At 41.9% G+C, this 72,089-nt stretch overlaps 1 protein-coding gene across 2 annotated transcripts; it reads left to right on the top strand.

Annotated features, from left to right (window-relative positions):
• The first annotated feature begins 34,445 nt into the window (after positions 1 to 34,445).
• Positions 34,446 to 63,271, top strand: SPIB (Spi-B transcription factor). 2 transcript variants are annotated; one of them, XM_089671585.1, is made up of 6 exons: positions 34,446 to 34,585; positions 42,994 to 43,021; positions 45,043 to 45,127; positions 55,098 to 55,270; positions 58,517 to 58,661; positions 60,586 to 63,271. In XM_089671585.1, the coding sequence occupies exons 1-6, from the start codon at positions 34,563 to 34,565 to the stop codon at positions 60,918 to 60,920; spliced, it is 789 nt and encodes a 262-aa protein (XP_089527711.1). In that variant the 5' UTR covers positions 34,446 to 34,562; the 3' UTR covers positions 60,921 to 63,271. The 2 variants fall into 2 exon arrangements, with proteins under 2 accessions (XP_089527711.1, XP_089527710.1); XM_089671584.1 differs by having other exon boundaries at positions 45,040 to 45,127.
• Positions 63,272 to 72,089: the final 8,818 nt, after the last annotated feature.

The following is a 72,089-nucleotide window of genomic DNA, read 5'->3' as shown; positions in this document are numbered from 1 at the left end:
TACCCTGTTCCCACTCGCTGCACCTATCCTGCCTTTAACCCTGTAAAAAAGCCCTCTGTAGCAACTGCTCCCTCTCCTGTTCCATCCTCCAGTTCTTCTCTGTCTCCAGCTGCTCCATTCGTTTGCAGACCTGCGTTTACTTGCAGTGCTCCAGTAGTTAAAACCAGAAAAAAGCGAAAATTCTTTCCAACCAATACCATCCTGCCAGTATCCAAACCGGTGAGCCTGCCTTCCGTGGTTCAGCCTGAAGCCTCTACTCAGCCTGAAGCCTCTACTCAGCCTGAAGCCTCTACTCAGCCTGATGCCTGTACTCGGCCTGATGCCTGTACGCAGCCTGATGCCTCTCTTCAGCCTGATGCCTCTCTTCAGCCTGATGCCTGTATGCAGCCTGATGCCTCTCTTCAGCCTGATGCCTGTATGCAGCCTGATGCCTCTCTTCAGCCTGATGCCTCTACTCGGCCTGATGCCTCTACTCGGCCTGAAGCCTCTACTCGGCCTGAAGCCTCTACTCGGCCTGAAGCCTCTACTCGGCCTGATGCCTCTACTCGGCCTGATGCCTCTACTCGGCCTGAAGCCTCTACTCGGCCTGATGCCTCTCTTCGGCCTGATGCCTCTCTTCGGCCTGAAGCCTCTACTCGGCCTGATGCCTCTACTCGGCCTGATGCCTCTACTCGGCCTGATGCCTCTACTCGGCCTGAAGCCTCTACTCGGCCTGATGCCTCTACTCGGCCTGATGCCTCTACTCGGCCTGATGCCTCTACTCGGCCTGAAGCCTCTACTCGGCCTGATGCCTCTACTCGGCCTGAAGCCTCTACTCGGCCTGAAGCCTCTACTCGGCCTGAAGCCTCTACTCGGCCTGATGCCTCTACTCGGCCTGAAGCCTCTACTCGGCCTGAAGCCTCTACTCGGCCTGAAGCCTCTACTCGGCCTGATGCCTCTACTCGGCCTGATGCCTCTACTCGGCCTGAAGCCTCTACTCGGCCTGAAGCCTCTACTCGGCCTGAAGCCTCTACTCAGCCGCACGCCGGCATTCAGCCTGATGCCTCTACCCAGCATGATGAACTGATCCAGCCTGACGATCCTATTAGGCCAGTTGACTCGATGCCCGCTGTTGATCCAGATGATCCGGTACCTGATCCGGTGCCCGCTGTCGTGCCAATTGACTCAGAGCCCGCTGTCGTACCTGGTGACTCGGTGCCCACTGCCTTGCCAGATGACGCGGTGCCCGCTGGCGAGCCAAATGACCTGATGCCTGGTGACCCAGTGCCCGCTGTCATACCTGGTGACCCGATGCCCGCTGTCGAGCCAGACGATCCAATGCCCGGTGACCCGGTGCCCACTGCCTTGCCAGATGACGCGGTGCCCGCTGGCGAGCCAAATGACCTGATGCCTGGTGACCCGATGCCCGCTGTCCAGCCAGACGATTCAATGTCTGCCCCAGTGCCCGCGGTCATGCCAGTTGACTCGGAACCCACTGCCTTGCCAGATGACGCGGTGCTCGCTGTCAAGCCAAATGACTTGATGCCTGGTGACCCGATGCCCGCTGTCCAGTCAGACGATCCAATGTCTGACCCAGTGCCAGCGGTCATACCAGTTGACTCGGAGCCCACTGCCTTGCCAGATGACGCGGTGCCCGCGGTCGAGCCAAATGACCTGATGCCTGGTGACCCGATGCCCGCTGTCCGGTCAGACGATCCAATGTCTGACCCAGTGCCCGCGGTCATACCAGTTGACTCGGAGCCCACTGCCTTGCCAGATGACGCGGTGCCCGCTGTCGAGCCAAATGACCTGATGCCTGGTGACCCGATGCCCGCTGTCCAGCCAGACGATCCAATGTCTGACCTAGTGCCAGCGGTCATGCCAGTTGACTCGGAGCCCACTGTCGTGCCTGGTGACTCGGTGCCCGCTGCTCCGCCTGGGGGCCCGAGACCTGTCGCTCCGCCTGGGGGTCCAGCGCCCGCCGCTCCACCTGGGGGTCCGGCGCCCGCCGCCCCGCCTGGGGGCCCGAGACCTGTCGCTCCGCCTGGGGGTCCGGCGCCCGCCGCTCCGCCTGAGGGCCCGAGACCTGTCGCTCCACCTGGGGGTCCGGCGCCCGCCGCTCCGCCTGAGGGCCCGAGACCTGTCGCTCCATCTGGGGGTCCGGCGCCCGCCGCTCCGCCTGAGGGCCCGAGACCTGTCGCTCCACCTGGGGGTCCGGCGCCCGCCGCTCCGCCTGAGGGCCCGAGACCTGTCGCTCCACCTGGGGGTCCGGCGCCCGCCGCTCCACCTGAGGGCCCGAGACCTGTCGCTCCGCCTGGGGGCCCGAGACCTGTCGCTCCACCTGGGGGTCCGGCGCCCGCCGCTCCGCCTGAGGGCCCGAGACCTGTCGCTCCACCCGGGGGTCCGGCGCCCGCCGCTCCGCCTGAGGGCCCGAGACCTGTAGTTCCGCCTGGGGGTCCGGCGCCCGCCGCCCCGCCTGGGGGCCCGATGCCTGTCGCCCCGCCTGGGGGCCCGATGCCTGTCGCCCCGCCTGGGGGCCCGATGCCTGTCGCTCCACCTGGGGGTCCGGCGCCCGCCGCTCCGCCTGAGGGCATGAGACCTGTCGCTCCACCCGGGGGTCCGGCGCCCGCCGCTCCGCCTGAGGGCCCGAGGCCTGTAGTTCCGCCTGGGGGTCCGGCGCCCGCCGCCCCGCCTGGGGGCCCGATGCCTGTCGCCCCGCCTGGGGGCCCGATGCCTGTCGCCCCGCCTGGGGGCCCGATGCCTGTCGCCCCGCCTGGGGGCCCGATGCCTGTCGCCCCGCCTGGGGGCCCGAGGCCTGTCGCTCCATCTGGGGGTCCGGCACCCGCCGCTCCGCCTGAGGGCCCGAGACCTGTAGTTCCGCCTGAGGGCCCGAGACCTGTAGTTCCGCCTGAGGGCCCGAGACCTGTAGTTCCGCCTGGGGGCCCGATGCCTGTGGCCCCGCCCGGGGGCCCGGTGCCTGCCGCTCCGCCCGGGGGCCTGGTGCCTGCCGCTCCGCCTGGTGGCCCGCTGCCTGCCGCTTCGCCTGGTAGCCCGATGTGCCTCTGCCCGGGGTCCTGCCCGATGTGCCTCTGCCCGGAGTCCTGCCCGATGTGCCTCTGCCCGGAGTCCAGCCCGATGTGCCTCTGCCCGGTGTGCCTCTGCCCGGAGTCCAGCCCGATGTGCCTCTGCCAGGAGTCCTGCCCGATGTGCCTCTGCCCGATGTGCCTCTGCTCGGAGTCCAGCCCGATGTGCCTCTGCCCGGAGTCCTGCCCGATGTGCCTCTGCCCGGTGTGCCTCTGCCCGGAGTCCAGCCCGATGTGCCTCTGCCCGGAGTCCAGCCCGATGTGCCTCTGCCCGGAGTCCAGCCCGATGTGCCTCTGCCCGGAGTCCAGCCCGATGTGCCTCTGCCCGGAGTCCAGCCCGATGTGCCTCTGCCCGGAGTCCAGCCCGATGTGCCTCTGCCCGGAGTCCAGCCCGATGTGCCTCTGCCCGGAGTCCTGCCCGGTGTGCCAGTCTTTGATATCCCGCCAGTTACCAGACCCGGGCGGTGGAACATTTTTCCCAGCTAGGACTGTTTGGAGCGTCCTGAGGCCGCTCCTTGAGGGGGGGGTACTGTCAGGAATGGACTGGCCAGCAATGGTGGGACTCACCTGCCTTTTGATCTGCAGTACCAGGGCTGGCCAGCGGGTGCTCCCAGCAATCAGAGACTCAACCTTTCAGCCAGCTAACACCTGAAACTGATGATACTGGTGTATTTAAGGGATGGCCAGACTTGCAGACTCTGCCTTGGTGTTGTGTTTGTCCTGGGCCCTGTATCTGTCCTGCATCCTGTTTCTGTTCCTTTGCTACCTGTTCTGATCCCTGGCTTGTGACCCTGACCATCCCTCTGCCTGACCCTCTGTACTACGCTGCTTGCTACCTGTTCTGATCCCTGGCTTGTGACCCTGACCATCCCTCTGCCTGACCCTCTGTACTACGCTGCTTGCTACCTGCTGAACCTGGCCTGTGACCCCGACCATTCTCCGCTTGCTCCTCCTGTACCTACCTGCCCAATTGATATTGACTCGGCCTGCCTGACGACGCTTGCTTGTATGTACTGTTATCTGTGGGTGGTTGGTTGGGTTTGTTTGCACTGTATTATGTTTAGTATTGCACTGCGTTTATGTTTGTATTGTTAGTGTTAATAAATTACATTGTTAATCACATATCTGAAGTCTGCGTTTCCCTGCTTCAGTCACACACCTCTGGTCATACCTAGGAGCCCTGACAGGAAGTCAGCAGGCACATAGATAGCTGAACCACAATTCAATACCCTATTAGGGTTGAAAGTGAAGAATCCACCTGAGTCTCTTGCTGAAGATGGGGTCTTTACCCAGTCTGACAGGCAAATTAGGTACAGAGAGAATCTCAAGACATTCCAAAGCAACCTATGGCAGGGTGCCATCTGAGGTTGCTCTATTAATATGAATAAGAAGATGGTGTAAGGACCAACAAAAGTTATTAAGCAACATTTATAGTTAGCAGCCATGAGTTTGCCATTCCTTAGAGGCAGCCATGTGCTACCTTCCTCAAGTATTTAAAGAATGAATTCCCTTTAACTCCTCATCACCCCTTCAACATGTATCAAGTAAAAGGCCTTAAAATGATAGAAATATTAGCAAGTATGGTCTATGTAGTGTATCTAATCATTGTTTGGTCTCTTTTGGAGATGTAAAGAATCCAGTAGATCTTGTAGACAAAGTTTGAGCTTTACCTGATCAAAGGACTTCCAGAGCCTCTGGGAATACACAGAAATGTCTGGAAAGATCAGGAGCTTAGCATTCTTAAGAAAGAGATCTACCTGTTTACTGGCTTCATGGAGAACTAGATCCCAACTATACAAGTTCAGGAGACAACAAATAAAGGTGTGCAGTGGAGTACCTGTTGGGCCTCTGGTCATTGGCATTCTATGCCTTTTCTACAGTAAGGCACCAGTTGTGCTTTCTGGCCACAGCTTGGTTGGAGCCCTGTCAGGGTGCCTTAATGTGAAGTGTAATTATATTCTGACCCTGCGTGGTCAACTTGCTAAATGTTCTTTATAGTAGTTTTTTTTTTTTTTACAATATAAATGAGTCTTTATTCTGTAAATGTTACTAAAATATGAAAAGAGAAGAATGAGATCTGAAATGAAGGCAAGTAAAGATTTCATTTTCAAGTCAATCAGTATGGCCAGGGACCATTTCCAAGATCCAGATCTTCAGCTGCAGAGGATAAATGCACCGCAAGTTCAGCAAGTTTGCTAGCAAAGCATGCTTGGATATGTAGTTCTGCCATCACTGGAGATTTGTTGGTTGTCTATTACAACTCTAAGAACAAGTCATTAAACTTCTGAGAAGATCTTTGCAAATCAGGGACAATCGGCAACCTGGGTAGTTCAATAATGTGTTTTTTGTTTTGTTTTTTTTTTCCTTTATCATTTTCATCCAAAATACAAACATTTCCCCTAAATGTTGCGATCCAACCTCCCCACACACACCCCTTGCCCAAACTCCCTTACAATTTACCCTGGTCCATATAACTCTTCACTTCTTTTTCCAACATTCCAATCTATACCTGTAATCTTACTCCTCAGTCCTCACTTCCGACTATTCCTTTTTCTTCCTATTCTTTATTTTCCTCCAACCTTTCTTTTCCCTTTTCCTGTTTCTGCTACCACCTTACCAAACATTCCCTTTAATTCTGCTACCTCAAATAAGATCCCTGGGCCTCCCACTATTTTCATATATTTTCCGGATGCCTTGAAGTCAGACCATCTTCCCCATTCCTTTCTAAATGTACCCATATTACCTTTGTCTATATGGTATAACTCCTCCATCTTATTTATATGTTCCACCCTGTCTAACCAGTCCCTCATTGTTGGAGGGTCCTGTACCTGACAAAATTTAGGAATAAGCCCTTTAGCCGCACTAATTAGATATATATAGTATAATACACTATTTTTATACTGCTTCATTGGTACCTCTGTCCTGTGAAATAAACACACCCATGGATCCTTCTATATAGTTGTTCCCAGTATCTCTTGTGTAAACTGGATTAAGTCTTGCCAAAACCCCTATATTTTTGGACAGTCCCACCATATATGTGCCATTGTTCCATTGACTCCACATCCCCTCCAACATAATGGTGAGACTTCTACTTGTTGTTTATGTGCAACACTCGGTGTCCAATACCACTTCAATAAACATTTATAATTCATTTCAACCATGTTCATGTTGATCACCCAATGCGTTAAGGTAAACATTTTATTTTTCTGTGATTCATTCATTTTTGTTCCCAGTTCCCTTTCCCATTTCTCTAAGAACAATGAAGGACCCGCCCCTCCCCCAATTCAACAAGGATCTTATATATCCCAGAAGTAACATGTTTCGGAGCCATATTGGAACCCAACATTTTTTCAAATGGGGGCATATCCTCTGTCATCCTCAGTGGTTGAGGCAACTTTGCAACAAAATCTCTTAATTGATAATATCTCAGTTCATCTAATGCCACAAATAACTCTTTTTTACTCTTTAAATCTTAAGAAGTGCCAAACTTCCCTTTAACTACTATAACCCCCAAACACGCATCTACTTCTTTAAACCATTTCCCCGAAATATTATCCTTCCCCGGCAGGAAAAAATCAGTACCCACCAGGGGAATCATCAGTGAATTGTACTTCCAATCTATTTGCTTCTGCATTCTATCCCATACTCTTAATACCTCCTGTGTCAATGTACTACTAGTCTCATTCATAATACAAAACTTTTGTGGTATCTAGATATCTCTAATTTTGTATTACTTAATATACCTTCTATTTTAACCCAACTTTTCCCCTGTGAATTATATGTCCAATCTACAATTCGTGACAGTATCACTGCCATATAGTAATACTTAATATTGGGCAGGTTTAATCCTACTTTCTCTTTCTTATTACACAGAACTTCATACCTAATTCTCGGTTTCTTATTAGCCCATATATATTTAAGTATTAGCTTTTTTATTATCCCAAAAAAAGATCCTGGGATATGGACTGGGAGTATGTGGAATTTATATAGGATTTCTGGGACTTTCATCATCTTAACCAAGTTTATACGCCCGATCCAAGAGATCCTTCCCTTTGAGAGTCTTCTCAACTCATCCTTTATTTCATTTATTAATGGAATATAATTTACCCAGTACATATTTTTATAGAAGCCAACTTTACACCTAGGTAACCTAATTCCTTCTCCCTCCATGCAAATGGGAAATCTTTTTGTAATCGCCAATTATATTGAATTATTTTTTCCCTCATCTGATCCAATAATGGTTTCAACAATCTTCTTCTAGCTAAAATCTCTGAGAGAATGTCTGCAAAAATTTGTAGTTTAATTTCTCCAAATTTTAATTCTGGCATCTCGCACTTTTTTACATATTCTTTCTCTGTCCTCGTAATGATGGAATCGGACAATTATGTCTCTGGGGGTGTCTGATGTTACTCCTGGTGGATGTCTTAATTTATGAATTCTCTCCATTTTCAGAGGATCTGTGACTAATCTACCTGTCAATGGGTTGAACACTTTCTTTACTTTTTTCCTGGAGGTCCTCTTTATGCGAATCTTCTGGGAGGATCCTAATCCTTAGATTATTTCTTCTCTCTCTGTTTTCTTGGTCCTTCAATTTATATGACCGCTTCCTCTGATCTCTTTGCATCTCTTTCAACTACATTTCCAAGTTAGATATCTGCTGAGCCTGTCTCTCCATTTTCTCCTCCACTTCTTCCACCCTTGTTAATATTCGTCTAAGATCTTTGTGAATCACCACCATTTCATTTTTCATAGAAAGTTCCAGTTTTGCAAACATTTACGCCATCTCTATTTTTATGGTGATTTGTGATATTTGTTCCGAGACATTCTGATCGTTTACACTGTCAATATTTATAGATTCGTTACTCTGATTCTCTTCCAGTACTCCAAATGACAATCTAGACTGTTCCCCATCATATTTTTTACTTCCTTCCTGTTGTTTCTCCGGACATTGTATCCCTGGACTTTTTTCCTGTAATCGTATTTCTTTATTGTGCTAGTGTTTACACTGGATTGTGGGGTTTTACCTCCTTTAGTGATCTGCTCTTCAAGTTAACTATGCTTAGTCACAGATATTCTACTCAATGTTCAAGATACAATATTTTCGCACCTCTGGTGGGGGCTCGTCTCCAGTAACATTTATAGTTCTGAATAACCTTTACAGTGCATACATTATTAGCGACAATTCTTGACCCCTGAGAAACCCCGACTCCTTAATCTTTTGACCGCCCAGCCCCACAACTCAGGTATGCAATTGCTTAGCAAAAGAAGACAGTAACGACTTTAAATCTCCTGCTGTTGCCCACGGCAACTCACCATCACCTTCCAAGCCTGGGGTTCTGGGTGCGCCTGTCTCTGTGCGCTCTCTGTCCCCGTTGAGGCCTCATATCCCAGTTTGTAAAATCACCTGAGAGGGGGTCTGGGCAGGGGCTCAGGATATCCTGTAACCTGATTTCCTGTGTCTTTGGGTCTCTGCTGGCCTCCGAGTCTTCTACAGTGTGTCATCAAGCCAGCTTAATCCATATTTGCACAGACAAAGATGGATTAAGCTGTCATTCCTTGCTTGGGCACCTCCTCTGTTTCAGGAAGCAGATCTGCAAGCTGACACTGGTCCCTCCTGGGATTTCTGGGATCTCAGCCCCAGGCCACTGCTGCTCAGTCGCTCTGCAAGGGCTTGCCGCCGCCACGTGACCGGCACTGCGGGCGCACCGCGCGGCCCCGACCGGGATCAATTGCAGGAACAAGTAAAGCTTCCGGGATTGTATATTAATAGGTTAGGCCCCAGGCAGTTTCCTCATGCCAGGCGTTGGGAGCTCCTGCACTTAGCAGTCTCCCAGAGCCATGTCCAGGCCCCTCCCCCTGTTCAATGCTTTATGGTAGTTTTTTTTTTTACCAAAATATATGTTTTTTCTCCTTACCATGGTGCTACGTGATACGCTCGGTGAAAGCATAGTGCTAGGCATTGTATTCTAGTTATTGTGTGTTTTTCTATTTTTGTACTGTTTTCTACTTTCTTTAAAATCAATAAAAAGAAATCCATAAAAAACAACCAAAATAGGTGGAGAACTGTGCTTGTGGAAGCAGGTGCGGGGTATATTCTTTGTGAAGAACATTAGGTCCTGACCCTCCGCTCCCTCAGGCAGGCCCCGAATACAGAGATTGTTTTGCAGATTTAGTTTTCAGCATCATTGGCTCAGGACTCTAAGCATTTCACTTTAGTTTGAAGGGCTTTGGGTGATATCCTCAGTGTCACTGACCCAGAATTCTGCCTTAGCCATGTGGTCCCATAATTTGTCTCAGTGGATAAAGCTGATATGCGTTTGGAGATTGCCCATTTTGGAAGTACTCTATATGTCACTTGGCAACTAGTAATTGATTGCATAGATGCATAAAGTTTGCTTGATGCAGGGTCACAGTCTTCTGTTTGGGTTGTCATATTGCTGTGGTCTGCTGGCTGTTTTCCAACCTCAGCAAACTTGTCTTTGCTCTCCATAGGTACGCCACATTCCAGAAGCCAATCTGCCCCTTACCATTGATTGTGGTCGGGGGTATAGGAGATCAGATCCGATGGTAGCAGCTCTATAAATGAACAAATAAGAAATCGTAGGCAGCAGAGCTCCCTTCTCACTGGACTGCTCAGGTTACCATCTTGGACATGCCCCCATTGGTGGACTTTTTAGGCATTTTATATATCATATAAATACTGTATATTATTTCACACTATAAGAACTAGATTTTTTATTTGATACACTTTATATGTCCCTAATATACATATCCCTAATAAAGCAAAGTACTTTTATGTTTGCGTGTCTATTTTACTGATTTATCAGGGTAGCAGCTGAGTATTAATTTTAAAGTGTATGTTTGGTATTTTAAGGGATAATATTGTTAGTCATGAGCCTAGTGTGCCTGTTCAAGGAACATTTGCCAAACAATGAAAAAATAAAAATTGGTAATTGCGAATATCAATCCGAGCCCCTTTGAAGTCTATAATGGAAAATCCCGCAAACCAGCTTTGGCCAGTTTTAATGATAATAGGCAAGGTATTGTCAAAATAGGCATGGGGAGATGGGCACTATCACTGGGGGCATCTATCAATGAAAAAGAGTTTTCTTAAAAATATCGTTCAGGAGGAAGCAATACTTAAAGGGCAACATTAAAAAAAACTCAAAAGGCAAATTAAAAATGCCCAGTTCTTTCAAAAAACATGTTAGGGGGATGCCATACACTTGCACGTGAAGTGTCACAGCTGTGTAATGTACTAAAACAATAGTAACATTTACAAAACAAAAAGCCACTTAATTTGCTGGTACTGTAAATCACATTTCCTGGCTGCTTTGCTCTGTATAGAAAGCACCTGGGGATCCACTTCAATATTTATACCAGACCCTTATCCAGGATAAGGGTCTTGTAAAAATTGTAAGGGGGACCCCATGCAAAAAAAAGCCCATAAAAAGGTGCCCCAAAATGTGGAGTTTAAGATTTTAGGGTGGTACAACATGCAAAAAACAGCATGGATCTCCTCATGTTTCATATTAGCGCCTAATGTAATCATATGCTCTCAACATGTGAAGAGTAAATTGTCTGGGGTACCGTAGAGATGGGGGGGGCCCTCACATCTCTAATGGTGGCCTCTCTAAGGGGAAAACTATAGTGATTGGTCAGGGAGAATTCAACTTGGTTACTCAACTCTCCCCCAAGGAAAACTCAGCCAATAGTGATGTTCTTAATGTTCGAGTTGAACGTCAGTTCGACTCGAACATTGGCCGTTTGTTCGGCGACCACACGAACGGTAAAGGCGTTTGGCGGGCTGTTTTCCTGCCATGCCCTACAATGCACTGCACTCTGACAGTGCATTGTGATTGACCAAAGTAATGCACCTGACTACAGGTCAGGTGTAATCCTTTGGCCAATCACAGCACAATTGGGTGGAGCTAGCAGTGACATCACCGATTGCTCTGCCCAATTGTTTGCATCTGATCGGGAAATGTCAGATAGCGTTGAGTGCTCTGCAGGTGTGGATGGGTCAGCAGGTGTCATCTTTTTTTTTTTTTTATTTCAGTGAGTCGTCGTGGTGACAATGCTGGATGCCGTAAATGACTATTGATTACGATGGAACCTTTTTTTTTTTTCTTGTGAATCAAGGAATTCTCAAAAACTGTTTCTATGCACATTGTACACTTTTTTGGTGAATGGGTAGGGGTACTATTTACCCCATACTCATTCACAAGGGGGGGGGCGCAAGATCTGGGGTCCATTTTATTAAAGGGGGCTTCCAGATTCCAATAAGTCACCCCCCGCAGACCCTCACAACCACAGGCCCCCCATGTAGAGGGCGCATGGTCTGGTACAGTCCAAGGGGCGGGGCGCTTGTGGATACAACCTGTCTGTGATTAGCTGTGAGAAGTCCAGCAAGGATTCCTGCGATTAGCTGTGAATAGGCAGCTCCATTTAAAACAATTGGTGGCCCCCAGTTCTTGCAGTTGATTGTACTACTGGCATGTAATTGCTCATGTAGCAATCACATGTGAATGATCAACCCTGGAAGCAAGTAGGATACATCCATGCCCAATTGCTCACGTGATCGCTACTTAAGGGATTTCATGCTAGTGGGCATGAATAACTGCAAGAGCCGGAAGCCTCCAATTGCTTTAAATGGGGCTGCCTACTAGCAGTTATCGCAGAAACCCTTGCTGGGGTTCTCACAGCTGATTACAGACAGGGTTTGGCGTGTTCAAGGTGGAGCATTCACTTATTACTGACCTTCTGTTCTTGAAGCTGCCTTTTGTTCACAGCATGCACTGCATTCTTCCCAACTGGGCCATAGTCAAAAGATGTCCTCAGTTGGAAGTGGAGTACTGGGGTTTATAGCTGCAGCAATGTGCCATATACCCAGTATTGTTTTTTTTTCAGCCTGTGATTCTCAAACCCAGCCTTTCTTAACCTTTCCAACACAAAGGAAGTGAGAAGAATTATCCCCTTATAGATAGCTAAAAATATAAATGGTGTCAGCGGGAACCTATCTGAGAGGCGGATATTGCTTGTTGCTCAAGGAACCCCTAGCAACCTCTGGCGGAACCCTGGTTGAGAAACCCTGCTCTAACCGATAAAAGTGATCCAAGTTGCGAATTTGCCACTGGATCACTTTTAGGTTCGGCGGGAGGGGTCACCCTTCCCAGAAAGTTATGGAGTGTACAAACTATGGTATATACAGTTTATTTGAAAATTGATCAGTCATGATGTTCTAGCAACCTATCCAATTTTTTGAGGTGCAACTATTTTTTGAGCCACTAATTAAAATCAATACAGGTGCGCTGACATCAAACACATCCTCTATTCATGTGTATATAAGTACCAAAAAATGATTAATAGATGCTGCGCTCCTAATCTGAGTGAAAATATATATAAATCAACTCAATAAATCCCTAAAACATAATCTAAATAATAATCCCAAAAAAACATCTTAATGATCAAATCCAAAAACAATGTGATCAAAAAACAAGAAACTATGTGATCAAATAAATATATAATGACTACTATAAAAATAAATATTGAATAATGCAAAGAAGTCTCTGTTGAAATAAGGTGACAACTCCCAGTGATGTGATTCAAATAAAATATAAATTTCCGGAGATTCCTTAATGTGATTAAGTTGTGTGCTCACCTGCTTATAAGCCTATGATAGGCTTACTTCGCTTTTTGTTCACTTATGGAACTTTTGAAACCTGTGTTGCATCATATGAAGGGTGGTGGGTATCTCTCAGTTGGCTCCCCGTACTCCTATCCCCGCAGGGATCACTCTCTCCTGCTACTACTCTCTTGTTTAAGTGTTGAATTGAGTGTTACTTGTGAGCCACTAATTAAAATCAATTCAGGTGCACTGACATCAAACACATCCTCTATTCATGTGTATAGAAGTACCAAAAAAAGAATAATATATGCCGCGCTCCCAAACTGAGTGAAAATATAAAAAATATATATAAATCAGCTCAATAAATCCCTAAAACATAATCTAAATAATCCAAAAAAAATCTTAATGATCAAATCCAAAAACAATGTGATCAAATAAATATATAGTGACTACTATAAAATTAAATAGTCTCTGTTGAAATAAGGGGACAACTCCAGTGATGTGTTTCAAATAAAATATACATTTCTGGTTATTCCTTAGTGTGATTAAGTTGTGCACTTACCTCCTTATTAGCCTATGATAGGCTTACTGTGCTTTTTGTTCACTTATGGAACTTTTGAAATCTGTGTTGCATCATATGAAGGGTGGTGGGTATCTCTCAGTTGGCTCTCTGTACTCCTATCCCCTCAGGAATCTCTCTCTCCTGCTGCTACTCTCTTGTTTTCCTCCTTAGGTGTTCCTCAGTGAAAGAGAAATGCAAAAATAGTGCCTTATCCTTCTAAGGTTAAATTACTTTATTATGTGCCCAAATGCACTCACATTCAATAAAATTTAAAATCGCTTTGTTAAAATCAATAGCCGCTAACAGTGTGCTCTGTGTATACTCGCCAACCACGAATGGTCTGTGACGCCATAGCCCCTCCCCTACGCGTTACGCCGCAGGTCACGCGGCTTCATCAACCCCTTGATGAAGCCGCGTAACGCGTAGGGGAGGGGCTATGATTTCACAGACCATTCATGGACGGCGAGTATACACAGAGCATGCTGTAATCGGCTATTGATTTTAACAAAGCGATTTTAAATTATATTTAATGTAAGTGTATTTGGGCACATAATAAAGTAATTTAACCTTAAAAGGATAAGGAACTATTTTTGCATTTCTCTCCCACTGAGGAACACCTAAGGAGGAAAACAAGAGAGTAGCGATAGGAGTAGGGAGAGCCAACTGAGAGATACCCACCACCCTTCATATGATGCAACACAGGTTTCAAAAGTTCCACAAGTGAACAAAAAGCGCAGTAAGCCTATCATAGGCTAGTAAGGAGGTAAGTGCACAACTTACTCACACTAAGGAATAACCAGAAATGTATATTTTATTTGAAACACATCACTGGAGTTGTCACCTTATTTCAACAGAGACTATTTAATTTTATAGTAGTAACTAAATATTTATTTGATCACATTGTTTTTGGATTTGATCATTAAGATGTTTTTTTGGGATTGTTATTTAGATTATGTTTTAGGGATTTACTGAGCTGATTTATATATATTTTTTATATTTTCACTCCGATTGGGAGCGCGGCATATATTCATAATTTTTTTGGTACTTATATACACATGAATAGAGGATGTGTTTGATGTCAGTGCACCTGTATTGATTTTAATTAGTGGCTCACAAGTAACACTCAATTCAACACTTAAACAAGAGAGTAGTAGCAGGAGAGAGAGATCCCTGCAGGGGTAGGAGTACGGGAAACCAACTGAGAGATACCCACCACCCTTCATATGATGCAACACAGGTTTCAAAAGTTCCATAAGTGAACAAAAAGTGAAGTAAGCCTATCATAGGCTAATAAGGAGGTGAGCACACAACTAAGGTGTCTGTTTATGACACAGAGAATAGCTGTGATTCAGAGGATCGCAGCTACTCTCTAGTCATTCACAGTTTATGACACTCAGGAGATCAGCGGAGAACATGTTCAGCCCTTCACTGGCGATCTGTGTTCTCCCTCCAGATTCTCCAGCAGCCCAGAGCTGGAGAAATGGAGGAACCGCAAACTAAGCAGCGATAATTTACCTCTGCTTAGTAAACTGATCTCTTACTGTAATCTCGCGCGATTATAGTAAAAGTAGCCGTTTTCCAGCGTTTGTAGATCATTCTCCCTTCGTTCGGAGAACTGATCTACACTGCTTCATAAAAGGCATTCGCAGGAGAACTGTGTTCTCCAAGAATTCCGGAGAACTGAGCAGTGATCATTTACCGCTGGTTCATAAACAGACACATTAATCACGTTAAGGAATCTCCGGAAATGTATATTTTATTTGAATCACATCACTGGGAGTTGTCACCTTATTTCAACAGAGACTTCTTTGCATTATGCAATATTTATTTTTATAGTAGTCATTATATATTTATTTGATCACATAGTTTTTTGTTTTTTGATCACATTGTTTTTGGATTTGATCATTAAGTTGTTTTTTTGGGATTATTATTTAGATTATGTTTTAGGGATTTATTGAGTTGATTTATATATATTTTTTATATTTTCACTCAGATTGGGAGTGCGGCATATATTAATAATTTTTTTGTAGCTGTTGACTTTTAATTTTCAAACTTTAGACTGGAGAACCACTTTAAGTGAGTCTGATACAGCTGCTTGGTATTTAATCCATTATTTTTTAGCACAGGTGAATACCTATTGTGTACACTTCCTTAAATAAGGTGTCTAGCACCGATTTTGGAGTGGCACGTGTGCCATCCACCTACATACATTTCTCTGCATCCAAGCACATCCATGCAAGATACTGGTGGAAGTTCAAGTTTTATGTACTGGCACATGTGAGACGTGCCCTGGTACTGGCTCTGTTGACGCTGGCACTTGTGTAGCAGTAATCAGCACTGGTGCTGGCATATACAGGTTTGGCATCACAACAATCAAGAACACTGGGTGGTGGCTCTAGTCTGGTGAGTCTGACTGGTGTTGCTAATGATAAGGTACACTATTCTTGGCTGCATTGGTGAAACTGGGACAAGAGTTTAATCACACTACACTGGTGGACTAGCGAACAGGCACACTGTAAACCGGCTTCACTGGTGTTTTTGTGTAAAAAAAAAAAAAAGGTTTGAATAAATTAATCATTAACAGGTTGCTGTAACATCTCTCTCTTCTCTCACAGATGAACTCTTTGTGAGGAGAGAGCTGATGCCTGCAACATATAGCCTTTGTTTATATTTGTGATCGCTGTGATTAGACACAGCGATCACATGGTACAGGACCAATTTAATTGGTCCTGTACCTTTTCATGTGATCCTCTGTGTCCTAAGGAAAAAGCGATCACCTGGTTCACTGCTGCGCACTCTAGGAGCTGCGTACAAGCAGCTGATGTAGAAAATGTACATCAGCAAAGCTCCTCTCCAGCTGTTTAGAGGCGGTTACAGGATTTGTGTATTTTCAATATTTCCCTCAGCTACCTGCAAAAGACTATCTCCCTCTGTACATTTTTCTTCTTTTTTTCTGCAACAAAACTTATCCCCTGTGGCCATCATTTTAAAACTATTTGCCCCCCTTTCCCATAGAACTCAGTGGGATTTTCCTCTAAGTTTGGGGGTCACATGATTTTAAACAAGATCAGATGAGCTCTGGGCAAAGTGAACCTAGGCAGATTTGCCCATTACTATTAATAATGTCCAACTTGCATAATGATAGTAGACACTTGCAAGTGTGCAGACTTTCAACACAACAGTCCTTATCACCCATCAATGGAAATTTCCGATAAGACACAAAAGCTCTCTCATCCTGATTACTAGTAGTGAGGCAGGAAATGTGTGAAACCTGACCACCCATTAAAGTCATTGCATAACTGACCTTAACTCATAGCAGGGCTTTAAAGTGTGTAAGGCCTGCCATACAATAGCAATGTTGCTGCAGAGATAAAAAATGATGATGAAATACGTAACATTTCATGGAAAGTCTGGAGAGCTGGTAACACTCAACAGATGCCTCTTTTTAATGATATGTCGCAAAGCTTCCTATAGGCTATACGCTGCCCAATTGATGGGAAGTAGGGTAATTTTCTATAAACACATTTTGTTGCTAAAACAAATTCTTTTTTTTGTTTCCGAAAGATAGAAATTATGTTTATGTTTCCTCCCAAATGCTATTTTATAGGATAAATATGCTTGTTATACAAGTTAAAGTTTTTACCTCAGTATTAAACCCAGGAAGGAACATGTCAAATATTGTAGCTTGCCAATTCTTCATTTTTTTTTAACAGTTGCGTTTATTGAAGATGTACAGTGGTACAGAAGCTTGCCAATTCTTAGGATGTCGTGGCTGCATTCGTTTTCTTATATAGGCTTACAATATGCATTACAGTGCAGAGTATACATACAGTAGTACACAATTCATCCAGCCATCAAATACAGCAATGGTAATGATTCATAATACAACTCCCACAATACATGGTTACCACTTAAAAGCAATCTTGCACATCAGCATGGCATAGTAGGTATGGTGCCTCCTAGAGAGCTGCAACTGCATTGCCATTACAGAATCAGTTAGGCATCGCTTATAACAAGTAGTCTTATCACTACAAATATCTGGGCATCAGCAAGTCTATAGGTGCCAATCCTGGGGTATTCAACCACCCTCCCCAAACTTTGTCAAATTTGGCCTGACAAGCCCTATGTTGGTATATCAGTCTTTCATAACGTCAGATTACCCCCATATGTTCAATCCAAGCTTGTGGTGTAGGAGGAGTTGGGGTCTTCCAATGAATTAGGACCGGTTTGCGTGCCTGAAATAGGGATTTAGAGACTGCTTCCCTTATATGTTGGTCACTAACGTCCTCACCAATAATTCCTAGAATACATTGCTTTGGATCCAAAGCAATCTCAGTTTGTAAAGCCAGGTTAATAGTAGTGATCACTGTGTCCTAATATCTATGTAATTTAGGGCAACGCCAAATCATATGCATCAGGTTCCCATGGTTCCTTCTATATTTGCAACAAATCAGGTCTTGTTGGAGCCCCATTATATACAGCTTAAGAAGGGTATAGTATACCCTCAGCAAAAGGTACAGTTGTGATAGCCTCTGGGATAAATAAAGCAAGCTGGAGCACACTGACTCTATGGCTTCCTCCCACTGATCACCAATCAGCTCTCTTACATCCCCCTCTGATTTAGCCAGAGCTCTACAGGGGTAATTGTCCTAATATGTAGTCAGTAGCATGACATAACAGCTAGAGATAAAACCCCTTGTTGTGGCTGATTGTGGCATCATGGCAAAAATAGGAGTAAAAGATAGGTGCATGGCACCAAAGTTGATTTGGGCCTTCATTGCATGTTGGAGCTATGCATAGTAAGAGACAAACCATTTAACACAAACAGTGGTGCTTACAATGGTCTGTCTTTATTCATTTAAGTAAATCCTTTATCCAAAAAGAAAAAAAACTGTTGATATTTAAAAAGTGTTAGCTGAAGTCTAACTTCGATTTGTTAGACAACTCCAAGTGTTTTCTGGGGGGGTCAGCTCACTGAGCTGCATTTTTACCGTTCCCCCCACCTTCTGCCCCTTGAAAGGAGGGGTGGGTGGAAGGAAGGAAGAGGTGGATGGAAGGAAGGAAGGGAAGGGTGGAAGGAAAGAAGGGAGGGGTGGAGGGAAGGAAGGAGTGGATGAAAGGCAGGGAGGGGTGGGTGGAAGGAAGGAAGGAAGGGAGGAGTGGGTGGAAGGAAGGAAGGGAGGGGTGGGTGGAAGGAAGGAGGGGAGGAAGTGAGGGGTGGGTGGAAGCAAGGTAGGAAGGGAGAGGTGGGTGGAAGGAAGGAATGAAAGAAGGTAGGGGTACAAGGAAGGGGTGGATGGAAGGAAGAGAGGGGTGGATGGAAGGGAGGGAGGGGTGGGTGGAAGGAAGAGGTTGAAGGGAGGGGTGGGTGGAAGGGAGAGGTTGAAGGAAGGGAGGGGTGGGTGGAAGGAAGGAAGGGTGGATGGAAGGAAGAGAGAGAGGGGTGGGAGGAAGGGGTGGTTTGAAGGAAGAGGTTGAAGGAAGGGAGGGGTGGGTAGGTGGAAGGAAGGGGTGGGTGGAAGGAAGGGAGGGATGGAAGGGAGGGTGGGTGAAAGCAAGGAAGGTATGGAGAGGTGGGTGGAAGGAAGGGAGGGAGCGGTGGAAGGAATGGAGCCGTGGAAAAAAAGGGAGTGGTGGGTGGAAGGGAGGGAGGGGTGGAAGGAAGGTAGGAAGGAAGGGAGGGGTGGAAGAATGGGAGGGTGGGTGGAAGGAAGGGAGGGAGAGGTGGAAGGAAAGGAGGGGTGGGTGGAAGGGAGGGAGGGCTGGAAGAAAGGAAGGAAGGGGTGGGTGGAAGGAAGAAAGGATGGAAGGGATGGGTGGAAGGAAGAAAGGAAGGGATGGGTGAAAGGAAGGAAGAGAGGGGTGGTTGGAAGGAAGAAAAGGTTGGGTGGAGGGAAGGAATGGAGGGATGGGAGGAAGGAAAGGAGAGGTGGCTGGAAGGAAGAAAGGGAGGCATGGGTGGAAGACAGGTAGGAAGGGAGGGGGTGGGAGAAGGAAGGGAGGAGTGGCTGAAAGGAAGGGAGGGGTAGGTGGAAGGGTGCAAAGAAGGGACAGAGGGGTGGGTGGGTGTAACAGAGGGTTGAGTGGGTGGAGAGAAGGGAGGGGAGTGGAAGGATGGAAGAAAGGGAGGGGGGGTGGAAGGAAAAGGTCAGACTCACTATGACTCAATCAGAAGCATCAGAGCTGTTGGTTACTGCGTTCAGTTTCCTGAACAGGAGGGAGGCAGAGCAGATCCAGCCTCTCTATCCTCCTCTCCTATTGGTGCAGAGGATGGTGGGAGGGGCTGGGCTGTGAGAAGAACACGGCGGCGGCAGTGGTGGGCGAACCATCAAGTATGTTCTGTGCAGCGGTGGGGGCAGTGACAAGCAGCGATCTCCTGTATGGCTTTCAGCTAGAAGCCACCTCTCCTCCTCTCCCTCCCGTGGCTTCCAGCTGCTTTATTGAAAGCCATACAGAAGAACGTTGCTTGTCACCACCCTCAACGCCACCCCTCCCACACACACCCCTAGTCCCGATATTGCTCGCCGCCCCCACCTTATTTCCTCTTGCAGGCGAGTGGATTGAGGGCTGCAGGGATGGTTGGCAACTGTCCTCTGGGGGGGGTTCAGACCCCGCCTTATCTACACCCCTGTCCAACACTACCATCTTTCTAGATAGTTAATGCCACTGTCCAAAGGTCCTTCCATTGCTCCCCCATCCAGAGTGAAGACACCCTAATATAGGAGATGTGTTGCTTGCCAAATCATCAGGTGAAAATAAAGACAAAAAAAAAAAAAGAAAGTTAATACAGCCAGCACATTTAATATTGGGATTAATACCACTTTAAGCTTTGTTCACAAAAGCATAAAGAACAAGCATTTTCTTGTGTTAGTGAAGAGCTCACTAAACACTTTGAAAAGTCGAAACCTGTTCTGTACAATACATCAACAATGAACAATCTAATACACATATAAAATCCACATTGTCCTTGAGTTACTTTGCTTATGCAAAGGAGTGACTCCAAGTACTATATGTGGGTCACAAATGCCTTATAAAAGCACCTCAGGCATTTGGCGCTTGTTTCTTTTCTTTACAGAGTTAGATAGAATAGTTTAAGAATGGGGGTAGGAGTAGGTTTAGCCTTAATTAGGTATTGACTGGAATTCCACTTGAAATGGTAAATCTGATTTCTTTTTATGAGGAGGTGAGCAAAACCTTGGACAGAGGGGTGGCGGTGGACGTGGTATACTTGGATTTTGCAAATGCGTTTTGACACAGTTCCCCGCACACGGCTAATGTGTAAGGTAAAGTCTACAGGCTTGGAAAAATCCATATGTAAATTGATAGAAAACTGTCTAAAAGATCGTATTCAGAGAGTAGTGGTTAATGATTCATACTCTGAATGGTCTAGGGCAGGGGTAGGCAACCTGAGAGCCGCAGGACTACAAGTCCCATCATGCCTCTGCAAGTCATAGCTGTAACTGTCAGTTTGGTAATGTTGCAATGCCTCATGGGAAATGTAGTTCCACAACAGCTAGAGAGCCGCAGGTTGCCTACCCCTGGTCTAGGGCTGTCAGTGGTGTACCCCAAGGTTCAGTGTTGGGACCCTTACTTTTTAATATATTTATAAACTATATAGGGTCTGGGATTAAAATTCCCATTTCAGTCTTTGCAGATGACACCAAGCTGTGCAGTGGAATAATGTCCTTACAGGATGTCTCCAACTTGCAAGTTGACCTCAATGCACTGTTTAATTGGGCAACTATGTGGCAAATGAGGTTTAATGTTGATAAATGTAAGGTTATGCACTTGGGGGCTAAGAATATGCATGCATCATACATACTAGGGGGGTACAACTGGGGGAATCAATGGTGGAGAAGCATCTGGAAGTTATGCTAGATCACAAGCTTAATAATGGCATGCAATACCAAGCTGCGGGTTCTAAAGCGAGCAAAATCCTCTCTTGTATTATAAGAGGTGTAGACTCCAGAGAGAGAGATATAATTTTACCCCTGTACAAATCATTAGTAAGACCTCATCTGGAATATGCAGTTCTGTTTTGGGCATCAATTCACAAAAAGAACATTGGGGAACTGGAGAAAGTACAGAGAAGGGCAACCAAACTGATAAGAGGCATGGAGGAGATCAGCTATGAGGAAAGATTAGAGGAATTAAATTTATTCTCTCTTGAGAAGAGGAAATTAAGGGGGGATATGATCAACATGTATAAATACATCAGAGGTTCATATAGTGAACTCGGTGTAGAGCTATTCACCTTGAGGTCATCACAGAGGACTGCCAGAGGGCCCGGGGTCAGTAGGGGGCCCCATGAGATGCCCCTGGTACCTTTTTCATAGGCTTTTTTTTAGTTTGGGCAAGGACACAGGCTCCCCATGGTCCCCTATTGCCCAGGGGCCCCATGAGTTGTCAGTCCACCCCTGATAAGGACTCACGGTGAAGTTGAATGAGATACTGTTCAATCTTAAACTGCATAAGGGGTTCCTTACTATGAGGACCCATTCACAGGAGCGGACTGATCGGGTCTGCCTGTCTGTTTTTCAAGCACACCTGATTGGACGCTCCATTGCTTTCTATGGAGCAGCGGGTGTAAACGGAATTTACATCCGCTTGCATCCGATCCAATCCTGTCCGCTAAAAACAGACGGATGGGGATGCGTTCCCCATCCGTCAGGCGGATTGGATGACAGTGGGATGGAAACGGACAACGAGCTGTGCCAGTGTGCTTACATAGTGAAACACACACACACAGCACACAGTTAACCCATTGATCATCCCAGATGTTAACCCCTTCCTGCCCAGTGCCATTAGTACAGTGTCAGTTCTTTTTATTAGCACTGATCACTGTATTCATGTCACTAGGGATGTCAGTGACAGTTAGTTCCCCCCCAGTGTCAGAATGCCCGCCGCAGTCCCGCTATAAGTTGCTGATCGCGGCTATTACTAGTATAAAACAAAATAAAATTCCAATATATATAACGCCATTTGTAGACTCTATAACTTTCATGTAAACCAATTAATTTACATGTATTTGGATTTTTCTTTTTTAGCAAAGTCATGTACTGTAGCAGAATACATTTTGGCCTAAACTTATGACGAAATTAAATTTTTTAAAATCTTTTACTGGATATTTTAATAGCAAAAAGTCAAAAATATAGTTTTTTTTCTCAAAATTGGCAAAGTAGAGACAGCTCTATTTGTGGGGAAAAAAGGATATAAATTTAATTTGGGTGCAGTGTTGCATGACCAAGCAATTGTCAGTTAAAGTTATGCAGCGCCATATCGCAGAAAATGGCCTGGGCAGGAAGGGGGGGTAAAGCCTCTGGAGAGCAAGTGGTTAAAGTCTTTTAATCCTATAGCCCTGATAGCTCTGCAGAAAGTCACTTTATGTACAACCCCAGTTAACGCATAAAACAGAACACTAGGAAAATAGAAGCATTTAACAAATTATACAGTCATGAGTAGTAAGCTTCAATTATTAAACTGCAACACCAGCAGTAAGAGGGGGAAGAAAAGGCTTGTTGATTTATCAGCTCCCTCTAGGCCACCGGCACTGCAATGAGGGATGCAGAGAACTATGTTAATGTATACTCCAGCATAAATAGATATAAGTACTAATTTGAATAGCAATGGCCTTAGAAGAGAAGAAGTCCCTTTAACTAGAGATTGCAACATAAGTCTTGTGATGCTTAAAGTTCCAGATATCTGTTGTCTTCTGCTAGCTATGATGGGGCCCATAAACATTAGTGAATACTGGTAATTCAATTCATTTAAACAGATGATACTGCTCAAAGCAAAGATCTGATACTGAGATGTAAAGGTGTCTGCATGCAGTGTCTCTAGAGTGATGACAGAAAGAAATGGGGCATGTACCTGCTCACCAATCCTATGGATAGCATGGCCTCCCAGGAACATGATTCTTGCACAGACTCTTGGCTGTTTGTAAGGATGTGCAGAGTTGCCGCCTGATGGCCTGTCAGCATGGTGAGCGGAGATGTCTGTGTGAAGACCAGATAGTGACAATCCCGATGCAGAGAAACTGATGCGATCCTGGTGTGGCACTTGGCGTCACCACTGTGCTGAACTGATGTGCAGAGTCCCGCAGTAGTAGGCCAACAATCTGTCTCTGGAGGAGAACAGTGGTCCCCCTGTGTTCAGCTCTGAATCAAGAGCCAAGAGTGAGCCAGTTCCTTGCTGTAGAATATATCTTCTCCCCCAGCATCCTTCTCCTTCACCAGCTCTTTGGTGTTCAATCAGCATTCAGGAATACAGGATGTATTGGCTATAAGACTACAGGTTCCAAGATCTGTCAGAAGAACTGGATCCACTCTGCTAACAGGAAGTGATGTAGCAGTCCCAGTACTGGGCACGAGGGGGAAAAGGATTAATCATAGTCTCATCTGTAAATGTCCCAGAAAGGCATAATGATATAGCCAGAACCTGGCTACTTTTGTACCACCAGCCTGCCCATACATAGATTAAAGTCGGTCATACATGGATCAACATTCAGCCAGTTCAGCAGGGACCAGATGAATTTCAAAGAGTATGTAAACCCAACATTTTATATTGATAAGTGCCTGCTGTACCATGCACTTGTATGAAAAAGGTATCTTTGTATTGCTTCCTTTGTGTGAAATCCCTGGTTATCCTGCCAGTCCCTCTGCTTTCCTATGAAAAACTGATCGCACTAGGCATGGGAACACACTGTGGTCAGTTCTTCAGCTGTGCTCTACTCCAATGATTAGACTTGTCCTGACACCCCCCCCCCCACCCCCCTCCTTCCTGCACAGCCATTCACTGGGAAATTCAGTGCACTTCTATTTCTCCTCCCCCAGCTCTTATGCAACTGAGAACAGATATGTGATCACATATAAAAAAAAAGAGGGTGATAATGTTTTTTTAAAAATATGTATGCACAAATGTTTTGCCGTTCATTTCTATTGTAAACTGAATGGGTTGTTTTACAAGGTGAGGGGTGCAAAGTCACCATCTGGACACACTGGGTCTATGGAGGTGCGTCAGATCCAGAGGCGGAGTGACAACTCATGGGGCCCCCGGGCAATAGGGGATCATGGGGCCCGTGTCCTTGCCCAAACTCAAAAAAGCCTATGAAAAAGGTACCAGGGGCATCTCATGGGGCCCCCTACTGACCCCGGGCCTTCGGGCAGTGCCCAAGTTTCCAAATGATCAGTCCGCCCCTGGTCAGATCATAAAACAACAATTGAAACAGAACAGCCATTGTTGACCATCTTTTGAAAATGCTGGATGTGTCAATGTCTTACAGGTCAAGTGTATCCAAAACTTTGAATAAGGTGTAAAGTTCTGACTTTGCTTGCTTCGTGCTTGCTCCATAGCAGCCTTTTGGCGTGATAGCCAGGCAAGTGCCATTTTCTGAAAAGAGAGGTCGATAATAGTGGCTTCCGTATTTCCCTCAGTACAGGTTTTTCTTTAGATATGAACAAGCTTGAGGCAATGTGCGGGGATTATGATGTAAATGTTCTGTTTGTCAATGTAAGCTGTTGGAAGGTGTACAATGATTGTGCATACAAAGGAGAAAAAAGCTCTGTATCTTAGTAGGAGGTATTTAAAAGCTGACATATAGGGGGATAAAACTGTCAGTGTCATTCCTGTAGAAAATCAAATATTCAGCTGCAGCAGTTAGAAGAACAAACAGAGAAACTTCCCTATCAATACACCTGTTATACATTACACTGCAGGATTCCAGGCTTACATTCCCATACAGTACGGCTCAATGGAAATAAATGCAGAGACTTCCTGGAGACGCTATTATTATTATTATTACAATTTCATACTGACCATGCAGCTATCTGTTTAGACATTTTGATTGTGTCTGAAAAAATTAACCTTATCTGGGCATTTGCAACAGCCTTCAACCACAAAAAATAAATAAAAAAGGCAGGTTTGAGAATTTTTGGATTGTTTTCAATAGGCTTGTAGCCAGGGGCAGACTGACAACTCATGGGGCCCCCGGGCAATAGGAGATCATGGGGCCCCTGTGTCCTTGCCCAAACTCAAAAAAGCCTATGAAAAAGGTACCAGGGGCATTTCATGGGGCCCCCTACTGACCCTGGGCCCTCGGGCAGTGCCCGAGTTTCCAAATGGTCAGTCCGCCCCTGCTTGTAGCACACGTGTCCATAAATTTTTAAAAAAATGTGTTTTTGTTTCAATCTTTTACAACACAAAAATCTAATGCTTTTTGTCTGAAAGAATTCCACCGCGCATGTAAAGCTCCGTCAGGCTGTAATTCTAGATTTACAGTGGGTGGCAGGGGCAGCAATAAAACCACAGATCAGCCAAATGTTTGTGGGTGGTTACCTACAAGTTGTTATCTCATAATCGGATTCATGGAAATACGATTCAATGCTGCCGACCGAGGCAAAACAATCAATAATTTTCCTCCCTGGTTGATCTATAGTCGACAACTCAATCGATCAATATACCACATAAACCAACTGTGTCCAGGCTTGGTCAGTCAGTGCCAGCACCAGCCACTGATTTGCAGCCAATAAACATCTGTGCCCCTCAGACCTTTAGACTGCATAATATTACTTTTTTTTAACTTTTATTATTTGGAATAGTTTGTGATGACTGATGAGGAAATGTCTGGCCCTTACATCCACTGGCACTCCTCTGGGTTTACATATTTACGTACGCACTTGACCAGTGTATTGTAGGCAGTGCACCCACCACCTTTAGAGGTGCCAGGATAGGCAGATTTGCTTTGAGCTGCATCCACAAGTGCAAGGAGCACTTCCCAAATCAAGTCCCCAGTATATGCAATGAGTGCACAGTGCATTATAACTGCACACATTAGGGCCCTGAGAGTGGACATTCCATTCAAGCATAAGGAAAGTATTTGGAAGCGTCAGGTAGCTACAGTGAAGGAAATAAGTATTTGATCCCCTACTGATTTTGAATGTTTTCCCACTCACAAAGAAATGATCAGTCTACAAATCGAATGTTTGGTGTATTGTAACACTAAGAGACAGACTAGCAACAAAAAAATTCAAAAGAAATGTATGTTTAACAAATTATGCACTGGTTTGCATGTTCATGAGGGAAATAAGTATTTGATCCCCTTCACAAAACATGACTTAGTACTTGGGGGCAAATCCCTTGTTGGCAATCACAGGTATAGTGGGCAATACTAATCATTGTGTCCTGCCACCAGGGAAAGCTACCTACGCTTCCCACCAGCAGAACACAATAGTGTGGCATTCCCCCATCAACACACTCACTATTAGTAGAAGGAAAGAAAATTGCATAATCTATGGTCTGCCTAGCAGACTAACACTGGCCTGAGGTCAGGAGGAGGATGACAGATTGACCAGAGTGATGACTTATCAGTTTTGTGTTCCTATAGAGCTTGTTCACGCCATCATTAGAACCCTGGCATAGAACACAGCATGAACTCAGTGCTAATACACCAATAGGGGTGTATCACACTATTTCCTTTTTTTTTTTCTTAAACTTCATTTAAATATCATGCAGTGACAGGAGGGCGGTGGAATGCCTCTCACTACACTGCACTGAAAAGTCATGCATGCCATATTTTTTTCAACACGCACCATTGCAACATGGTGGTGTGAAACAGTCAAGTGAAAGCATTTTGCCTTGTCTTGTGATGGGACTACACTGGAATAGATGGCCAACACAGTCCTAGCGCACCTGGGCCCTTACTGTCCAGTCAGCTGGCTACAGGCAGGTCAGCTGTCAAGCTGTATTGCTTAAAGCTATTCTAAAGGTAAAAATTAAAAAAAAAAAACAAACATGTTATTCTTACCTGCTCTGTGCAGTGGTTTGGAGCAGCCCTGATCCTCCTTGCCTTGGGTCTCCCACCAGCACTCCTGGCTCCTTCCCCCTGCCAAGTTCCCCCATAACAAGCCATTTAACACACAGAGCCAGCTTGGCCCTGCCCCCACCTCACTGACCATGATTGACAGCAGCAGAAGCCATTGGTTCCCACTGCTGCCTCTCTGTCCAATGAGAAGGGAGAGAGCCGAGAGAGACTCAGCACATTGCCAGATCGGGTTCAGGTAAGTATAAGGTTGGGCTGGGGGGGAGAGGTGCTTGTCAAAGGTTTTTTACCTTACTGTATCCTATAAAAAAAAAAAAACCTCAGACCTTTAGAACCACTTTACCTGCAACAAAGAGAAGTGAGTTCACCAACTTTGCTATATTCTCTGGCAGGGGTACCTGGACCTGAATGGTTCTGAAAAGAACCAATGGTTCTGTTCAGGAGATGTTTCTGATGTTACTATTAACCTTTGGCCAGGGTATATTGGTGTAGTTTTTTTAATCAAAGGTACTTTTGGGGGTTTTTTTAGCTTTTTTTGGTGAATATTTTTTGTTAATTTTGGAGGACGCCTAAAGTAACTATTACTCTGGAGTAAGGGTTTTTATCTCCTCCTGTTTTTGCTTCTTGTTTTGGTGTTTGGATGTGATTTCTATTGAGCTACCTACCTCCCTATTTCTAAGTTTGTATTTGTACCACTATTAACTTTTTATTACTTTAAAATGTCTAGCCAGTTCAAAGAACAGCATGCTATTGTCAGTAACAGTATACATGAAAATAAGCTGTTAAACAAAAGAAATACTGTTTATATTTCATCTTTGCCTCCAACTCCCATTAACACGTGGTGATATGAGTCTCCAGTTCTGCATGTGGACCAGCTTTCCTCTTAGCTGATCTGGTGTAAAGGATCTCATGTTGGTGATTTGCACAGCAAGTAAAAAATGTAACATGATATGATGCTTTCAGTCCATTGTAGTGTGTTTTATATCTCATTGTGAGCTGTCCTGGAAAACCCCTTGGTTATGCTGATAATATATACATCCATTCTGTTTTAAAAGGCCAATTCTGCTGCTGCTGCCCAAACATTGTTTCACAGAAACCATAGCTTCCAAATCTGGTACTGATGAAGACTAACAAGCCTGAAACAGCCAAGACAAGTTGGCATACTTGGCTCTGTAGGGTGTATCTCTGCTGGATACCACCAGTTCTTGATGGACTGCTGAGACCTAAAGGAATAATCTGCATGCTGTCCTTAACCAATTACTGCCCTATGTTTTAAAACGATAAACTGGTTGGTATTGGTGATGTTCTACAGCGCTGTGTTAAAATGGCTCTATGTTTACTATGTGTGGGTTGGGCTGTCATTAGGTCATAGACAAAATGCACAGAGCCAGTCAGAGTGGCTCTGTAACTTGTGATCACTGTGATGGGCAATCACAGGGATCACAAATGTAAACAGTACTACTGTTTACATTTGACAGCCCTGTCCTTCCTTGCACAAAGGAAGAAGGGAAGAAAGTGCAAACTTAGGAATAAAGATTTAACGTGCTATTAAACCCAAGAACAAAATATAATATATTGCAGCTTACTGCTCCTTAGATGTGGTGGCTGCATTTGTTTTCTTATTATAGTCTTTTATCCTTTACTTTTACCTGGTGATCTGGCCAGCAATGGCTAGTAACATATTTCCTGTCCTCCTCATCTTTGGACAGCAGCATTATCGGCCTGGTGAGATGGTAGTATTAGATCCACTAGCAGCTTTAGATAGACTTGATCGACTAGTTAAAGCTGAACTCCAACTAACACTTTTTAGGACAACAGTTTTTTGGAATAATGCTTTTACAGATGTAGCACCCTGCTACATAGTCTGTTAGATAGATTTAGTATGCTGTAGCCACAGGAGTCAGAATTGTTTAGTTGGGTCTGATTAAGACTCCTCAGGCTGAGAGTTTGATTACCTCCCCCTGACACTATGAGAAGTTTATGGAGATTAAGGTGGAAGGTATCAAATATCTGGCCTGAATATTTAGTAGGGCCTGTCCAATCCCTGGGGAGGTGTGCCCAGATGGTGGATGGGTTCCTGTTAAATAGGCTGGAGTCCAGAAAAGATGGACTTTTTCCCTGTGTGGGAATGGACAAGTGAGCTGCAGGGGCTGCATGCCCTGGAGCACTCCTGGGCTGGATGCTGGACCTTTCCTTTAAAGCTGTGCTTATGGAATGTATACATTTGTGCATGGCCCCCAGCTGTGCACATATACACTGTCCTAGCTGATTAATATCACTTTGGTGATCCATTGTGCTATGACCAAGATAAAGGTTTCCTTCACTAGCAATCATTTCTATTTTGGAGTACCGTGTATCACCCCAGATCCCCCTTCCCAGATTTTACCAGCCAGAATTGATGAATGACAGCTGTGTGCCTGGCTGCCCTCCACTTTAATAAGTGGAGCAGCAGATTTTTTTTATTTGATTTATTGGTTTTATAACAGCCCTTTACACCCCCCCCCCCTCCCCTTCACCACTCTTATTCTGCACATTAACCCCTCATCTCCATCTTCCTATTTTGTGAGCCCTGTACATTAATGATGAGCTATAGTGCACTATTACAAGGCTTCAAATTTAACCACTTCAATCCCAGCTTGTGTCTTCATTTTTAAAAAATATGTGGAAGAAAATAGATCACCTTGGGGCTGTCTGCTTTTGAAAATGGGGTAGAGTCAGGTGGTTTACTGTTAGTTTTTTTCTTTTTTCCTTTATATAGTTAATGTTAAAACAAACCTAAGGTTATTAAATGTCACCAAAAGAAAGCTCTATCTGTCTGAAAAATTATATTAATTAATTTAAATACAGTGTTGCATGACCAAGTAATTGTCAGTCAAACTATCACAGCACTGAAAATTGAAAGTGGAGTGGTAATGAAGGAGTAAATACAGGTGGGTACGCAAGTGGTTAAAAGAGGTGTAAACTTTTTTTTACTTTTACACACCATTCGTATATTATTTTTTGATTATAAACATAACTAAAAAATAAAAAAAAACTATTGTTATAAAATAGGTAAATATACTTTGTACTTTCATATGTAACCAGCAAGTGGAGTCTTATCTTCACATGTTTACTTGTGTGTTTGCAAAACAAATATTTTACACAAATATTGATATATAATATTGATTTATATATACAGTATATACTATATATATGGTACTGAAATAAAATCAATATTTTTTTAATTGTGGCCAACATGGAGTTTTTGGGGTTTTTCAGATTCAAGAATGTCTTAAATTATATTTTGCTTGTGCTCACATAACATGCAAATCTTAAATTCAAACTTGGAGCTCATCCCACAATTCATAGCAGTTGTCTAAGCACCCTATTGAAGGTTTTGCACATTGCATTGTGGGGGGAGGGAGAGTGTACCTGAGCTCCAAGTTCAAGCAAACTCAAGATTTGCATGCTGTATTGGTCACTATTCAGGTACACAGAGGATGAATCTAAATTTTCTTCATTTATTCCACTTTTTTCAGACACTGCCATTACAATTGTCATTACAACATATAGGAAGTTTTACGCATTTTTTGTATTCTGGTATCTTTTGTCATTAGTTAACCCAAACAGTTAAATACAAAGATGAAAAAAAATCTAAACTGTTATAGCTGTCAAAGCATGTATAAGTATGTTAAGATGGCTGCCAACAAGGTCCAGTATCTATTTCCAGACTAACCTGCAGCACGGTCCAGGATCCACTCCACTCTGTGATTGGACAATGAAGGTACAGCCAGTACACTGATTAGATTATCCCTCTCCTCTAAGAATGTTCACAGACATCATCATGGAAAGCATCAGACCTTCATGTCTGGTAAAATGTTGTCACTCTATACAAACCTAAAAAAAGTTTTTGGTTTGACATACTGTATACTTTGATGATTTTTTTTTTTAATAAACACATATCTGGATTACAGTGCCTGGAGTTCAATTTTAAATAACACTAATTGTCTATGTTGATTTTATCTTGTTCTGGAAAAAGATCAGAATGTGGAAAGCCCTGAAAACCTGCCCTGTGAACATAGCTATTGTATTTTAAAGGACATATAAACCCAAGAACAAACATTTTATGTATCGCAGCTTAGCAGTCCTTAGATGTGGTGGCAGCATTTATTTTCATTTTTCAGGCAGGAACTTTTGCCAGAAATGCAGTGTCCTTGTCACTTCATGCAAGCTGACAGGACAGTAGGAACAATGTTATCTTCTGTAAACTACTAATCCTGCCAATCCCCATGTAATGTTGATGAAGAAAAGAAGGTACAAGATGTGACAATTTAGTTCCCGGAATGCCCGTGGCATGGCACTAGGTGGTCTGACGTGTTCTACCTTGCACTCGTCTAGGTCGCAGACCAGTTGACTCAGTCTTCATGGAGTAGTAGAAGAAATAACGCGTTTGTGTTGAGCTTTTGGCAGAAAGTGAGTGACAGGGATCTGGAGTTAGCTGATTAACATCAAATTTTGCATGAAAATTGGCAAAAGTGTGAATGAAACTTTATCTCTGTTACAACAGGCTTATGGTGAACATTCCATGAAGAAATCAAGTGTTTTTGAATGACATAGGCAGTTTAAGGAGGGGCAGGAAGATGTCCATGATGACTCAAGAAGTGGGCAGCCAAAGACAAAAATAATGGATGCAAACGTGGACAGAGTGTTACCCCTTGAGTATGTGTGAATGATTGAGTGTGTGAATGATGGCAGAAGAATTTAACATGAACAGGGAAACAGTGAAGCAGGTTCTAACTGAGGACTTGGGAATGAGAAAGATTTGAATCTTGACAGAAGATCAGAAAGAACGTTGTCTTCAAATTTCTTCTGATCTTTTGAAGAATGCAGAGGTGTTTGCACATAATGCATTAAGTGTTCGTGAGTTTCTGGCCCAGAAATCCATTCTGAAACTCAACCAACCACCTTATTCCCCTGATTTAGCACCCTGCCACATTTGGCTGTGAAAAAATTCCTCAAAAGGAAATAGATTTGATGACATTCTGGACATCCAGCACAACATGACAAAGATACGGCGCAGTGTTCTGGAAAACTAATTTTCATGAAAGTTTGCAGCAGTGGCATAGATGTGCGAAAAAAGTGAGTTGCTTCAGAAGGAGACTACTTTGAAGGTGAGAACAGCCGCTAGTATATATACTCACCGGCCACTTTATTAGGTACACCTGCTCAATTTCATAGTAACACAAATTGCTAATCAGCCAATCACAAGGCAGCGACTCAATCTAATTAGGCATCCAAAGACGCCTTGCTGAAGTTCAAACAAAGCATCAGAATGGGGAAGAAAGGGGATTTAGGTGACTTTGAATGTGGCATGGTTGTTGGTGCCAGACAGGCTAGTCTGAGTATTTAAAAAACTGCTGAACTACTGGGATTTTAACGCACAACCATGTCTAGAGTTTACAGAGAATGGTCCAAAAAAGAGAAAATATCCAGTGAGCGGCAGTTGTCTGGATGAAAATGCCTTGCTGATGTCAGAGATCAGTGGAGAATGGGCAGACTGGCTCAAGATGATAGAAAGGCAACAGTAACTCATGTTAATATGGACCAAAATCTCTGAGGAATGTTTCCAACACTTTATTGAATCTATGCCATGAAGAATTAAGGCAGTTCTGAAGGCAAAAGGGGGTCCAATCTGATACTAGCAAGGTGTACCTAATAAAGTGGCCGGTGAGTGCAGGTAAGCAAACATTTTTTTATAGTCCATTCTGGGAATTAAATTGTCACACCTCATATGTTTGAAGTCCAGCCTGGGTGACAACCATGGCTTCCTCCATAGATACAGTAGAGTGAGTAACCAACCTAGTGCGTTATCAGGTGAAAATAAAGGAAAAAAACCTGAAAAAAATGTAAAACTAATGCAGCCACCTCATCTAAAGACTGGTAAGGTGCAATATATGAAATTATTATTTTGAGGTTAAGATATGCTTTTAGGGTGACTATGGAGATAGAATGACTGCTCATTGTTTATGTACGAATCTTAACCAGAAGACATTGTGGGTTGGTGGATTTTTAAATCAACCCTAATCTGTGCACACATGTCCAACAATAATCTGTGCATGTATGTTCAGCTATAATCCATACACACGTCGAACCATAATCCGTGCATGGATGTTCAGCTATAATCTGCGCACACATGTTCAACCATAAACCAAGCACTTATGTCCAACCATAATCTGTGTACACATGTTCAACCATAAACCAAGCATGCATGTCTAACCATAATCTGTGCACACATGTTCAACCATAAACCAAGCACTCATGTCCAACCATAATCTGTGCACACATGTTCAACCATAAACCAAGCACTCATGTCCAATCATAATCTGTGCACACATGTTCAACCATAAACCAAGCACTCATGTCCAACCATAGCATGTGTACACATGTTCAACCATAAACCAAGCATGCACGTCTAACCATAATCTGTGCACACATGTCCAACCATAATATCAGCCATCTATTAAGTTTTAATTTATTTCCCACTTTCAACCAGCCGAACAATTGAATTGTCCCAGGCTTTTAAGAGCAGTCCATACATTTTTGAGAAAATATAACTTGGAGTCTTAGTAATTTGCCATAATAGGCCAATCTCTCCTGCCTAGTGAAGTAGGATAGCAGACCTGGGTACTCTAGTAACAAGAGTTTACCACTAGAATCCCATGGAGGAGTGGAAACCCAGTAAGAGATTGCCATCTATACCAGAAATCAGTTTTAGATGGCCTGATGTGTTACTGGCCAACTCCACCCAAAACTGATTTATTGAATTGCTATACCCTCTGAGGAGTGCAGCATTGACTATTCCAACCCAAATTCAATTTTTGCGAAGCTGCCATGGTCATTAAAAAAAATTGCTGTCAGGATCATGATTGATCATCCATAATGTAGAATAACTGAGTGTGAAGTACAGCAGAACATGACCCTTTACCCATGGCCTTAAAAACGTAATTATACAAAAACCGCTACAGGAAACAAGTAACAGTGGAGACCCTGAAAGACCTAAGAAAGCACACTTCAACTCAATGATACTGTTCCAGATATGAAATATCAGTTGTGGGTGGAATGTGCCCTTACGTTTATTGATTACACAGTGCTCATTGTTTCAAGGTCTATATGTTCACTAAAGGTTGTTGTGCTGCTGAAGACAAATGATTTGGAATTAAAACTTTTTGAAACTCCTAAACCAGCTGTGCAGCCCAGTATAGTGTGAAGTATTGCAAAGATAATTAATGCTGATGTTGTGAAATCTGTCTCCTCCCATTGTAACTGTCATGGGGAAGTTCTAACATTAGCTCATGTTCCCCTCCCTCCAAGGCAAACTTTAAAACAGTTGCAGTTTGAGATGTTTACAGTAAAGCTGAAAGGGTTTTCACAAAGTGATCATTGGTACCACAGTTGTAAAACATTCTGTAGAAGGAAGCATCCGTCTTCAAGGAGGCTTGCCGGTCCTGTCCTAAGATGCTCGGTCTGGACTCACTAAGGTAGGTCAACACTTGTTAGTCATAGTTGTTCTTTTTTCCACCTGTGACTTTTTTTTCCCTTTTTTCTTTAAGCATAGATGAATAAGTCCTAAAATGTAAGTGAAAAGTGATCCGACAATATAATAATGTGCACTTAAAAAATTTAATTCTAGAATTAAGGGATAACAAAAGTGGAAATAATTTGTCTTGTTAACATTTAATAACTGTAGTTGTGAATATCACTGATGTACTGTATATATGAAAGCTCTTGTAGTAAGAGCATGCATAGAAACTGTCAGGTTTTACTTCTAGGTGTAAAATTTTGGGAAATTTACACCTGGAATTTCAGGGTCACCAGTGCATAAGTTGATTCTTTGTACAATTGTTTGCTGTTACATTAACTGTTGTGCTATTTACATTGATAAGTTTGACTATTACCCGTATCTTTTTTAATATACCTGTGTTACATACTGATGTAAATAGATGTATACTCTCTTGTTACATATACTGTGTATGTATGTATGTATGTATATATGTGTATATATATATACACATACATACATATACAGTATATGTAACAAGAGAGTATACATATACTGTATATGTATGTATGCATATATGTGTATATATGTGTGTATATGTATATATATATATATATATAAACCCTGACAAGAATTTACTAGTACCAGACCACATGATGGGATATAAGGGAGTTATGTATTTTGTATTTTTTAGAGTTCTTTTTCTTTAACACTTTTTAAAGTAGTCAATAAACACATAATATTATCAGTACTGTATTACACTGAAAATAAAAAATATATTTCTTTTAATAGGTTATTTAACTTAAAATCTGAATTGTATGGCATTATCTGTTAATTCATATGTCACATCATAGGTCTCAACAACCTCTGCAGCAAATTCTTCCTTCTAGAGTTTCTGGTCCCCAATTCGCATGGAGTCTCACTCCTTCTGCTGTATTCTTCATTATGTAAAATAAAAAGAATATCCAACAGGGTGAGTGAAACCCTCATGTCATGACTTCTGGAGTTGGGCGCTAGACGCTGGTATAAAGATCTCTCTCCCCTGCTATTTCTGACTGATGCCAGTGGGGGATTAAAATTCCCTGCAAATATATCAGCAATAAGTGGACTGACCACAACAAACTTTGATTGTATTTGTATTGAGAATTCCAGCCTTTTCTTCACTGATATCAAAAACGATTTAAGGATTAATTGTTTTAGTAAATATGCTCTTGATACAAAAAAAAAACTAATAGCCAGAAACAAATAAGACTGCAAAGCTGTGATCAAGTGATCATTTGGTAACACAGACAATATGCTTTCTTCTGCTTAGGAGTTCTCAAATTGTACAAAAACTTTTAGGTGAAGTTACGTGGAAAGCTCTCACCAAAGGTGACAGACAATAACATCATGTGCTGTCATATTAACTTCATACAACTTCATCAGATATAGAGTATTTGATGAAAGTCGTATGGTTCTTGCACCTGGATTTTAATGATTGCTCTTTGTACAGTATTTGTTTTAAAAAGATAACACAGTTTTATAGCACTCATTAATCATTCCTAAAATATTGATTTTCAAACAAAGACAAATTGTGTTTGGGTTGGGGACGATAGGAAAGTATTTGGCTAAAATGTCAACTGATATGGCAAGATGATTTTTACTGATGCACAGAAAATATAATGTGAGTTATGCTCCGTTTTGTTATATTCTTCTGGTCTGGTCAAATGTGAAAAACTTGATATAGGAAATTATGCAGTGCTGAAGTCCATTATCCTTTGTAATTAAGGAGTTATATTCTGTTGTTTAACAAAGCATTAACATCTTAAATTGGATAATTGCTATTGACTTCCAGTAAAATGATGAATGTTATATCATTGGTGGGAGGTCCAAAGTTTAGACCTGAATATTAAATAAAAAAAAACTGAATAAGTAGTGGGTTATCTAGCTACAGCCATACAAAGGCACATACAGTTGCCCAACTATCCATGATCTTTGTTGTTGGTGCCCCAAATTGTAACAGAGTGGTCACAGAGGCAGGCCGAGTAGAATCCTATACACACACACACACTCAAATGTGATCCTTGTATAGTGGTGTCCTTCATTGAGTGGTCATGTTAGAATCTAAAATAAGAGGTCCCCCCTATCAATTGGTCATTTATCAGTGTCAATTCGGGTGGTCTGCACCTTGTGGGATGTGGGATAGCCTAACCCCCCCCCCCCCCGCTATGTTTTGTGTTATTGAATGGCCAAAGTCAAGTCATAAAGTTTTGCTACTATCTTCTAGCTGATTGGAATTAGATCTGAGTCCCGTGTCTCATTTGTACTCTGTTCTTGAAGAAATATTACCGGTGGCAGCAGTGGATCTAAACCTAGCATGAATAGTGTACAATGGGAGGGGTAATTCACTGGCTGTACAATACAGCACAAAACTGCATGGCCACCAGCTACACTGGTGTGTACACAGAACCTGTTGTCTGTTTCTAATATGCTATCCAAACAGAGGTCTTTGATTCCTACAAATACGTGTGAAAGCTGCAAGTTGGCATATTTGTATCTAACCTACTTGAGTACCAGTAATGAAACATATATGTTACCATTAAATACACTTAGATCAAGCTTACAAGACCTAAACTAAAATAAAAAGGTTTATATTCATGAATCAAAATTGATTAGATACAGTAGAACCTGGGATGAGTGCTGGGATTTTTATTTTTAATTGCAAATTAACTTTTTTGGTTTATAGTAGACTTATGGTTGGACACTTTAACATGGCTTTTAGTCAATTCATTGATAACTGTTAACTGTAAATATCTGTTGGTTGTGGGCTTCATTGTCCATTGCCCTCAAAGGACTTTATAAAATATGTGCCGACAAAAAAATTTCTTGGGGTGCATTGAAACTAGTAATTAGCTTTTAAAACATGAGTTCTAGGACTCGGTTGCTAAATGCAAGAAGAAATGAGCTGATTTCTGTCTGAAATCAAATGTAATAATATTCAATGCTATATTCATGCACAATTCACCTTTCTGATAAATATTATATAATAAAAAGGTGGTATCATCACCTATCTTGTTCCCTTATGTGTAAACAAGCGTTAAAAATAGAATAGGTTTAGAATTATGTCTCTGCTGTAAAATGTCCTCAGATATAACATGCAAACAGGGTTTACAGACAAATCTCCTAACAGCTCTTAAACAGGGTATGAATAAGTATCTTTTTCAGCAGGGGTACAAACTGAGATAAATTTTAGGATGTGTCTATGGTTTCTATGCAGTAACAACCTAACTCAAATTTCCCAAATGGCACAATTCTTCCAGCTTATGTTCAGAATGACAGATTCACTAGATTATTACACTGGCCTATACTACATTCAAGTTTGTCAGAAAGGAATACCTAAGCTCTAAAGGATAGTTCAACATTAATATTCCAATTACGGGCTGCTACTTAAGAATCTCTCAGTGGCTTATCCATTGCAAAAAAAAAAATCCCACTCCTGATTCATTCTTAAAAATGCAGCAGCAAGAATACACAAGGCTGTGACAAGGATCTGGGAACTCTGGTACAGATATCATGCCTCAGGGGTTTCCAAAATGTATTAGAAGCCTTGGGTAATTTAATCTGCACTTAACCTATTAAGAATGTCCAGAATACCCAGAAATATATGTGACTTAAATTATCCATCTTTGGTATACTCAATGTTATTTATCTCTTACTGTACCATATTGTGTTAAAATAGAATTGCTTGCTGTGACTTCCGTAGCGTTGCCCTTTCCCTGTTATGCAAATAGTGTCCCCTGGGACAGTGACACGCACAGAAAGAGAGCCATTGTGGGTGAGTGGAATATTACTTAAGATCATGAGTAAGGAGGCGTAATAACTGATCCATTAGTCTAGTTTAACCAAAGTGTCACTGTTTCTGACTATAGAAGCACATGTTGGACCAACAAAGCACACACATAAGCAGTTACTGGTAATGGCGCCCTAAAGTTTTGAGAACCAAACACAAGATGCTGACATATATAAATTATAAGTGTTCTGAGAAAGAGGAAACTAAAGGCAGGGCTCAGCAGAGAATTACCACAAAGCAATAGGGTCTGTGGAACACTAGGACTTTCTAAGAGTTCCATCTTAGGAAGACAAGGACATCATTTATTAAGCTTCTGAAATAAAACATTTCTATGTAGCCCTAAGGCAATCAATTACAAAAAAAAAGTTTAAACTTAATTGGTTGTTGTCAATTACTACAAACAATTTTTACTGTAAACACAGGAGGACTTCTTCGTCAAGAGAAGGAAAGCATGGATATATTTTCATTCAGGAGCAAACTTCTGTTTTGGCTTTTTAGAGTGACTGCTTCCAGAAAAAAGGTCAAAGTAGCTGCTGATAAGACATGTGCTTGTAATCACACATGAAGAAATACCCTAGGGTCCAGTTCACATCTAGTCCATTTATACGATTTTCAATCAAGTCCTGATGAAAGGGGTGTTTGTGGACCACCAAAAAATGTTGGATTTTCCCCCTGACATATCTGGACCTTTAGCAGTGGTGTGGAGCTTCAATTTATGTTTTTGTTACACTACTCTAGAAGCCATTGAGGCCATGGAGATCCTCTTGGCTTGTAGAAGCCACATCCCCAGGAACCAGATACCATAAAGATCTATACATTAAAATTTCAATACCAATAACTTAAACCTATGGGTCCACCACTATTGTTCCATTTTGCTCAACTCAGAATAGAGGTAGACCTAGGAGCAGACCTAATAAATCATTACACCCTTTGAGCTTTTCTTTTTTTGTGTCTATGCTACTTTGTGAGGACTTTCCCAGTGATCAAAGCCTCGCTGTAGGTCATCAAAAACAACTTTGTACAAAGCAGTAACAACTCTGGGTCCGTATCTTCAGATATACTGGGTGATACAGCCAGTGCCAGTCACAGTTCAGCCAGTATGCTCATTTTGCAAACCTTATAAAAAAAAATAGCCACTACAAATTTCTGAATTAATATTTCCTTTTTTAGTCTGAAAACCCTACAGTGAAGATGAATAATTTTGTACAACTCAGATGACTGCTTTTTTAAAATTTCTTGTGTGGGGGGTTCTCGAATGACTGAAATTCTCAGCATGCTTGAAAACTGTGTGAAACAGAATTTAATTTAAACATACATTATACAAGAAATAGTGCTCAATAAGCCATTGGAGGACATGCCTATTGTCAAAGCTGTGATTTTTTTTTTCTTTTAGTTCCTTTGGAATTAAAGATCTGGATCACATCTGCATACATGAAATAACCTGTGCATTGCTACACGTGGTTTCATGTTATTTGTTTTTTAATTATAGCATGCATTTATTAGGTAAGTGAAGATTTTTGGCCAAATCATTATTTTTATGCATATTGTCCAACTCCAAGCTGTATAAACTTGAATGCTTATTGAATTTAAGCATATCAGGTGATGTGTATTGGACTATGACCACACTGGAGGATAATGGGTTCCTGGTAGCTTCAAGTTTGATTCTTCTCAGTCTTTGGCAGTTAATTTGTGTCTTTTTTGCTCAACACGCTTATTGCAACCCTGTTGACTATTTGCAACAAAACGTTTGATGGTTTTGTAATCACGCCCCAATGTCTTAGCAATTTCAAGAGTGTTGTATCCCTTTGAAAGTCTTTTTACTATTTTTGACTTTTCAGAGTCAGTTAAATCTCTTTTTGGTCCATTTTGCCTGAGGAAAAGAAGCTGCAGAATAATTATGCACACTTTGATATAGGGTGTTGATCTACTCAGGACACCCCCTCCCTTATTACACAAATACACATCACCTGATATGCTTAAATCCAACAAGTTTATACAGCTTGGCATTGGACAATATGCATAAAAATGATGATTTGATGAAATAAAACCTCACTTGCCTAATAATTGTTCACCCAGTGTATAATGTGAATAAAGTGTGTTTTTTGTACATTCTCATGGAATAATGTTTTTGAGGACTGTAAAAATACAGTTACATTTCATAGGAACATAGAGCTCGTGGTAGTATATTGTTTTTTTCAATGGTAGTTTGTTTTAATTGCTGTACCTGACCTACAAATAAGCCTTTCAGCCTGGGTTCACACATATGTGGTTCGGTATATCGCATGTGATTTGTATAGGAACCGCACCGCATTCCTGTGCAAATCACATACGAATTGTGTGCAGTGCGATTGGAGCCATACATTTTGTATGGCTCAAATCGCACCGCATCCGCACACTAAATTCTAGTGTGGTCCACACTAGAAATGGATTGCATGGGTATTCACACCCATGCGATGCTATTCTGCATAGAGAGAAAACAGGTGGCGCACACACCTAGTGCATTATCCAAGGTTTATTGTAGGAGTGAAAGAATAATACAAACATACTCACAGACGAAGCATGTATCTAAAAAGCATAGAAAAATGACAATGGCCACAACGGCAGGCAAGGTGTTCTCACTGTCAGTGCGGTCAAATGGCTGACGCATTTCGGGGACAAATCCCTTTCCTCAGAGCTGATGACCAACCTCTGATGCTGATGTATGATGAATGGAAAGTAAGAGCCTTGCTGTTGATGCATCAATACGCGTCAGCCATTTGACCGCACTGACAGTGAGAGCACCTTGCCTGCCGTTGTGGCCATTGTCATTTTTCTATGCTTTTTAGATACATGCTTCGTCTGTGAGTATGTTTTTATTATTCTTTCACTCCTACAATAAACCTTGGATAATGCACTAGGTGTGTGCGCCCCCTGTTTTCTCTCTATCCAGTGGCTGATTTCTCTGAGGAGGGCTGCACCCCTGAAGCATTTCCTTTGGTTGTCGCTGTCCTGGTACCCTTGGCTTCCCTTTTGGCTGTGCATATCCTGAGGCGCTGGAGAGTACATACGATATCCGATGCTATTCTGCATATCGCACTGCGTTTTGCAGACTGATTTTGGGGTGTTGTTAACTTAACATACACACCCACAGCGGTTCGCATGAATGGGTTGTGATTGTGATGCGGTGCGGAATTTGCACAGAAAACTCTGCGAATTCCACACCACATCAGTGTGAACCTAGGTTTAAATCAGTTTCTGGTGAATACCAAAACCTCTACCTTCCCCCAAGTAGTCTAACATTGTAAGCAATTGCACATACTTTCCTTCTCCCTTCTCCATAAAATAACAGCATAGCTTGACTGCCTTTATGTTCATGCCTAAAAATTGTCCAAAATAAAGCTCAATGTGATTGGGACTAGATGTTTAACTATCATCTCATGTCTATGACTCACTTAAACCAACTATCCAGCTTCAGAGAACAGCCCTCCCCATATAGCACAAAGGGTATAGATCCTGGTATTCTTGCAAACACTTTAACTCAAGAATGTGTATTAAGCTTGTTAGGTGTCAGCCAGTATAAGGAGCACAGCAGGAGCAATCAATCCAGTCAAAACAGATTGAATTTGTATCTGTTGACCTAGAGAATTAAACTGATTGCACCAGAATTTTACATTTTGCAATAATTCTGACTGTCCACACTGTTTATTTCCTTGACTGTTTATCATTCACGGAGTTACAAGGACAGGATTACCTCCAATAGGTGAAAAGCTGGCCATACACAGATTGTTGTACTTTAATTATTTTTGGACCATATTTTTTGTTAAGTGTTCTCAATTCTAAGTACAAAAAGCATTGCTGAGAGATTATTCATTTTCTTCAATCGTCAACAAATCTTTTGAAAATTTAACTTGTGATTGGTGGAAGATGCAGGGATTAAAAAGGGTTTTTCCAAAAATGTAGATGTTTGTACCTGGATACACTGGAAACAAAAAGTAAATGCCAATGAAATACATGGGTTTTTCTTAAATAAGCTCCTTCTGCCCAAAATCCAGTTTCATTTTTAATGATAAGTAACACTATTGGTGGTATTAGGAACAGACAATAAAGAAACTGAAATGGAAACCAGTTAATGCAGTCATCACAAAACTATTGTGATGTTCCAACTAAATTGGGCCATCCTGGGCATACGGGTAGTTTGGGAATTTTGTTTGAATGGAATCCCGTGATGAGAATAGTATGGAGTTACCACATCTGACCTCCTTCTGAAGATGTTAGTTTCCTGGCTGTCTCTTGTTTCAAATGTAATGCTCCCTGATCTTGAACCCATAGGGTAGTCAGAACTCCTAATCTGTATGCTTTAGGTGGTCTATCAAAAAGTATTTAAGCCATTGAATAGGAATGAAATCCATGAAAATGCCATTTTCAGAAAGAGTTGCCAACCTTTTTAGTGAATGTAGTAAGGATAATCCTGTAATAGCTCCTGATACATAACAGAATACATGTAATGTAATGTTCAATGCAGACATGTAATAAAATGTTCAATGTTTGCCTGACAATCTATATTTTCTTACTTCCCACAGATTCGATAATCTCTCCTTTAATTGCTCAGTAAGTATTTTTTTATTTTATCATATATTTTATATATGGTTGTTTTTATAAGTGTGTGACACCATGAGGTTGAGCTACTAAAACAGGAGAGTGCACAATCTGGTGCAGCTCTGCATAGAAACCAATCAGCTTCCAGGTTTAATTGCCAAAGCTTAATTGAACAAGCTGAAGTTAGAAGCTGATTGGTTGCCATGCACAGCTGCAGCAGATTCTAAGTACACCAGTTTTAGTAAATCAAACCCAGTATATCTGGGACATGTGAGTATTTATTTTTACCATTCTTGTGTGTAAAAAGTTTCCTCCTCCTGCTCTTTGACTCTTTGCACATTGTTGGAGGCATCAGAAAAATGTCAGGTAGTGGTGAGGCATATGCAATTCATATTATCTGCATGCTAGGACTTGTAGTTTTACCTTGTACTATGGGCAAAGGAAGGCCAGTGAGGGGTGAAAGAGGGCAAATGCCCCCTGGGCTCCACTCATTTTAACAAAGGAAGGCTGTCACTGTCAGGGTGACTGAAGCTTAGGTAAAACAGCATTAAACATCCACAAGACTATTCTGGAAAAGTTAAATAGATTTTGAGAGGGAGTGTTGAATAGGAAGCCATGATGGTTCATCCACATTTAAGATATTAACATGGATCATGTACCATGAAGCATGTATACCTGATTGCACTTCTATTGTAAGTAGCATCCCATTCACTGCGCATGGGGTGTTTCAATGCTGTAATGTCCCTAAGTAATGGATAACCAGTGGTTGAACTGTTTTTAGACTGAAATGTAGGGCCAGGAATATAAGGAACATTGTGTGCAAATTATACATACCTTTTGGACCACCAATAATTCAATCTACATTTTCTACCGCCAAGGCTTCCATCCTAAGTCAGGTGTCAGACTTACAAAGCTCCAAGAGAAATTTGCAGTACAACATGTAATGTAATACAGGTAGTAGGCCTCAGAGGTTCATTAGATTAAAAATTTGAAACAAGGGTGCTAGAAAAATGGTTCTGTGTACCCTACAAAGTACACTCTTCAAAGTCCCTTTTTGCTGTATGCCTGTTGAATATACTTGCTATGTCATGTTGGGACTGTTGTGTGTTGGTATATGTGTCTTACATTTTTGTAGCCATTTTGGTGTATATGTAACATTTGATGTACTTTCCTATAGGGATATTTGTATATTCATTACCACCACTGATGACTACTATAGTTGTCATTGTCATTGAACCTGGAAAACACACTCCTATACTATATTGATAGATTTTTCTGTATGAATAATATAGCACGTGGTTTCCAATCTGAACATGACTAATGATAAGTACCAAATTATAAATACAGATCCTCCAACATGAACTCTGCCATTGATTACTTGGCATTGAAAGGTTCAGTTCCTCCAAAGCCAATATTGAAAGTATAGATGAAGCATGGTGAGCTGGGTCAAATCTGGTTTTTTATATGTCTTGGAATTTCAAACAATGGGATCAGTCTTCCTAGATTTTTGAGTGTGCCTGCCAACCTTTGTGTTTTTCAACTCCTCCTTTTTGTATTCTCCACAATATCAAAAATATACCTAGCAGAGAAAGATGGAACCCATTACAATGGCCACAGCATGTGAGCACACTGAGAAGATCAAGATTGGGTTTCTCACCAATAGAGTGCCCAAGCGATATAAGAAACTATTTAATTGTTTACTAATCCAGCATCTATTAAAATTTGAAATATCAGTCACAGGAGCAGAAGCCCTGTGTAAACATAAGCCAATGGAGTCAGAGCTTACACAAGGCTATGGAATCCCCATGTGACATTACTGACTGACCCAGTGATATCACATGCTCCTCTATACCCAAAAGTACTAGATATTTCCTTTGGCTACCTGGACAAAATAGATTGGAAAGAAAGATGTGTATTTGTGAATGTATATATGTTATATATGTTTTTAGAGGGTTTTTTTCTGTAATACTTTATAAATGGGTCATTATGTAATTAAAACTATTCTAATCTTTACTGGCTTTTCTCTTCAGCAGTATCCAGATATGATGCTTCAGGAATTGGAAGCTTTTCCTAAACACCTTAACTTCTCACAGACCACCGAGCCAGATCCTCACATAGGTAAAGATTTATCCCTATTCTAAAAGGCATACATTATGACTCATTTACATCAGTTCCTTTTCAAAACGCATCTATTACATAGCACTGCATCAGGACTCCTGGCCATCAGTGCTTCTTAACTAAAATGGAAAAAAAACACAGGATCCAAAATGCAACATGACAAGTATTTTTTTTTTTTTTTAATGCAAAGCCTTCATGTGAATGAGCACTATAACAGAATTTCTTATGTCTATACATTTTGCCTTTGAATACTGTCATGCCTTTTGCTGCATATTCCTGCAAACACCAAAGGCCTTGTTTGCACCAGATGCACTGACATCATGGGGATTTGTTAGTTAAATAAGGGAGATATCTGATCTGGAGACAGGACACTATTATCATGTGTAGCAAACTTTATTGATACATATCCTGCATATGAACAGGCTCATTTACAAAGCCACAGGGTACAAGTGTAGAGTGCAGGGTGTTCTAATACGTTATCCAATATCAGGGCACTAGTGTTAGAAAAGGAGTCTTTGTGTAAGCTTTGACCAGGTTTAATCGAAGCTTACACCGGACGATGGAGCTCCTTCTCTTCATGCCAGCTAGTGAATAGGCTGGAAGTGATAGCCCTGCTCAGGACTCTCAGACTTACATAAGACCGTAATATACTGGCTGATGATCTTTATATAGCACTGACTGGTACCACACCAGCTAAACAGCTAAATACACAGATGAAATACACATTGGGAAGCTTTTACTTGACAAAGGTTTTGTATTTCTGTCCATTCAGCCCTGAAATTCACACAGCTCTGCCACACAACAAAATCCTATCTGGCAGGGGAGAGTTCCTGATCTTTTTCTGTTGCAGTTTCACTTGCACTTACACACACCCCCAGGGGTGGACTGACCATTTGGAAACTTGGGCACTGCCCAAGGGCCTGGGGTCAGTAGGGGGCCCCATGAGATGCCCCTGGTACCTTTTTCATTGGCTTTTTTGAGTTTTGGTAAGGACACAGGGGCCCCATGATCCCCTATTGCCCAGAGGCCCCATGAGTTGTCAGTCCGCCACTGCACACCCCCCTTCCATCCTGTGACTAGACAGCGAAAGGAATGGCGACAAAATGTTGAGCTTAAGTGTCTCTCTGTTATCTCCTCCTATCAGCATGCTACTTACACTGCAACACATCTGATTAGCTCCTTGTGCTGCTTCTCACTCCTTCCCTCTGCACTCTGCTGTACAAGGACTGCATTAGGCAGATAACAGATCAAATTCAGGTACTCCCACTGTTAACATAAAAGAAACAAATATAAGAATGTATTGATGAATAAATTAATTTGTATTTTTCATATCTGCTTGGAGTTGAGATTTAAAAATGTGATGGCAGCAGTTCACATTTAGGCATGTGATATACTGTATGCCCCTTAATGCTGGTTTTGCCCTTGTTTAAACTTTTGTCTAGCAGAGAAATTTTTTCTGTTTTTGCACACATATTAAACTGTACATTTTTGAAGCATCAAAACAGTATATATTTTCTGAAAGCAAATACTGTGGAAAATAAAATGGTGGTAGTTGCAATTTTTATGTCACTTGATATTAGTGCATATTTTTTATCAAACACAAATTTTCAGTAACAAATATGTGAAAGTCAGTTTTAGTGCATACAAACATAACATATTACCCAATATATACACCATGATTTAGCAATCTAATAAACGCCATCCAGATAGGCTGCACTTTTACACACCGAACTGGTTAACTCCTCCCTTATCAGACAGCACAGTCCAAATTTTCAATCAGTCAAAGCAAGCGAGGAAGCAGCCTACTGCTAATGTCTCTTGGGTAGCCCATGGTGTCTATTTGTAAAAGAGAGATTGTATACATAAAGTAAAAACTGATATAGTTACATAGTTAGTCTGGCTGAAAAAAGACAAAAGTCCATCCAGTTCAACCATAAAAAAATTTTTTATAATCCTATACCCACAGTTGATACAGAGGAAAGCAAAAAAACCCAGCAAAGCACAGTCCAATTTGTTCCTGCAGGGAAAAAATTCCTTCCTGATCCCCTGAGAGGCAATCGCATATTCCCTGGATCAACTTTACCTATAAATGTTAGTATCCAATATAAAATATACAGTAAAACATCAGTTTTAATTTTTTGGGGTATTTAAGTACCCAAAACCTTTAATATTTTACCTTTGAGGCTCTATCAATTGAAGGTTTGCCAGAAGTTGAACTGGGATCACTGTGCAGTTTATCAGTGTGAACGATAGCAAGCCATGACACCAGTATGTTCACTTTGATTGAGTCACTGTTATTATGGTTGACTATACCAAGCACATTTTTTTCTCCTGGTATCATATATTACAACTTCTGGCAAATAATTTCAACCAATTAGATTCAAATCTCTGCTGAAACTTGACAGCTGGAGAATTAATGTTTAAAATATACAGTTTGCTCTCATTTGAGACAGTTGTTGCCCCTGGCAGTCTTTGGGCTATTTGCACATGGACGATTTTTCTGCTGATGACACGTCATCAGCAGCAGAATGATCCAGGGGAGCTTCACTTAGCTCTATAGAATTGTTTCCTCACTGGCACAGAACACTATTGAATCTCTCGTGCTAGCGGGGGGAAGGACATCTTGCTCTTCTAGCTTGCTAGGGTGTGACTTCATAGTTAGAAGTGATTTCTTAGCGCTCCTATTGCTGGTGAGTGGGATTGCTTCTAGATGATATGGCTCTTAGGGTAGGTATGCATCGCCAATCTAAGACCACCCAAGTCTGCATCCATGCAGCATTGTTGGATTGGTTTAAAAAAAATCATGCAGAGGTGTAAGGTTATTTGGTTATCTGAAACCCTGAACCCAAAAAGCAATGAGTTCAGGTTGGGGGGTCCTCAGGTTCCTTTTTATGCTGCACTGATGCACTGAGGCTTGGGTGATCTTAGATTGGTGGATCGTACCTACAGCCATGTAATATTATTATTATTATACAGTATTTATAAAGCGCCAATGGTTTGCTCAGCGCTGTACATTACAAAGGGGGACAGAACATGCGACAGTACAATACCAATACAATGCAAAACATGAGGGGATCGAGGGCCCTGCTCTTTCGAGCTTACAATCTAGGAGGTAGCAATCCAACTTGCCAGCAATAGGACTGCTAAGAAAATGTTACTATGATGCTTGGGTTCAATGAACACTAAAAAAGTAGGTTGGGGCTGCACTGTAGGCAGGGAGAAAGAAGGCTGTGATCACCAACCCTTATGAGTCTTCATGACCTATGTCACATTTTGAAGATATGCTGGTTGCCATGGACCAATAACTTAGAAACAGGCAGCGTATTGGTCAACGAAGGAGCAGCAACACATGAATAAGTGATCAGTTCAATTCACTTTCTCCTATCCTCCTCTCTTGATGTTTCCTGTCAGCACATGTGCATGCATTGACCATTGTTTGGCTTCTGGTGCTGCTCCTTCTTCTAGTCTAAATGCTGCTGTGTGAGTTAAGAAAGGAGGCTGATATTAGAACAGATGCAGGTACATATAAAAGGTGTATGCAAAAGTACAAGACAGTCTTCTTACTTTGTCCTCATTATCTGACCTTACAACTACAAAGCTCTTCTTATGCATAAGGCACAAATACAAAGACCTTGTCAGGACTTGAGATGGCATGCAAATGACCCTCTAGAAAATTTGCAAGAGTGCTCTATGGAAAATTGTAGCTGGCAGATAAATGATGGTATAACAAAGGTACTAGTGTCTCCTCCCTGCAACTGAAGCCTGTCATTAGCACTCCAGTTATCACTATCTCTGTGTGTTGCTATTATCTCACCCCCCCCCCCCCTTCTCCTGGACAGGTGACATAAACTTCAGGTAACCCATTCATTGCTGGAGCCTACACTCTTTTTCAAGCTATATGTGGCCTAAGTCTTCCTATTTCTCTTGTTATAAGCCTGGCCAAGTGTGTTTTAGGTTCCTCTAACCACAAATGAGCTCTCAAAGGCGGTTAAGACACTTGAATCTGCTGGTGCATCACTAAACCCAAATGTTTGACTTGACTAAGTAGCAATGTTTAGCTGAGTAAAGGGAAGAAGCATGCTGGCAACTGCTAGCACTGGTTTATCTAGAGCAGCCTTTCTCAACGCAGAGGAACCCTTGACATAACTTCCGGTCTCAGGCGCTAAAAATGACTATCTACAATTCATGATACATCAGAGTCAATGGGAAGAATGCTCCTTACACTTGTGGTCATTGGGAAGAATTATCCCCTTACAGATTGCTAAAAAGATCAATGGTGTCAGTGGGAACTTAACTAAGAGGCAAAAATTGCTCATTGCTCAAGGCACCCCTAGCAACCTCTGGAGGAACCCTGGTTGAGAAACCTTGATCTAGGGAAATATAGCAATTGTCACTGATCCAGCCTACATAATAGACATTAGATTATTACATTATCAAAATGACAAATAGATGGAGCAACTGTTATCTCTGTGCATATCTCCCAACTTTCTGAGATGGCTAAGAGGGACACCCTTTAGAAAAAAGTGTGTAGGCCAAATGACAAACCTCCATTTATGTGGCCCATTTTCCTTTTAGCTCCCACTTGCTTGGTCTGCTGGGTTGAGCACAAATAACATACTCAATGAGTCCCCAGCGAATCCATCATTGTCCTGCCGTAATCCACTGAAAGCTGCTGCACACTGGGTCCCCTGTGGCCATCTTATTTGTTGATGTCACCAGGATGCTGGCTGTTTCTCCTGGGTCCTGGCGCCATCCCCCTGATGACTATGCATATGCAGTGTATTCCATATAGCAGTGAAGCCTCCTGGGATGTGTGACATGGGTATCCCAGGAAATGTTACACGGTGGGGGAAATGCCATTCTCTACATTCTGCTAGAAAATGTGATCCCTCCCCTCAAAAATAAAAATGAAAGTTAAAGTTATAAGGTGTTTTTTTTACCTTAAAGTGATACTTAAGCTAAAAACAATGCATTCCTTGTATTATAGTAAAAAAAAAATTCTATTTCTCTGTCCCCCCCACCCCTTCTCTGTGTGAAGAGGAAGAGAGAGGAGAATAGATCCAGCATTGTACATGGCTGCATATATTCTACTCTCTCTTCCTCTTCACACAGCACTTGAGCAGCAGAAAGAGCTATTGGCTCCTGCTACTGTCACTTGAATGCAGTAAGGGGGGGGGGGGACTAAGTCCCACTGTGTAAGCCTATAGACACACATTTCGGGAGTGTGCAGAGACTTGTGCCTCCATAGCAAGCAGCTTGCTATGGTGGCACTCAAAGAAGAGGAGGAGCCAGGATAACTGACAGGGGACCTGAGAAGAGGAGGATCGGGGCCACTCTGTGCAATACTACTGTACAGAGCAGGTGAGTATAACATGTTTGTTATTTAAATTTTTTTTCTAAGTTTGACTTTAGTAACACATTAATGCATTACCTGCATTAAGGTAAAAAAACCTTTCACTAACTGTTTCCTTCCCCACCTCCCTATATACTTACTGTATTAATGCAGTGTTGTGCCTGTCTGCAGCTGCGCAGCTCTTTCTCCCTGGTCTCACAGGGTAGATTGATAGCAGCGGTAGCCATTGGCTCCTGCTGCTGTTAATCAAATCCAGTGAGGAGGAAGTATGGGGGCTGAGTGGGGCGAGCCAAACTGTGTGTGTGTCTATGGACATGCACATCCTGGCTTGGGAATGAGCCTGCACATCTACCCCCATAGCATGTGGCTTGTTATGATGGTAGACACAAAATAGGAGGAGCCAAGAGCGCTGGTGGGGTACCCCAGAAGAGGAGTTCAGGGCTGCTCTGTGCAATGGTATTGCACAGAGCAGGTAAGTATAAACCTATTTTTTTATTTTGCATAAAAACAGTGAAGCCTTTTTGAATCACTTTATACCTGCATGTTATATAAATTTAAAGACAAACTCTGTGTTGATAACAGATATAAAATATATTTGTGTGTTACCACCAGCAATGAATCAAAGGACTTGGTTGTAGAAAGCAGTTCACCTATGTGTCTCCATATATATAATGGATGGTTAAGAAATGGTGTGGTGCTTGCTCCAGATAACATTGGACACATACGTAAATACTAAAAATGGGGAATGATACCTCAATGGGAAGTTGAAATCAAAATCTCAGTAATAGATACAATACTGGGATTATGGTTTCAACTTTCCATTAGATGAAGCACCACACCATTTCTTAACTTTGTGTTAAGCAGCCCTTCTTCCTCTCCTGGAACACCCTCTCCCCACAGATTTTTAAATTCTATACATCTTTTTTAGGGCAGTCATGTGATGGCCCTGGTATCTTCCTGTATTCCCCCAGTGTCAGCGATGGGTGTTCCATTCTCTGCAATATTCTGTGACTGCAGGTTGCAGAACCCCAGGGTGATGACAGACTAGGCATATAGGATGTGGGTTGAATGACACTGGGCGTCATTAAACCCGAGAGATGAGAGGTAGCCAGGAACTTTGGATGACAGCGCTGGAGTGTAGAAAGGGTAAGTAGTTTTGTTTCTGGCAATTTTTTTTAAAGGGGAATCAAATGAAAAAAAATCTGAAGATATCCTTTAAGAAAGAATATGCAGATTCTTAAACAAATCCAATGTTGTCTGGTTCCTTTGTACATTTTAGATTTTTGACACAATGCAGGTAACAGTTATTTATCAGTAAATGACCTCACCTACAAGTACATTATTTGTATTTTGAATGTAACTGTCTCAGTGTCACACCATTGTTTGACTGCTTTGCCCAGCAGCAGCTGTATGCTAATCAGCCCCAGCTTCCCACCAAACAGACCTGCTTGTAATATCATCACTCAGCAGTTTTTATGCAAATTGCTATAGAAGTGCCATATATTCAGCTACAAAGTGGCATCTGTAAGCCTCAGCACTTTGTAATAGGTCATTTCTATTTTTTCCATATTTTTTTTAGAACAACTTCTGTTTTGCTGTGTCAAAAGTTTTTTTCTTAGATGTTTATTGAAATCTTTAAGTAGTAAAAAGTACAAAACATTAGCCATCAATATCGCAACATATCTGATGGCATTACGAGTCAGCTACATAGAGCCCAAAAAGGCAAAAACAAAAGGTGTGTCAAAGTTTAGTGAATAATAATTTATGATTTGTTCTTTTATGGTTATGCATTTGGGAGAACTTTTAAGCTACCCGCCATACACAAAATGCACACAACAGGCAAGATTAAAATTGCTGCAGTTCTGTAAAATACACACACAAGATTGTCAAATGTAACAGTAAATCGGGAAATCAGTTAATTCAACAAATGCACAAGGCACTTTTTATTTTTCATATTCTTTTTTAATCATGGCTTCAGCAGCACTCAGGAACACCCTATAGCATGGGCTGTAATGCAGTAGGGTGATTAGTTAAAGTATAATTAAAGGCAAAACTTTTTTTTCTGTTTTGGAAAGCGTAGAGTGGGATTAGAACACAATGTCAGTTTTTATTGTTGTATGCGTCCTCTTTAAAGCCTTAAGGTTTTTCACCTTAATCGGACCCCAGTCCAATCCAGCGATGTGCACGAGAGCAACGGCTCTTGCCACTGTCTCCCTCCTCACTGGGCAGATTGATAGCAGTGGCAGCCATTAATTCCCATTGCTGTTAATCAAATGCTGTGACAAGCGTGTGGGGGCGCAGCCGAGCCACCCACTCTGTGTCAATATACACAGACAAGACAGCTTGGGAGTGAGCCTGCACAGGTATCTCTCCATGGGGGCACTTGCCGAAGAGGAGGAGCCTGGAGAGCCAGCAGGGAACCCCACCAGAAGAGGATCAAGGCAAAACCATAGCACAGAGCAAGTAAGCATAACATAGTTACATAGTTAGTCTGGCTGAAAAAAGTCAAAACTCCATCCAGTTCAAACATAAAAAAACTATAATCCTATACCCACAGTTGATCCAGAGAAAGGCAAAAAAACCAGCAAAGCATGATCCAATTTGCTCCTGCAGGGGAAAAAATTCCTTCCTGATCTCCCCAAGAGGCAATCGGATATTCCCTGGATCAACTTTACCTATAAATGTTAGTATCCAGTTATATTCTGTGTATCTAGGAAAGAATCCAGACCTTTTTTAAAGTAATCCACTGAGCCGGCCAGAACCAACTCTTGAGGGAGTCTATTTCACATTTTCACAGCTCTTACTGTGAAGAACCCTTTCCAATTTCTGAGAATAAATCTCTTTTCCTCCAGACTTAAAAAGTGCCCCCTTGTCCTCTGTGAGGAATAGCTATACACTGAGTTCACTATATGAACCACTGATGTATTTATACATGTTGATCATATCCCCCCTTAATCTCCTCTTCTCAAGAGAGAATAAATTCAGTTCCTCTAATCTTTCCTCATAGCTGAGCTCCTCCATGCCTCTTATTAGTTTAGTTGCCCTTCTCTGTACTTTCTCCAGTTCCCCAATGTTCTTTTTGTGAATTGGTGCCCAAAATTGAACTGCATATTCTAGATGAGGTCTTACTAATGATTTGTACCGGGGTAATATGATATCTCTCTCTCTGGAGTCTATACCTCTTTTAATACAAGAGAGGATTTTGCTCACTTTAGAAGCCGCAGCTTGGTATTGCATGCCATTAATAGGTTTATGATTTAACAGAACTCCCAGATCCTTCTCCATCATTGATTCCCCCAGTTGTACCCCCCCCCCCCAGTATGTATGATGCATGCATATTCTTAGCCCCCAAGTGCATAACCTTACATTTATCAACATTAAACCTCATTTGCAACATAGCTGCCAAATTAAACAGTGCATTGAGGTCAGCTTGTAAATTGGAGACATCCTGTAAGGACGTTATTCCACTGCACAGCTTGGTGTCATCTGCAAAGACTGACATGGGATTTTTAATCCCAGACCCTATATTGTTTATAAATATATTAAAAAGTAAGGGTCCCAACACTGAACCTTGGGGTACACCACTGACAACCCTAGACCATTCAGAGTATGAATCATTAACCACTACTGTCTGAATATGATCTTTTAGCCAGTTTTCTATCCATTTACATACAGATTTTTCCAAGCCTGTAAAAAGAGCTTACACAATAGCCATGTGTAGCGAACTGTGTCAAACACTTTCGCACAACATGTTTCTTATTTAATTTTTTTTAAAATGAATCTTTAATGTCATTTTTTTTCATCCTCTCTATTTGCCATCTTTACTATTATCACCAAAAAATTAAAGTAAAGAAAATCCCAAATTATGGGTTGTCCCAAAACCAGTAATAAAGAAATCTTCCATGGCAACACTAGTTTGTTGACTCTGGTGACCACCAGGGATTCTTCCCACTTTGGAGAGATCTTTTCTCACTTCCTGTTGTGGTTATTGGTCAGGAAGTGAAGGGAAATCTCCCTAAAGGGACAAAGATGAAAAACTGACAGGGGTTATAACACTCCCTACGCTATCCAAGATCAAAAAAAAAGCTTTGCCTATAGTTCTACTTTACGCTGGTCATGCACTAGTAGTATTTTGGTTGAAAATGTTTGTTTTCTTCCATTTTTCTAATGGTTAGTGAGCTTAGATCGATGACCATTTTTGACCCTAGTGATGAGAAAATTCAAAGAACAAGCATGGAAAATTTTTCTTGAATGTATGAAATTTTAACTGTAAATATGTTTAAAAAAATTGTACATATTGTGATGAGCATGAACATATGCTAATGCACAAAGAAACCTATTTATTTGTCTGGAATTCCATTCAAGTAGGAAGTCTGGAAAAAAATGTATGAGATTTCGAGCGAAAATAGTTGTCTCAGTGCTGGCAAGATCAAATGTTCTTACAAATTTTCAGAATTTCTGTAGGAACAATCAAATGAAATTCTATCGGTGTATGGCTAGCTTCACTCCTTACATAAATTAGAATACAAACTATTATAAGCTATTCTATATTTAATCACTTAGGAATTTGCTTGTATGTTTGTTATGTTTCTGACTATTTTTCATTTTTTCTTTCAGACTTCATGAACTGGATGGAGCCACAAGTTAATGAGAATGATCAGCTTACACCACTCTGGAACATCCAGATGCCCTATCCCCAGGATGCTTATCCCCACTACAGCCAGAACCTAGATGTCACAGCTCCTTGCCCAACACCATGCCCAATGCCAGAAGAGCTGTACAACACTGAGGTAAGGCTAGCGATAATCACAGCATTCCTAGGTTTAAATGTCTATATTGATCAGAATAAGAATCTGTTGCCTGTGCAGAAGCCTGTCTACAATCAGTAGGCAAGGTAGTAGTGCACATACTGTATATGTGAAGTTAAATGGTAAAATTCTAACAAGCAGGGCAATATCACATAGATAGTAAATTGAAAAAATGTGAACAATATTTCAAAATGCAGTTCAATTTTGGGCACCAGTTCATAAAAAGGATTTTGTTGAACTGGAGAATGTGCAGAGAAGGGCAATTAAACTGATAAGAGGCATGGAGATGCTGAGCTGTGAGGGATGATTAGAGGAACTGAGTTTATTCTCTTTTGAGAACAGGAGATTAAGGGGGGATATGATCAACGTGCATAATAAATACATAGGTGGTCCATATAGTGAACTTGGTATACAGTTATTCACTTTTAGATCATCACAGAGGATAAGGGGACACTCTACGTCTGGAGGAAAACAGATTTAATATCCAAATAGGGAAAGGTTTCTTTTTCAGTAAGAGCAGTGAAAATGTGGAATAGACTCCCTCAAGAGTTGGTTCTGGTCAGTCCAGTAGATTGTTTTAAGAAAGGCCTGAATTCTTTCCTAAATGCATATAATATAACTGGATACCTATATTTATAGGTAACGTTGATCCAGGATATATCCGATTGCCTCTTAGGGGATCAGAAAGGAATTTTTTCCTCTCGCTAGAGCAAACTGGATAACACTTTACTGGGGTTCTTTTTGCCCTCCTCAGCTGTGGGTATTGGATAGTGTATATGGAGGTTTTCTATTTGTGCGTGTTGTGTGTTTTCGTTTTTTTTTTTTGTTGTTTGAATTTGATGGACTTATGTCTTTATTTTCAACTAGATTAACTATGTAACTTTATACTTACTTTATCTCTGCACAAATATGATTTGAGTTCTAAAATCTTAAGCATACAACTTTGCTCCGTTTTGTACTGTTGTCTTCTTTAAACATATTTTTTTCACATGGCCTGGGTGATAATCTTAGTATCCTATTTAGTGTCTTTATTTTACTGGAATCAGATTTTAAAATGAGGGAAGTGGTTTGGGAAACTGGCATACTTGCTATTTTAACAAAAAGAAGGAACTTGTAGCTATTGTTGAGCAATCTCAAAGTTAGACAGGGCATTCTGACTTGGTAATACTTTTCTTTGGTACCATCCCTTTCTGCCTTGTTGCTAAGACACTCTCAACTGTTACTGCTCACCCCCCTATCACAGGAGCAAGTTACTACTTTGATTCAAACTCGTTTGCATTGACTCTTCCCCATCGCAGTATTTCTGAGCTCAGCAATGCTTTGATGGTGGGCCACACAGGTGTGAGAGTTTGAGAGCTCATTCCTGTGATAGTGGGAGTGAGCAATAACAACTGGGAGTGTCTTAGCAACATCCTAGCAACAAGGCAGGATGGGATGATGCCATATTTGGAACCTTTTCAGACAGGCTTTGGGAAGTACATACTGTAGACAGCCTACACCTATAACAAGGGCATTATTCAATTTTACTCAGAGCTGCACAGTTTGTTTTTATTTACAGATGCCCCTTACCTGCATATGCAGTGTTTTCGTAAATTCTTTAATTATTTCTGATCAGGTGCTAAGACTGTAGGCTATACCTGTTTCCCAGAAAATAAGACCTACCCCAAAAATAAGACCTAGTTGTGATCAGGTGTTCCACCACCTCTGGCACTGGTCCTGTGTATTATAGAAGAAAAACGAACTCTCTTGCGCTCTGTGTCCCAACCTGGGGTAGGAAGATGGAATCAGGACTTGAAAATTTCTGCCAGCAGTGCATATGCAGTTGTGCTGCTTCAAACAAGGCTGGGGAAGCCCGACCAATACTGTGAAGCGAAAAACAAACAAAAAGCGCAGCAACCTTGCGCATTACCTCAATAAACCAAAATGTATTAGTCATAGAATGATACTCACAAACAAATGGAGTGTATCAAGCATGTGAGTCTACAAAGGGACTAAGAATAAAAGCAGCCTGCGCGAGTCCCATCATAGGAGTGGATACTTGTTACCCGCTGACGCGTTTCGAAGGGCATCCCTTCTTCCTCAGAGCTTACTTTGTAGAAGAAGGGATGCCCTTTGAAACGCGTCAGCTGTTACCCAAGTATCCACTCCTATGATGGGACTCACGCAGGCTGCTTTTATTCTTAGTCCCTTTGTGGACTCACATGCTTGATACACTCCATTTGTTTGTGAGTATTATTCTATGACTAATACATTTTGGTTTATTGAGGTAATGCGCAAGGTTAATGCGCTTTTTGTTTGTTTTTCGCTTCACAGTACTGGTCCTGTGTACACCAATATCTACTATCTCCTATAAACACAGAAGCGCGGCTTTTGTGTTTCCAAGTGACAATCCTTCTTGTAAGTAACAGCACTATCTGCTCCCACAAAACCCCCCTACCTCTGAACTCACTGAGGGACAGGGAAGGAACAGATATCTGAGGGTGCAGTGTGTTTAGGGGTGGGGCAGGGCTTCTCATTCTGCAGCCTAATCCATGGAAGCCAATGCCCCAGGGGTGATCACTAGCCAGTATGGAAGAGGCGGAGTGGTGAGTGCGCTTGGTGCACTGTGTGGGAAGATAGAACCCGAAGCTCACTTCTGCATCCCCTGTCTGCAACTCACCCCTGCACCCTGTTTGTGGCTCATCTCTGCACCCTGTTTGAAACCCACCTGTCAATTCACCTCTGCAACACCTGACTGCAGCTCACAACTGTCATCAGCCGGCCCTCCCTATAGTAACCCTAATCAACAACTGCCTGCAGCTCACCTCTGCACCCCCTGTCCACACCTGTACATTTAAAAAAATAAGACCTACCCCGAAAATAAGACCTAGTGTGTTTTTTTGAGCCAAAAAAATTATAAGACAGTGTCTTATTTTCGGGGAAACACGGTATTGGGTGTACATGATAGAAGGCTAGTAACTTTGTGGGGGCAGGTACTACAACCTTTTAGTTATTTGATAGTAGACCAATTAAAAGTGAATGTGTCATCTTGGGAACTCTGCTGCCTATAGGTTTCCACATATGTTGCAGCTGCTATTGCTATGCAGAAACTAAAATGGGTTTGGTGAATTAAATTTTTTAAGCTACCTGTTTTGAGCAAACTGATTATCTGTTGTAGATTTAATATTCAGATAACTCAGTCCTGTATCCAAACTCATGTAATCAAGAGCATATTTACTTTTCCCCCAGATAATAAATTCCTACCCACAGTCCTATCAGTTACTCTGCAATGTCAGCAGCCCATCGCTGTCCGAGGAAGAAGACTTTCGTGAAATACCCAGTCTAGAGGTGTCAGATAGTGACACTGATGATTCTCAAGCATGCTATGAACACGGTATTACATCTATTACATTATTTTACACTTTTAAAACTTCTATAAGTATTATAAATAAATATGTTGGTGTTTAAATACTTTGACATTTTTAAGTTACAGGTTTTCCAACTGCTGTATATAATTTTTTTATATGAATTCATTCTATGGAAACATTTAATCCATGGTGCCCCCATGACACAGGAATTGCACAGCATTCTATGTCTTCTAAAAAGAGAGCACAGCAGTAGCTGTTTTCTTTGCGACTATCGCTAATTTATCTGAAGCTGTACAAAGAAGAGAGAAGGGGATACATTTTTCTTGATTTTATTCAGCTATAAAGTGTGTGCCCTTCAGGATACTAATCTAATAATATTCTATTAATAATTTATGAGAAAACCAGGCCTTGCATTGCAGTAAACGTTACTGGAGCTTCTGGTCAGTGAGGAAAAAAATCCAGGGAAGCAATTAAATTAAAGCCATTTTAATCCCTTTGTTTATTAGTTAATATCATTTTTGTAGTGTTCAAAAGGGCAAAAAAATGATGGCCTTGACCTCACAATCAGCTTCCAGTGTTAACTGGTTGGCCAACATCTTTATAATTACTGTATATTCTGCATGCAAGACAGCTGAATATAAATGAGTAAAGTGATGATTATATGGCTGTCACATAAATCACTAAAGACTAAAGAGCAACATCAGGTTCCAATAAATCAGTATTATATATGGCTATTATAAAGCAATATAGCAAACAGATATGTAAATCCTTTACAGTAGACTTTGCCCAAGCCATTGAAAATAATTTTTGGGGGGAGTTAAAAAAAAAAAAAAAAAAAAAAAGCTAATCCAATTCAAACTGCAACCAACCAGCAGTAAGTTAACAGATTTATAAAAGCATTTTTTTTAAATGAAGAACCTGGTGACAGAGGGTCACTCTTTAACACACATGGTCTTGGGTATTAGCATGTCACTGCAGAGAATGGTCATTATTTAGCTACATAGTTAGACTGAAAAGACACAAGTCCATCTAGTTCAACCAGTAGAAAAAAAAAAAAAAAATAGAAAACCTCCATATGCACAATCCTATACCCGCAGTCCATCTGGAGGAAGAAAAAAAAAACCCAACATATTAACCATGGTCCAATTTGCTGCAGCAGAGGAAAAAAACCCTTAATGATCCTGGATATTCCCTGGATCACCAATCTCTGTTGTTATTACCCATAAATGTCAATATCTACTTATAAATGGGATTAGCTATCAATCCGATTGAACAAGAAAAATGACGGCTGTGTAACCAGTATAAAACTAACATTGATAATGCATGTTGGAAAACTAAATCATTAAATTTACACACAATACAAAATTTCCCATGCTCAGCCATACTTCTCTACAAGGGAAAGCTATCTAATATGTCCCTAGTTTTTGTAAATATATCTAGTAGCTGCATGCCATTTCAGAGCCACATACCCATCAGATTTACAGTAATTATAATGACAGTTCTATTCTGAAAGCTTACATTTCTTCTGTGAACGTGGCTTATCTTATCCAAGATTATTGCAGCCTATTTTTCCTATATAATATATTACTAAAAAAAACTAACAAGTTCTTATACATTACTTATATACAATTTTTCACCCCTGGGAAAGCAATCATTAAAAATTGTTATTCTTTGGTTACATACAGAGCATTTCTCAATGCTTCATGTTGGCATATTATTTATTTGTTATATCATCTAAGTCCTATATACCCTCCTCTTTGTAACCTTGTGAAGTCTGTAACTTGTGCTACTGAAATGGCAAGGCCCACTTACTACCCTGGCATAAAGCCTAACCCCAGTTATGATATGCCGTCGGTCCAAACATGCAAGTTTTTTTGGTGCTAGCTTTGAAAAAAGTTTAATTTCCTGTGTTAATATAATATGATATTTTAATGTATTTTCTTTATTTAGTTGAAAATGTTGATTGTGTTCGTAAGAAGGTTCGATTATACAAATTTCTTCTGGAACTCCTGCAGAATGGAGACATGAGAGATTGCATCTGGTGGTTGGACCGTGAGAGGGGGACCTTCCAATTTTCATCCAAGCACAAAGAAGTGCTTGCTCATCGATGGGGTCAACAAAAAGGAAACCGCAAAAAAATGACTTATCAGAAAATGGCCCGTGCTCTGAGGAACTATGGCAAGACTGGAGAGATCAGGAAAGTCAAGAAGAAGTTGACATATCAGTTTGACAGTGTGTTGCTCGGTGAGAGGAAGACAGAGGCCACCATGCATCCACACTTGTAAGCCATTCAGCACCTCCCAAGACTCCATTCTTGCAGCTTTTATTTTTATTCAAAAGGTTTAGTGGGCATTATGCTATCAAATAAATTTGACTTACTACTGTATCAGTAACATCAGTGATTGGTGGTCCAAAGGGGAATGTTCACTATTAATTGGCTGGATGGAATAGAAGGAACAAGTGCTTGGCAATGGATCATCTTCGCTTGTGAAGTACGGCCTCAGTTTCCTGATGAACATTGTATAGGAAAACCAAAAGCAAAGCATTGACTTGTACAAGAACAGAAGCTCTTTAAGGAGATGTACACACAATTAAATAGATGCATGATGTCATTTGCATATTTTTATGCAATCAGAATGTTCTGTGCTATCCATAACTGCCATCCCCTAATCTACTGGTTTCTATGTGATATTGAACAATGGTAACTAAATATGTTTCCTACTTTTTTAAGATTTTTTTAAGCTAAACACATTTATAGAGACAGCAGTTCTGTTACCCTAGGATACAACACAGTTCTGGTATGTTCTCCAGTATAACTGTGTTCCTTTATGGCAGGTACATGAACACCTTTTCTTGCACTTAGAAAGTTACCACAATAACACAATGTAGCTCGCGTGAAATATCAATGTATTCAATAGATGCTACCAGACACCATGTACCATCTATAGGCATCTGAAGGTGGAAACCACCTCTTTTAAGTCATGAAACTACCAGTCATTTCTGTGGGTATTACTGATAGTGTGACTTTGTTAAAATAAATCTTTATTAAGTCAATAATTTGCCAAGAATCTAATGGATCATCTTGATCTGCATTTGTATTGGTGGCTTCTAAGGTGTAAAGCTGAAGACTAGCTCTACCACCAAACATTTTAAGTTGTTCTTCCTTATCTTATCATTGTGTACAGGTTTGGCTTTTGAGGTTATGCCATTTACTTCTTCTCATATCTTTCTCATTTCCTTTCTTCCATATTGGACAGATTAGGGATAAGTCGTAAACAAATACTAATTATGTAGATTGTCTGAACAAGAAATATTATTTTAAACAGAGCAGGGGTCATTTTAATTAATAAACCAATAGCCTGTCAATTTTTTAATTTTTATAAAATCAATGAGACAAGACAGCCATAATTTTAAATTAAATTACGATGGAGTACCAAATTGACATTGTTGAAGCCTTTTTTTAGCAAAATCTTCACTGTTATCACTTCCTATTGAACAGATAGATCACATTTTCATGAATGTTGATTACGTCTACAATATGGCTGCTGCTACTGTGCCTGTATTTGCTATTTTTCAAGCGTATATACAAAAATAGTAAACGTATAATAAAATTTTATCATTCTTTGTATGGAGCCCACTAAGGTGCAGCCTTTTAAATTGGTTTTATTTTTGAGAAAAATTATAAATTTTGAAGTCAAACTACAGTAAAATTGTTTGGTTGTGAACTGTGGACAGACATTCAAACCAACAAAACCTACAGGCCTTATTTATGAATAGTGTGCTAAATAAAGAATAGCACATAGCAACCATTCAGCTTCCAGCTGTCATTTCAACAGTCCAGAGTTGAAAATGAAACAAGGATTTTGATTGGTTATGCACAAGTTTTTTTTATTTGCTAGCATGCTTTTTATATATAAGCCCAGGGGGCTTGCATAAATACAGACTGATTTACCTACACTATTCATGGTACACTATGCACTATATGCATGGTATTTATCATGCAATAGGGTGCACCATCTGTAACTCTGGTAAGAATTGGTGGGGCCTATCATTATTGGTGGCTTCACACTAAACTGCTGTGCTGTGGCATGCAGTACTGTTGGTGCGCTATCAGAAAATGCACCAAAACCACAGGGCATAAAAGAAGTCTATGATAAAGTGCAGCTAACACGCACCAAAACCGTGGGTACATTGCACTGTTCTCTCATGGTGGTCAAAGTGCAGTGGGGCAGTTTGAAGCCACCCTAAGGGGATGGCATCACAGGCCAGAAGTTCAGAAAATGTATAAAGTTTCATCCAGCTTTTCAAACAAGAGGAGTGTAGTTCCCTTACAACAGAATGAGTGCTGTTGCAGTGGAACAGAGGAGGGCGACTATGTAACCCATCCAAAGCACCATTTCAATGCACCATTTCCTCAATCAGCAAAGTTTGAATTTTTTCTATTGGTCACAATGGCATAAGGTAACAAGACAAGTGATGACTACTATTTGCAAAATTAATTTTCTGTCCTGCCTTATAATACTGTGATAGGTTTCATGTATATATTTGTGGAAAAAATATGTTAATATATAAATAGATGTAAATTGTCACCCATTTTTCTTGTTTTTTCAAATAAATTGAGTGAGTGTGTGTTAAATGTATGTGTCTTTTAAGTGGTGCTTCTATAATGTAAAACTTTCTAAAAACCTGTTAATGATTTAAGTTAAAATCAGTAAACCTTAGTAACATGGCGATCACAGTATCCCCTGCCCGCTTTGAACGGTACCCTTGAAGGAGGGATTTTCTCTCAATTATGGGACAAAAAATGAAGGGAAATCTCCCCATTGGGACACAGATAGCAAAAAATACTATCCAATGCTATAATTTATAGGTAAAGTTGATCCAGGGAATATCTGAGGGGATCAGGAAGGAATATTTTCCCCAGAAGGAGCAAATTGGATCATGCTTTGCTGGGGGGGGGGGGGGGTGCCTTTCTCTGGATCAACTGTGGGTATAGGATTATAACTTTTTTTTAATGGTTGAACTGGATGGACTTTTGTCTTTTTTCAGCCAGGATAACTATGTAAATTGAAAATAAAAGTTTTCCCTTTAGTTTTACTTTAATCACTACCTAGAACAAATCCACTGTCTACATCTTAGTTGTAAAAAAATGGTAATGTGTTGTAAATGAGATTATCAGCAAGAAGTTAACTTCATGCTGCTAAGCAATTAAAAATGGTGGCATACTTTACTGATTAGGACAGATGAGTTCCTTTTGTTTTAATCCCATTTGTAAAGGCTCATTTGTTCAAGCCTATAGATTATACAATTTTCTTTTACATTTCAATCTGAAGCAATTTCCCCAAATGTACTGTTTTTATCACAGTTATTTATATAGCACCAGCAATGTACATAACTCTTTTACATATTGTACATGCCCATCAGTCCCTGCTCTCAAGTTGCCTATTTTACATACATACATATTAGGGCTATTTTGAACAGGAGGCTATTAATGACCTAGCATGTCTTTGGAGTGTGTGGAGAAACTGGAAACCCAAGAGGAAACTCACACAAGCAGAAGGAGATTATGCAAAACTGTGGCAGGTAGTGTCCTGGTTACGAATTGAACCAAGGATCCTAGTACCACAAGGCAAAAGTGCTAACCATTAAGCCACTTTGCTTCTAATTGTAAGTGGCTCACAGCTTCTCCCTGAGAGTAAATGCAAGTAAGCCATTCCTAAAGGAGACATTTACAAGGCACCAAGGAGTGAGGGGACAAGACTGAATGGACCTGTTCAGAAAAAGATGATAAAAGCTGATTAGATAAATTCTCAAGCCCCAGAGTCTAAATGAAAAAAAGAAAAGCAGCTATACTTGCTGCAATGTCAGTTTTATATTTAACCACTTGAGCTCCAAAAGGTTTACCCCCTTCATGACCATTAACTGGTAATTGTGTGGTCAGGCAACACTGTACCCAAATTAAATTTCTATAATTTTGTCACACAAATAGAGCTTCCTTTTGGTGGTAAATTATTTTTTATCATATAAACCAAAAAAAAATGGACATTTTGTAAAAAGACCTAAAAATATTTTTTACTTTCTGCTATAAAATATATCCTATAAAAAAAATCAAATTACTTGTCAGAAACACGCTGGCCATAGTGCAACTAAAGTTTCTAGGTGCAGACAAATTTGCGATCCTGTGGGTGCCCGTCCAGCTGTGCAGAGGAACATGCATATGTGAAGGCTTGTGCACACTCCCCATTGATGCTGGTGCCAAGTGACCTATTTAAGTGTATTCCTGTGGCTGTTCTTGTGTTGGATACCTGTGATTGGCCCAGCTTGTCTTGACCTTGCTTGAACGCTACCTGCACTGACCTTGACATGTCTCCTGGATTCTGCCCCTGCCTCCTGTCTCTCTCTGATCTTCCTTTTCCGCTGCTGACATTGGCCTGTGACCTGACTTTGCTTCTGCCTGCCGTCTATACCTGATCTGCCCGTCTGTTAAAGACCCGGCTGGTCTGACTCTGTATCCTCCTCTGCTGTGCCACCTGCCTGCTCTGCTGTGCCACCTGTCTGCTGCCAGCTTGCTTGCTACCAGCCTGCTTTGCTATGCCACCTTGCTGCCAGCCTGCTCTGCTGTGACATCTGCCTGCAGCCAGCTGCTCTACTCCTGTCATCTATCCAGTGAGGTGTCAGCTACTTCCGCAGACTACCAGACTGACCAGGCACTCATACCCTGCCATGCTCTTGTGGTTGCTGTTCCACCCTCAGTGGCCCTTAAGCCTGAGCTGTATGAGAGGCCTTCCTCTGACTGTCAGGCTCACCAACGAGGTATGTGACAGTATTAGATAGCCATGTCTGAGCCTGTAAGAGGAACCTCTCCTATGGGCGAGATCTGCCGCCTATGGACGAGATCTCACAGCCCTCACCCAAGCTGTCAAATCCTTGCAGGAGGGATATGTCCAGTTGGAAGAGTGAGTACAGTCCTTAACTACATCTGCAAGTGCTACCTCTGTCTCTACTGTACCTTCTCTCCTGCTGCAGCACCAATAGAGACTCTTACTACTCCCACAGTGATGGAGTTGCCTCTAAAACCCAGGGTCCCCACAGTGTCTCATTCAATTTCACCGTGAGTCCTTATCAGGGGTGGACTGACAACTCATGGGGCCCCCGGGCAATAGGGGATCATGGGGCCCCTGTGTCCTTGCCCAAACTCAAAAAAGCCTATGAAAAAGGTACCAGGTGAATCTCATGGGGCCCCTACTGATCCCGGGCCCTTGGGTACTGCCCGAGTTTCCATATGGTCAGTCCACCCCTGCCCACACCCACAAGATTCTCTGGGGACTGAACTATATTCAGAACATTCCGTAACGCATGCCAATTGTACTCCTTCTTGCAACCACAAACTTTCTCCCTGGAATCCACTAAAGAAGGAATCATTATCTCACTGCTCCAGACCTGCGCTTAGCAGCTGCTCAAAGAAAATAATGTACAGCTATATACTATGTCATCTTTCTTTGATGCAATGGCCCAGTTTTACGATGACTCGCAACGGACTGCCACAACGGTATCCACTCTCCATGCACTCCAGCAAGGCCGCAGAGCTTTACAGACTTCAGACGCTGGAGTGCAAATACACATTGGAATGATGCAGTGCTGCGAGATCAGTTCTGCCTGGGCTTTTCTGAGGGCTTGAAAGATGAACTGGCTCGAGATGGAGTTCATAATACCTTGGAGGTCTTAATCACTCTGACCGTCCAGATCAACCGACAGCTCTGTGAACGCAGGTCAGAGAGGTCTACCCAGCAATCTTGTCCTGTATGGATGATGCCCAGGGTCCCGGCTCCTGCTCACTCAGTTCCTTCCAGCTCTGTTCCTGTTAATTCTGCGTCTGTGACTCCAGAGCCCATGCAATTGGGATTGATGTGTCCTTCGTTGTCATCAGAGGAACACCTTCATCGTCAGCAAAACAACCTTTGCTATACTGTGGAGAAGCTGGCTACTATGTACGCACGTGGCCTGCAAAGATGTGCAAGTGTCTGTCTATTTCTCCAACTAACCTGTCACCATTTTATGCCAGTGCAACTCACATAAGGCCTCTTTATGGGCAATCCGGATGTTTGTTTTTCATCTGTCTGTTTACGAATGAAAAATGGATACTCATGTATTTCTATGGACTAGTGGATGTAAATGGATAATCATCCATTTACATCCGGTAATGTCCGTATCCGTTAACATCCGTTTTTTGAATGGAAGAAAACCCTATTTTTGTTCTGCAAAAAACCCCAGGAACGGACGAAAAGCGGATGTAAATGGACAAAAAAATGGATGTAAACGGACAAAAACGGATGTATACGAATGTAAATGGTTGAAAAACAAATGTCAGCGGATATAAAACGGATGAAAAAACTGATGTAAACTGATAAAGAACGGATGTAAACTGATGAAAACAATGGATGTAAACTGATGAAAAACAAATGTAAACTATTCTTTGAAAAAAAGTGACTAAACTGATGAATGAAAAACAGAACGTCTGTGTGAAAGGACCCTAACTCTTCCAATCTCCCACTTTCTGAACAAGAGCAGGAGGCTCTGAAGGACTATGGTGTCCTTTTATGACACAGAGAATAGCTGCGATTCAACAGATCTCAGCTATTCTCTGGTCATTCACAGTTTATAACACTTAGGAGATCCTGTCAGCCCTTCTCTGGAGATCTGTGTTCTCCGTCCAGATTCTCCAGCCCAGAGCTGGAGAATCAGAGGGACCGAAAACTAAGCAGAGATAATTTACCTCTGCTTAGTAAACTGGTCTTTTACTATAATCTGGAGAGATTATAGTAAAATGAGCCGTTTTTCAGAGTTTGTAGACCGTTATCCAGCGTTTGGAAGCCGTTCTCCCTTCGTTCGGAGAACTGCTTCATAAACTGCATTCACAGGAGAACTTTGTTCTCCGAGAATGCCGGAGAACTGAGCAGCGATCTATTACCTCTGGTTCACAAACGGACACCTTTGTTAATGAAAATTTGGAGAAAACATTCATCCACCCCTCCACTTCTCCAGCAGGAGCAGGAGTATTCTTTGTGGGAAAAAAAGGACCACTCCCCGTGACTATGTGTCGATTACCGAGACCGTAATAAAATTACCATAAAGAACAGAACCACTATTCCCTTCCCCTGGTACCTGAACTGTTCCAGAAATTGAGGATGACCATACATTATACAATTTTCTTGAGAATTTTGCTTTAGATTTACTAAAAACCATATAATATGAGGTCCAACCTAAATAACATTTTCAATTGTATCCAATTAGGCAGGCCATTGCACTACATAGTTGAAGGTAAATATAAAGAAAATTGGGCAGAAATTGCACAGAAAATTGTAAGAAAATTGTATAGTGTATGGCCAGCCTAATGTCTGCAACTATTTTTTACAAAGCTTGATCTGCGAGGGGGCCTACAATTTAGTCCAGATTCATGAAGGGGATGAGTGGAAGACAGCCTTTCGTACCAGATTTGGCTACTTCGAATACCTGGTGATGCCCTTTGGTCTGTGCCACCTTCCAGCACTTCATTAACTATGTTTTCAGAGACATTCTAGACATTTTTTGTGATGGCATATTTGGATGACCTCCTGATTTTCCCTTTGTCTCTTGAGTCACACTGGGGAGGACATGTCAAGAGTGTTCTATGCTGGCTCTGCCAACATGGACTATATGCTAAATCCGGGAAGTGTGAATTTGAGTGACAGAGCATCCAGTTCTTGGGGTTGGTGATTTCAGCCGAGGAAATTAAGATAAATCTCCTGTAAAAGTTTGCAAACCCTGCGAAGTGCTGCACCCCCTTTTTGTCTGTAAGTGTAGGCCAGTCAATGACAGCAGAGACTTTTTGGGGATCCATCAAGGGATTCTCCGCCATCATCGCTCCTATCACACACCTGACCAAGCAGAACATTCAATTCTCTTGAGGCACAAGCTGCATTTGAGATCCTGAAGGGATTTTTCACATCTGCTCCTATCCTAAGTCATTCAGATCCACCTTTGCTATATGTACTAGAAGTGGATGCTTCAGCAACTGCAGTAGGGGCAGTGATCTTGCAACGCCAGAGCCTCAAGGACTTGATGCATCCCGTGGCCTTCTTTTCACTTAAACTATCCCCATCAGAAAGAAATTATGATGCCAGGGATAGAGAGTGTCTTGCCATCAATGCCGCCCTTTGAAGAATGGAGGTATTTACTGGAAAGGGCAGCACATCCAATATTGATCTACACAGACTACAAAAATCTCAAATATCTGAGGACTGCCAAGAATCTGAGGCCACATCAAGCATGATAAGCATTGTTCTTTTCAAGGTTCATATTACACATTACCTACTGGCCCAGCTTGAAGAATGCTAAGCCAGATGAGCTTTCCCACATGTTTGATGATCCCAAGGAACCACCTGAGCCAGATACCATCTTGTCTGAAGGTAACTTTCTACTTTTACAAACAGACCTTCTGTCCCAGATTAAGCAGGCTTCTGTAGGTATTCCTTGTCCCCCTGGGGTCACATTGTTACCCAGGGAAGAACGTTAAAAGCAGAGCCTGGGATCTACTCAGACCATTACCAGTTCTTGACAAGCCATAGAGGAAGATATCTATGGACTTCACAGTGGAACTCCCTCCATCAGAAGGGCATACAGCTATCCTCGTAATAGTAGACCGCCTGTCTAAGATAGCCCATTTCTTGCCTCTCAAAAATACGCCTTCTGCTATGGAAAATGCTTGAGTATTCATCAAAGAAATCGTGAGACTTCATGGGGTCCACACGAATATTGTTTCTGATCAGGAGTTCAATTTACTTCATGGTTTTGAAAAGCCCTATGTGAAGTTCTGAAGATCAAACTGACCTTGTCTTCTGCTTATCATCCTCAAACCAATGGGCAAATGGGCAGGGCCAACCAGATGCTCGAGCAATACATCCAATGCTTCACTACATTTGTCCAGGATGACTGGGTATCGGTACTGCCATTGGCAGGATTTGCCATTAATAATGCTACTCACTCTGCTATGGGCAGTCACCTTTCTTCGCCAACTACGGCTTTCACCCTTTCTTTTTACCGGACTATTCCTTTCCTATTCCTGAGTCCATGGTTCAAGCTGTCCAGAGCACAGTGGATTTCCTCAACTACAATAGTATGTTGTTGCAGGAAACAATATCCAAGGCACAGGCAGCTAACAAGAAGGCTTTTGGCAAGAAGAAAAAAGGGGGAAACTGATCCTCCAACCAGGAGATCAAGTATGGCTGTCTACAGCAAATCTCAGGTTGGCATGTCCTTTGAAGAAGCTCGCACCTAAATTTGTGGGACCATTTCCACTAAAAAGCAGGCTCAATGATGTGTCATATGAACTGTCCTTACCAAATTCATTCAGGATCCACTTGGTGTTCCATGTCTCACTACTGAAACCTGCAGTACCTGATCCCTTTCCAGATAGAGACTCTGGTCCACCTGAGCCTGTGATTGTTAATGGTGATGAGGTATTTGAGGTGGAAGCAATCATGGACTGTAGGAAGAGGAGGAACTAACTGCAATATTTAATCAAATGGAAGGGTTATGGCCCGGAAGAAAACTCCTGGGAGCCTGGAAGTCCATACCAAGAAGCTTAGTATTGCATTTTTCCACAGTCACCCACAGAAGGAAAGCCAATTGGGCAACAGGAGTTTGCCCGTAAGGAGGGGCAATATTAGGAAGGCGCTGGCCATTAAACGCACACAAATGCGCATGCATGATCCTGCGGGTGTTCATACAGTGCAGTGGTGTGTGTACATGCGTATGCGCAGGCGTGCGCGCATGCAGCATTGATGCTGCTACCAAGTGACCTATATGAGTGCAGCAGCTCGTTGTTTTCTGATCTGCAGCTCCCCCTATATTCCCGTGCCTGGTACTGTTTGGTACCCATGATTGACCTGGCTTGTCTTGACCTTGGTTGAACACTACCTGCACTGACCTTGGATTGTCTCCTGGATTCTGCTCCTGTCTCCTGTCTCTGTCTGATCTGTCTCTTCCACTGCTGACACTGGCCTGTGACCTGACTTTGTTTCTGCCTGCTGTCTATGCCTGATCTGCCCATCTGTTACCGATCCGGCTCGTCTGACTCTGCATCCTCCTCTGCTGTGCCACCTGCCACCTTGCTCTGCCACCTGCCTGCTGCCTTCTACCAGCCTGCTCTGCTGTGTTACCTGCCTGCTCCCAGCCTGCTTTGCTATGCCACGTGCTGCCAGGCTGCTCTACTGAGACATCTGCCTGCAGCCAGCTGCTGTACCCCTGTCATCTATCCAGCGAGGTGACAACTACTTCCACACAGACTACCAGACTGATCAGGCACTCATGCCCTGCTGTGCTCTTGTGGTTGCTGTTCCACCCTCAGTGGCCCTTGAGCCGGAGCTATACGAGAGACCTTCCACGTCAAACTCACCAACGAGGTACATGTATTCTGCTACATATCTTTGGTAAAAAAAAAAAAAAAAGTCTACAAACTATGGTATATATATTGGAATTTTTACTTTTTCTATACTAGTAATGGCATATTATATATATATATATATATATATATACACACTGTATATATATACACACTGTACATATATATATATACATATACATATATATATATATATATACACACACACACTATAATGCCAAAAGTATTGGGACACCCCTGCAACTCATTGGATTCAAGTGTTCCAATCACCTCCATGGCCACAGGTGTATAGAATTAAGCACCTAGGCATGCATACTGCTTCTACAAACATCTGTGAAAGAATGGAGCTCAGTGAATTCAAGCATAGTACTGTGACCTATCAACCATTGCCACCAGTGCCATATGTCCATCCATGAAATTTCCTTGCTACTAAATATTCCACAGTCAACTGTTCTGTCTGTACACCAGTAGTCACATTTAACTCCTTGATTGCCAGGAACACGCTGACATACACAATACACCTCCATTGCTAGTATAGTGTCTGAACGCATCATTATCTTTGATCAGATCATTACTATACCAGCGTTCACATTAATATAGTGTCTTCAAAAATGCGTTAGCGAGATCATCCCCGGCACCTGCCGGCACCTGCCAGCACCTGCGTTTAGCCCCTATGCTCACCCCCCCCCCTTTCCCCCAGCAAGTGCAGTGTCAGTAGATCACTGTCACTTGATACATTGTACACAAAACCGCAGTGTTTGCAGAATCAGGTCTGATCTCTGTTAGCACTTGCAAGTAAATTGTTTTGTAATGGTTAAAGGAGTCCCTGACAGCCAGGTGCTATTTTTCCCGTTAGTTGCACTAGGTACCTATAAATTTAGTGGCCAAAATGTCCAGCAAAAGGTACTCTAGCGAAGAGGCCTACAGGATTCTGAGCATGTCAGATGAGAGCAAAGGGGAAGACTCACTGACATAATGTGCCTCAGAATACGAACCTGTAGACATCAGTGTCACT

This window comes from Staurois parvus, unplaced genomic scaffold (genome assembly GCF_062004578.1).
Source record: "Staurois parvus isolate SC_StPar_1 unplaced genomic scaffold, SC_StPar_1.0 ptg000108l, whole genome shotgun sequence".
Lineage (NCBI taxonomy): Eukaryota > Metazoa > Chordata > Amphibia > Anura > Ranidae > Staurois > Staurois parvus.
This window is presented reverse-complemented; position numbering and strand designations above follow the sequence as displayed.

Coding starts and splice junctions, on each gene's coding strand:
- SPIB (XM_089671584.1), top strand. CDS start 34,563: ATGCTCGGTCTGGACTCACTAAG. Junction 34,586..42,993: donor CTCGGTCTGGACTCACTAAG/GTAGGTCAACAC, acceptor TACTTCCCACAG/ATTCGATAATCTCTCCTTTA. Junction 43,022..45,039: donor ATCTCTCCTTTAATTGCTCA/GTAAGTATTTTT, acceptor TTTTCTCTTCAG/CAGTATCCAGATATGATGCT.